The 72,089-nt window shown below is 39.0% G+C and overlaps 3 protein-coding genes across 3 annotated transcripts; 1 reads left to right on the top strand and 2 right to left on the bottom strand.

The window, feature by feature from the left end:
- Positions 1 to 8,434: 8,434 nt before the first annotated feature.
- On the bottom strand, positions 8,435 to 16,636 carry GABARAPL1 (GABA type A receptor associated protein like 1). Its single transcript, XM_041736330.1, has 4 exons — positions 16,264 to 16,636; positions 11,854 to 11,932; positions 10,675 to 10,793; positions 8,435 to 9,766 (listed from the first exon to the last, which is right to left on the bottom strand). Exons 1-4 carry the CDS (start codon positions 16,351 to 16,353, stop codon positions 9,701 to 9,703), a joined length of 354 nt encoding a protein of 117 aa, XP_041592264.1. The 5' UTR covers positions 16,354 to 16,636; the 3' UTR covers positions 8,435 to 9,700.
- Positions 16,637 to 38,298: 21,662 nt separating this feature from the next.
- TMEM52B (transmembrane protein 52B) lies at positions 38,299 to 47,116 on the bottom strand. The gene is made up of 6 exons (XM_041735307.1): positions 47,016 to 47,116; positions 46,499 to 46,647; positions 44,098 to 44,141; positions 42,089 to 42,127; positions 41,205 to 41,371; positions 38,299 to 39,844 (listed from the first exon to the last, which is right to left on the bottom strand). The coding sequence occupies exons 1-6, from the start codon at positions 47,017 to 47,019 to the stop codon at positions 39,603 to 39,605; spliced, it is 645 nt and encodes a 214-aa protein (XP_041591241.1). The 5' UTR covers positions 47,020 to 47,116; the 3' UTR covers positions 38,299 to 39,602.
- A 4,293-nt stretch (positions 47,117 to 51,409) lies between these two features.
- On the top strand, positions 51,410 to 63,267 carry OLR1 (oxidized low density lipoprotein receptor 1). The gene is made up of 6 exons (XM_041735463.1): positions 51,410 to 51,520; positions 54,375 to 54,476; positions 55,941 to 56,186; positions 59,394 to 59,533; positions 59,842 to 59,957; positions 60,419 to 63,267. The coding sequence occupies exons 1-6, from the start codon at positions 51,433 to 51,435 to the stop codon at positions 60,561 to 60,563; spliced, it is 837 nt and encodes a 278-aa protein (XP_041591397.1). The 5' UTR covers positions 51,410 to 51,432; the 3' UTR covers positions 60,564 to 63,267.
- Positions 63,268 to 72,089: the final 8,822 nt, after the last annotated feature.

Here is a 72,089-nt window from a genome sequence, read left to right as displayed (position 1 = left end):
CACCATGTCTCTTAACCCCATTCAGTAGGACGGATGGTGATTTCAATTCAACGTGGTTATAAAGCCCCAGGTAATTTTGTTCAACCATATACAAACAAAACCCCCTACATTCCTGCAGATTGTAACACATAATATCACCTAATTTTTTAAAAATTATTAGAAGATGAAAAGGAACCCAAAATATAATTTTTTAAAACTCCCTTGGATAGACTCCAATAAATCTGTTCTACAAATAATGTATCCCAAATGAGTCTCTTGGTCTTCATTTCTTTTGGGGCCTAGATACATTGTATTTGGACATTACTACACTAATTGTGAATTTCTCCTTCTCTGCCAAGTGTGACACTTTACCTAATGGTTCCTGAGATTCCATCGTATACGTAAAACGTTGTTTAAAATGCAGTTTTCTGGGATGCCTGGGTGGCTCAGCAGTTTGGTGCCTGCCTTCAGCCCAGGGTGTGATCCTGGAGACCCAGGATCCAGTCCCACGTCAGGTTCCCTGCATGGAGACTGCTTCTCTCTCTCTGCCTCTCTCTGCCTGTGTCTCTGCCTCTCTCTCTCTCTATCTCTATCTCTCATTAATAAATAAGATTTTTTTTTAAAAAAAAAATGCAGTTTTCTGTATTTACTCCTCAGAAATTGGAGTAATGAGTAGAAATCTTCCGTATTTAACAAGCAATCCAGACAAATCCAATGCAGGTAGTTTTATGCATCTCAGAGAAGCATTGCTTAGCCATATTGCAATTTGCTAATTCACCAAGGGCTTGGAAGTGTGCTTTAGGTAAGGGACATTTTTATATTTGCTTTCTACTACAATGGTTTCCAAAGTGTGGTCCTTGGACCAGTAGCATCAGCATCACCTGAAAGTTCTTATGGAAATGCAAATTCTAGCCCCACTCTAGATTTATGTAATCAGAAACTCATGGTGAGGCCCCCAAAAAGGATTTTAACCAGCCTTCTATGTGATTATGATATACTCTTAAATTCTAGAAATACTAATCAAACCAACCCACTGTCCTTGATGGCTTTTTGGTGTATCTTCTCATTGTTCTTAGAATTTTTCTCTCATCCTCCTAACACATCTGTAGGAAGGAAGTATGCCCCACCCCTGTATATCAATATGTGGGAAAATGCATGGTATTTGAAATTACAAGACCTGGATGGGAATTCCAACTCTAGTCAATTACTAGGAATAAAACCATGCATAAACATTTTCCTCTCTGAACAATTTCCTCATTAAACATTAGAAAGGAAGAGAACATCTATCCAGTAGAGTCAAGAACTTTGAAGTTTTACCTCTTTTGATCACCACCCACAGCTGCAAGTGGCATTACTTATAATTAATAGATGAGAAAACAGAGACATAGAAGACTCAGGAAGGTGAACATGCTTTCCTAACCCAGACTCATTGGTCATAAACCCTTTGACAGTGTTCCTTTATCTGTAAAATGTGGATGATGACTCCATGAGTTTGTCTTAAGGGTTCATAAGGAATTGGAATTTTAAAAGATTTGTAAAAGGTAAATACTATGTTTGTATTTATTATCTTAGTGGTGTAGTGGGTTGGGTGGAATCAGCATACTCAAATCTTCAGCTGAGAAAAATCAACAGCCAATAAAAGAAAAGGTGAAGCCAAAGGCTCCATCCAGGCGATTTGCTAATTTGATTACCCATTATTCTCCTGTGATGCAGGCATCCCAGGCAACCTGGAGTGGAACAGGTGCAGCTCTGCAGGTCAAAAGGTGAGGGCAGAGGCCCTGCCCAGAGGCCCGGGCACCATTTCTGTCTTTTGCCATGAAGGGCCTAGATGAGCCTTGCTGATGAGAACCCTGCAGCTATTTTCAGGAGCTTAAAAAATCTATGTGGTCCTGCTGCTCTCTCTGCTGAATGTCATGCTGTGGTCCAAAGCAGATTAGTGTTAGGTAAGCACTGCCTGCAGGACACACGTGTCCTTCAGGGCTGTAGTTGAGGGGATTGGATCCCTAGGAAAAATGCTTGTAGATGCGTCTCACCAGAAAAAGCCAAGCACCTTCTCCAGAGTTCTTAGAGGAAATGCAGATCAAGACAAACTTCTGTCTGCACTATTGCAAATGCTACTCTCCCCGCCTCCTCATATTGGGTTTTCCCAATATATTTCTCTTGCCAAATTAAGTGAATTTCTAATTTGATGCTTCAAATAGAAGTAAAACCAGATGCTAAAACCATGGCTAATATTTTGACCATTCATGTTTGTTTGAGGGATGAATTATGAAGACAAGTAGGATCAAGTACTTAAAGATCTTGTAAAGAAATTATATATCTCTATATAGTCCTATTAGTTCTGTTTCTCCAGAGAAATCTAATATAAAGAGATAAATATTCTAGATAAATCCTTAGAAGGTCTTGAAGTTATGAGGATGATGGTGATTTTGAGGAACTAAGTGAGCCACTGAAGAAGCTACAGCATAGATCAGAAGGGGCAGAGTAACTCTAGCTGAGGCTGGAGAGAGAAGCCAGTAGGAAACGAACTTACCAAGTTATACTTTGTTCTAGTTGGCTTTGAGGGTTTAATTTTCTTCCAAGGATGCCTCACCTACTAGCTAGAGAATTCTAAGGTTTGTATTTAATATTTAAAACATGAAAAATGGGACCCCTGGATGGCTCACTGGTTGAATATCTGCCTTCAGCTCAGGGCCTGATCCTGGAGTCCCACATCGGGCTCCCTGCATGGAGCCTGCTTCTCCCTCTGCCTATGTCTCTGCCCCTCTGTGTCTCTCAGTTTCTCATGAATATGTAAAATATTTTAAAAATATATGAAAAATGCCCAATCTGCTTTAGTCTTTATAGCTGTCTTATACTGCAGTTATTCCAAATTCAACAAAAATGTTCGAGCCAAACACTGAGATAACAAAGACGTACTAAACATAACCCAGGTCTTCAGGAGAGAAACAACTGAAGGTAAGAGAGACAGCATTTTAGTAACAGTGTAGAGCCAGCCATGTACAAAACTCATTCTGAGAGGCAGGCATCATAATTTTTAATTTACTGATAAGGAAATTGAAATTCAGAGACGTTAAAGTCACTGGCATATTCATGCAGAATTGCAAGTAGGGCAGGAAAAGCTAGTCTTTATTTTGGATGGCCACGTTTGATCTTCCCCTTTCTGACCTTTGACACTCCTTGCCCACTCATTTTAAGAAGTGTGGGTTCTAGAGGGATTTGCCATTTGGGGATTCCAAAGAAGACTAAAGAGACAAAAGAAGACAAAGAGAAAAGACCTCTAACTTGCCATCCCGGAACTCGTGTCTTAGAGCTTCGGGCTGCACTCGGGAAGGAGGAAGCGCTTCTGGTGCCCAACACAGCACTTTCGGCTGCAGAACACCAGTGCCAAGGGCATCCTCCTTGGAAGGCCACGTTTTACGGTCCACTTTGGGTGGCAGAAAAACTGATGAATGGGAGTTAGTGTTAATTCGTGTATGGCATCTTGAATGTTTGTCTGGATATTTCATGATTATTTCGCAAAAAAAAAATAATAATAATAATAAAAAGCGTAAAGATTCATGGTATAGATTCCAAGCTTGAAAAAATGATCTAGCTACTCTATCTGCGTTTTACCAACGGTACTGAGGATAAATGGAGGAGAAAGCCAGACCTCCAGGAGGCTTTAATGGAAGCGGGGAGAAAACCCTCTCTGCTGCATTTCCCAGGTCTCGGAGCTGCCTTTTCAGCAGGCATCCAGCCGGATACGGGCCGCTTCATTTTTCCGACTCATGCCACATCCTGCAATTGTCAGTGAATGTCAATAAAACAATGACAACCTAGATTGTTCCGGCAGCTTAGCCTTTCATCGTTTTAAATAAAATGTACTCTGAATAGGCAACGCTACTATTTAGTGGTTTGCAAAGGATCTATTTAATATTCACAACCTAAGATGTAATTATGACGGTATCTGAGAGAAAAGGAAATCAGAATTTCATTTTCAGAGAAGACAAACTGGCCTGTCACAGAGCTAGTGGAGTGGCAGCACTGAGATTCAAGCCCTACTTCCTGCCTCTGGTAAACTCCAAGGGCCCCTTGAGTGGCCTTTTTCTAATTTGTGCTTTTATGGATAATTAGGTGTTTGTTTTTTTTTTATAATTTGATTCTTAACAAAATTACCTAGTCCTGGAACCAAAACCTCCTGTCCTATCAGAAGCTATTATTCTTTCATTATTTTTGATCATGAACTATATAGGTCAGGCACAGTTTGGACCACTTTATGTAAACCAGCAAACAAAATTTCTGCCTCTGTGGAAGTTACTACCCAGTGAGATTTAAAAAAAAAAAAAAAACGCATGGTTAGAGGGTGATCTGTGCTGGGGCACCTGGGTGGTTCAGTCAGTTAAGCCTCAGCCTCCTGGTTTGGGCTCAAATCATGAACTCAGGATCATGAGATCAAGCTCTACATGGGTTCCACGGGGAGTGCAGAGTCTGCTTGGAGTTTCTCCCTCACCCTCTGCCCCTTCACTTGCTCGCTCTCTCTCTCAAATAAATAAATCCTAAGAGAAACAAAAAAGGTGATCTGTGCTAAGTGAAGAAGACAAGCATGGTAGGAATGAGTGGGAGAGCAGTGAGTGGATACAGGTTATTGAAATACTTAAGAGGGTGCTTACAGTGGTCCTGAGATGACAGCAAAGACGGGGAGGTACTTAGCTAATGCCAACCCCTAAAATACAGCTGTTACTTTTAGCCTCTGAACACCAAGCAAGAGGTAGGTAATCAGCATGCTTTCACTGAATGACTTTTTATCCAACATAGGGCTCAATCCCAGGATTCCAGGATCATGACCTGAGCCAAAGCCAAACACTTGAACTGACTGAGTCCCCCAAGCACCCCTCACTGAATAATCAGTGGTAACTTCAAACCTACATAGAAGTGCAAAGATAGAAAATGCACTTCAACCCTGTACCCATCTCAAGGTCATTTTATTAAAGTTTTAGGTGCTTAAGTATCTCTCAACTAAAGTCATAAAGATCTTAGAGAAACATCTTGCCAGGCTGAGAACAAAACTGTCAAAATAAATGGTTCAACATGCTGTTGGACACATGCCAGAGTAACTTAGGTCTTTTGTTAGTCACTGTTGAAACAATGGCACATTGAATAGTCATCTGATGACTTCTAGGGGTGATCACTTCCTGCTACTTTAAATACGTATTTAGAAAGTACCGAAGTGCCCATAACTATAATAATGGAAAGTGGGACAAAATGCCGTGTCAAAACAGGGCAATCAGGCTGGCATCACGACAGCCTCTCAGTCTTTGAGAAAGTACTAGTGCTATGTTTGTTTCTAGGTTTTTGTTGTTCTTGTTTTTTTTAAGCATGTACCAAAGTAGCTGAGAAAAAGCTACTCCACAGCCCCGAGTCATCCACAGGACAGTGTGTCAAAGGCTAAAGCTGATGAAACCGAACACGTTTACACAGTAATACCCAGGTAAACAGAGGGGTGGGTGTGGAGGTGGGTGGCAGGCAAGGAATAAGAAAGAAACACTTGGTTACTCAGGGTTGTACTGAATAGAGCCACCCCAGGCCAAAATGGGCCAGTTTCTGTAAATAATTGGTGGTTTCATGCAGGGGGGGAAAAAAAACAATGATGAATGTTTGGAGCTTGTTCAAATCTGAGTAAAAAAGATTCAAAAGAAAACACAGCAATGAATAGTTGATTAAGTTCTGTAAATACTGGATGGAATCAATTTATCAACCTGTTTATTTTCCACAAGTGACTGAATTTGTTCTTTCCAACTGACTTGGCACTGTATCCATGGGCAAGTGTACATGTAGGCCCCAGGCCCAGACGTAAAATGGCAAAATCATACCATACCTCCATTTGCTTAATGATAAAAACACAATGTAAAACTGCTTAATGAATGTAAAATTTCCATAGCAACTAGCAATCCTTAATACTGTGTTCAAAGGTCACTGAAACAGCCAGAGAGCTGTGCCACCCACTTTGGGGAGCACTGTTCACACTGAGCCATAGCAGCACACCCTGGAGTGGCGCCAGGCAGCGCACCTGCTTGCCTAGTTACCACTATGCTTTTAAGTGCACAGTGCTTTAAAGGAAGAGAACAATTCTGCACTGAGGAAGGAAAAAAAAGAAAAACAGAATAAAGCAGTACAGTCTGCCATTCCGAAGTGGCATTTTTTTCTAGTCATCACCCGCACAGAGTAAGAAGAGCTGTACTGGGGCGTGATGTGTCTGGATGGCACAGGCGTTCTTTTTTTTGATAGAGCGGGAAGAAACTTTTTTTCTTTCTTCTTTCTTTCTTTTTCTTTCTTTTTTCTTTCCTTTTTTTTTTTTTTTTACTTAGTATAAGGAGTAGCACCATGTTTTGTCCACTGGGAAACTTGTGACAGTGAAATAAGAAACCATTAATGTATCAATCAGGACAATAGGAATGATTCAAGGCTATCCTAGGGAAACAGATCTAGGCTCATATGACATGTTAGTATTTGAGATCTTTCTACCAAAATATAGCAAAGGACTCACTCATCTCTGCTACTGAGGCATACTGGACTCCAAAGGAAGAATGGGCTTTTTGACACATCATTCAACCTTGGTCTCCAGAAGAAAGTATCAGGTAAGTCGATGTTACCTGGGACATGAGACCAAGGTTAATGAAAAGGCGTTTCCAAAAGTGTTTATAGAGTTCAAGACTGACGCAACTGCCTGATGACACAGAGCAGCTTTAAAGCTTCTCGGGGATCCCTGGGTGGCGCAGCGGTTTGGCACCTGCCTTTGGCCCAGGGCGCGATCCTGGAGACCCGGGACCGAATCCCACGTCGGGCTCCCGGTGCATGGAGCCTGCTTCTCCCTCTGCCTGTGTCTCTGCCTCTCTCTCTCTCTCTCTCTCTGTGACTATCATAAATAAATAAAAATTTTAAAAAAGGTTTAAAAAAATAAAATAAAATAAAGCTTCCCTAGCAGGAAACCAGAAGACACACTTGAGAGATATGGTTCACAAAAGAGCATCAGACACAGCACTCAAATATCTGGTCTGGCTCTGCACTTAGCTAAGTTATTCAGCTTTATGGACCTATAAAATTAGGTCTAAAATTAGGTCTAAAATGGCATGAAATGTCCCACGCAAGGAGCAATTTTTCCTACCAGGAATATCCAGAGGTAAGGAGGACTGGCATAAAAGGCTGCCTCAGGGAGAACCTCCAAACGTAACTACTACTTTGGTTTAGCAATGGCCCGGGTCTCCTGCACTCACTACAGGGACGGTTTCCAATCTGTATAGAGATCTGGGATCTGCCATGTATTTGTTTGCTTTTAAACATTCACTGAATCTCATTCCTAGCTAGTGGGTTAAGTCTTTTAGTTTCACAATATAGTTTGTATTTTAATTCAAATATTAGCTTCCATTTGACTTTGGCAGAGACAATGCCCCAATGTTTTCCTGTCAGTAGTGACAGGTGTCCATTTTTAAGTCTTTTTTGTCAAAATCCAAATTCCTTAGAGTCTCCCATAATTCTCTGCATGTTGTGTTTGCCGGGCTTGGACTTCTTCCTTTCCTCTGAATCCTGACTTAACTTTCTCAACCAGTACACACTGGACATGGTTTGGTGGTGGGTGAAATCTTGCCATCTTTTGTAACTCCCTGTTTCTGTCTGTCTGGTGACTGTCATATAGTCCATAAAAGTCTACAAAGGTAGATTCCACTTGGACACACAGCTGCAAGAGATTAAAGAGAATTAGAGATGACTTTTAAGGTCAAAAAAGGCGTTTCCACTACTTTGGTTTTTTATCATCTTATAACCTAATACCCCCACTGCCCATCCACATTTTGCTTCCAAATGAATGAACGAAAAACTCTCATATGGTCAGAAGACACCAAGCTTGTTCTGACCTCAGGAGCCTTACGTATGTGCCAATTGCTGCTCTGGGAGATGGTGGCCTCACACCGACCACAATGTGGCAGACAGAATAGGTTTGGTTGGCACTCAAAACAAAACCAGGTATTGAGAGCAATGCCTCTCCACCTTCGGCATGCAGCAGAATCAGGAGGAGCTGGTTAACACCACAGACACCTACGCTGAGATTGACTCAGCTAACTGTAGGATGAAACCCAGACATCTGCATTTTTAATAACTACACCCCCGCCTTACCCCTTATAGTCTCACCCAGGCAGTGTTCCATCTTCAGCTTTGAGAAACACACAAACCAATGACAAAGCATTTATCTGTGGAGCAGAAAATCACACACGTATCACCAACGCACCAGGCATGCTACCCCACCACGCTCACCTTTGAATAACAACTCGTGGTAAGTAAAGAGGTTTACTTAAACCTCTATACATCTGACATACGTGAGCATCCATTTCTAACAGCCACCCTCACTCAGTTTTCTGCTCAGAGTCCACACACCACCTATTCTACAGTACAGTCAATAAAAGCAACATTTCTGAACTCATGGTTGGTTTTCAAGGTATGCAATTATTTTATTTCCTTGGCCTGACAGCATAAACTTCATTACACAAGAATCTGCAGCTGACAAAACGGACACAGATTTCTCCCACAGGAAGGACCCTTTTCATTAGCAGAGATGAACTGAAATGTCACGTCTGAGTGCGATTCCTGCTCCCCGCCCCCACCCACATAACCCCAAAAGTGAAAATAATCAGAATCCATAGAATCCCCATTTAGTATTAAGTCATCCCTCATACTTGTCTAACTAGCAGCTGCACTACATGGAAACCTAAGTCAGGAGGCAGCTGGCCATCACTTAGCAGATCTGTGTGCCTGGGACTGAAGAGACAGGAACAAGGGAACAAGAATCCTGGCTGAGGCAGAGGCATAGACAAGCTGTCTTACCTCATACCTGCCCCCCTTCCATACATAGGACATCTCTGTCCCTACACATGGAGCAAAGTTTGGGAAATGCTGAAGGAGGTTTTAGCCCATAATGGGAAATGGTTGTCCTCACTGAGGTTGTGGGATAAGGGGCACCAGAGAGAGAGCAGGTTAGACAGAGATGCTCAACACAGTCAATTCCAGTTTAATGCTACCAAAACGATCTTAATAGCCAAACCATCCTTCATGCCTGGCCCCTGTATTCCAGTGGTGAGAAGGCTCCATCTAAATGTCTGCCTAATGGCTATCCGCACCACTAGGTGGTGCTGTGGTGTCTGTAAGTGGAATCATGACGGGGATGGGGAGGTGTGGAGCTAGGTCAAGGTCACAACGCTTTAATTACAAATGGGTCTCTTTTGGTCCCTAGGAATGATCTACTACTCGTGGTCCTAAAACATCCTCATCCCTTTCCCTGTCTTCTGCAAATGTCAAAAATAGAATCTCTGCCCGAAGAGGAAGGAGAGCAGGAAGTTACCGGTGGTCTGCAATCATCTCTGGCCCCATCTTGCCCGCCTCCTGCCTCTTCTGTGAAGTCACACAGAAATTAATTCACAGAAATGCTGTGACATTAAGTCATCTTCATTCCTCTATCAAAGCCAATCCAACACCTCTGTCCTGACATGCTTTCTCCCTGGGCCGAGGAAGCAGCAAAAATTATCAATTGAGCATGTGAAAATATGATGACGGTGTGTGCGGTGTAGTGTTTCCAGATGTCTTCCCCTTCTGTCTCCTCCACGGTGGGAGCCCTCCCTCTCTCTCCCCAAGTCCCACACACACCCCTCCCCCTACCCCCGAGTCCAGGTGCTCCCATCTGCTGGGCTTCCACCACTCACTTCCCATAGACACTCTCGTCACTGTAGGCCACATACAGAAAATAGTCTTCCTCATGGTTGTCCTGAGGGAGGAAACAAGAGGAAACATCACACTCATTATCTTCAGGATTCTGAGCCTCACACAAGGTAAGCAGGTTTTGCAAGGCATCATTAGCCTCCACTGACCAAAAAATAAGAATACACAGAAGTGACTGGAATTCAACTTCTGAGTTTACAAAAAATCTTCAAGAAGAGTATCAATACGTACAAACATCAGGGATAACAACATGACCCTTTAAAAAGCTCATTCTAGCAAAAGGGAACACAGATACAAAATATATATATATATATATATATATATATATATATATATACACACACCAGAATATACACTAACAGGAAATATATGCTATGGAATAAAAATAAGATTAAGAGATTGTTAGAAAGTTTACACAATTCACTAACTCACAGGGCACAATAAGAAGGCAGTACAATGTGAAATCATTTAAGGAAGAATATAGCCACAAAATTGGGTGACAGATCATGACCAAGTCCTTTCCAATAGTCTTCTCATTAGATTCTGACAGCTTACCAATTAAACCAAATGAAATCAGCAAAGTATTCTCTCCAACTGAGTTTATCTATTAAGACAAATGAATCAATTTAAAGGCTTTGCCTTATAATTTTAAATTTCATTTTATTTGGAATTTGCAATCAGAAATAATTTCTTACTGTTTCAATAACAATGATCCAAGATTAGAACCCTAGAATAAGGCAAAACTGAAAGCTCAAAGAGAATGAATCTAGTAGTCAGCTCAATCCCTAAAGGACAAGTGACATCTAATCTCCCAGAGCCTTACACTGCTGTGTGTAAGTGGGTACAGGGAAGTAACACCTCCTGCCCCACTTCCCAGGTGTGTTATCAACAGACTCCAGAACAAAGGCTAGAGAACACGAGACTACACAGTATTGTTGTGACCAGAACACTTACCTCATACAGCTGGCCCATGGTAGCACTAGTGGGAGGGATGGTGTTGTTGACAAAGAAGAATAAGGCATCCTCAGGCCTCAGGTGGATCCTCTTCCGGATTAAGAAGTAGAACTGGCCAACTGGATAAAGGAAGAAGGTTTTAGAAAAGGAAGGCAATTAGGGAAAACAAGGGATTATGAGAAGGGGAAGGCCCAGAAAAAAAAAAAAAATCTGCTGCACCTGCTCCACCGCTTACAGTGCCAGCTTTAGAGAAAATCTCAGCAGAACCAAATACGGTCCTATAGCTGTAGAAATAGAAAATGCAACTCTAATAAGCCTCCATATTCCCAGACAGGCCACTAAGAAGCTTATTCTCCAATCATTTCCCTCTTTACTCAGTTTTAAACTACTGTTAGCTTATCCACTCAAAATCTGAGGATGACTTTGAGGGAATCCTATGTACATCGAGACCAAAATACTCTTCTTATCATTCTCCCAAGGGGATCTGAAATGCACTTCCATCCTCATTCCCACCTTATGACAAACCAGTGATGGGGAGAGGTCTACTGGACTCCAGTAATCTCAGCATAGTCGCCCATCCCAAAGTCCAGGCAATGAATGGAGTTCAATGCTGTACCTTCTACCAAGCATACTGAGAAGTTCTTGAAGGCTGACATTCAAATCTAACAACTCTAAGGCAAACACATCTACAAAACCTTTCCAGTGATTTGTATAACCACTGGTTATTCCATTAAAGATCACTAAGGTGAAGAATTAATATATTCTCTGTAATCGCAAACAATATCTACAAGACATATTACCAAAAACCGTAGCTTGAGAGGACAAAGTATTCAGCTGAAAATCTAAAATGTGATCCTCCCTCTGACTTTCCTTTTGGAATAAACTGGTATCACAATAACAAAGCAGATTCTAAGTGGTTTAAAAACGTGGGTATCTGGTCATTGCTTTTCAACGATGTGGATTATACTGTGTCTAAACCACATAAGATATTGTGATGGAAAATGCGTAAGGGAACTGGCAATGGGGAAGATCATCTGGCTATGTTTGAGTCCCCCGACTCTCTGAAGAATCCTACCCACATCAACTCTACTTCGTCTCAATCCCCCAAGCTCATGCACACAGGAGGGACCAAAGAGGCTCTGCCATAGAGGGAGGATTTAGGAAGTAAAAGAGCATTACCAGTGAGGTCAGAGGGCACCAAGTACTTCCTCTTGTCCAGATCGGGCACCCTGGCTTTAGGAGCCTTCTCCACAATCACCTGGGCGGGAGGAGAATGAGAATGAAAAATACAGAATCTAATCTAGTATTTTTCCTTCCACATCCTACAACTGCCATATTTGAAGTATGTTTGTCTAGACCCAATAAAATGTTCCCATTTCTCATTTCCTTTTATCTTACAAAACCAAAGGTATATGATCTTCATCAGTAAGGCTGTAGTTCTATTACTGCAATAAGAAGAAAATGGAGGGCATGAGATGAAAAGTAAAGAGAACCCTGATTTAAATAATTACAAGTTACCTCCCAGGTATAGGATCTATACTTCCTGGTATTTACTGAGAGCATCAAAAGGACTGTGCATTTCTTCAGATGCTCCTACGTACCTACTGGTTTTATTCTTTCTAATAAATGGCATTTATTAAAGTTATGGATAAAATGGGATTTATATTTTGTACTTTGTCGAACTTCTCTAGAATGACTGCAAAAAAATGTTCAAGGCACTGTCTTATTAAGTCAAAGAAAGTGCTGAATAGTACTTAGAGTATGAGATCCTGTAACGTGAAGACACTTATGATAACCTATTTATCAATATTGGTTGGTGTTATAAGGATTTTCAATGTCTACATTAAATATGTCTATGATCAAGTTTTATAAGGATCATATATTTCTCTAATGAAAAGAAAAAAGAAAAAAAAGAAGATATATAAAAATTGAAGACTTTATGCATAAAGTTTCAAATATTAATTTAAACATATTTATCTTTAAGAAATAATTATAAAAATATACTTAGTATTTATAGTTTATGTAACTTAACTGAAATTATAAATATTTAAAATCTTTTATAGGGCACCAGGGTGACCCAGTGGTTGAGCATCTACCTTTGGTTCATGATCCCAGGATTCTGGGATCAAGTCCTGCATCAGGCTCCCCGTGGGAAGCCTGTTTCTCCCTCTGCCTATGTCTCTGCCCCTCTCAGGAATAAATAAAATCTTAAAAAAAAAAAAAATACAATCATTCTTGATCAAACACACAGAAAATCTAGAAGAGTTACAGAAGTAGAAGTAACACTAGACAAGTATCCCAGGGAACTTTGTGATCTTCAATAGGTCATTTAACTTCTTTGAACTACAGATTCCAGTGAGTAATAGGAAGATGAAACTTTCCAATATATCTTCTACAGTCATGGTACTCCTACAGTAACTTTGAGTAATCCATAAAATTTTATGTGAAAATGTTTTGTAAATTATAAAGAATTATCTTAATATAAGGAACGATTTAAGAGGAGAGACTTGGAGGCTTGAAGCTTTTAAATGAAAGGAAACACATTAAAGGAGTAAAAAACATTATTTTGTGTTTCTGGAGAAAAAGAATCCTGAACCAGGAAGACTGAAGGGACATGATCCCTCTAAAAATTTAGAAATGAAAACCAGAAAAAAAAATATGTGAATCAGAAATTTAAAAGAAAAAGTAGGAAGAAGTTCGGGGATAGACCAGTGAAGGCCCAACAATGAGGATGGACAGGAGGCATCAGGTTAATAAAAAAGCAAAGGGAAAGAGAGGGAGCCTAACACTGTTTCCCAAAGGAACCCTGAGACCTGCCGCTCCCATCAGTAAGAAGTGACAGAAACCACAAAAAGAGAGCAGAAAAAGAGGCAATAAAATATACTGCAAATAAGATATCCAGACAGGAGGGTGGGATTTGGAGATGAACAGGAGGGGGATGGGTAATCATTAAGGCCTTGGCTTACCAGAAAATATCTTAGGTTTCCAACAACCTCAACTCTACTCATAGGCCCTGGACTAGATGCTTTTCCTCTTTGGTTCTCGATGTGTTTTTTTCTTCTGTGCAATATGGCCAATATTCCACAAGGGCTTTTACAAATTTTAAAGAAGAGACAATCTGTTCCTAACAGTTTCCTGCAGTGTTGAAGGTTTTCAATACACTGTAGCTATGCAGATACTTTAAGATCCAAAGAAAACCTTTCCTCTCAAGGCAGAAGCACATCCGTTCTTTTGGATGGTAGCTAAGAGATAAGGAGGGACCTAACTAAAACTGAGTTATGTGAGCAGTCAGGGAACCTGATTGCTTTGGTAAATACCAATGGCCCAGCTAGAAGGGGTTTTAGAAATCCCTTACACTAACCCTCTTTTCTGTAAACTGGACACTTTAGTACAGCAAGATTAAGGATCCGGCCCAAAACTAAATCTCACAACTCAGAGAGCAGAGCTCTTCTTCCTGCATCACAACCACAAAGAAGGTCACAGGCTGAGCATCTAAGGAGCAGTTGAAACACTTATAAACTGGTTAAAACCCAACTGAAGGAACCATGAGACCTGAGTGATGATTCTAAGAGCTGACAAGTTATCACACAGGTCAAACATTTTTAACACCAAACAACGAGCAGGAAAAGAATAGGGAAGATTAGCTGAAATACTCTGGGTGAGTGCATGTAAGAGATTGAAATGGCAAGGGCTCGGTTTTGAAGAAATACATGGGAATTTTAACTAGATTTAGGAACAGGTACCTTTCAGAGTTTGTGGCTTAGGCAGAGCTACTGGAACTGAGCCTCATACTGTTCTGAATAAATGGTAGTCATTTTGCTCAGTGGGTTACCTTTCTGGCATCATACTTCTCTGACCTTGCTAGGGCTGCAATGTTTTTTCTTGATTTCCAATACCTAACAGTGTGAGTCACACAGTGCCTCCTTAATTAATTCTGAGATTAATTTTCCTTAATTCTTAATTAAGAGAATTGTATTAGAAATTGAGAAACGATATGGCATGGAAGGTCCAACAACCAGAGTTGGAATCTCAGCTCTGCCACACACCAGCCACCGGAAACCTTTAGGAATACGTCATTTCTCTGTGCTTCAGATCCTTCATCTGTAGAATGGGATTATAACGGTGTGAAGACTGAGTAAGGTCAGAGGACATGCAATACTGTCAGTACAGAGCAAACAATCAACCAATGAAAGTTAGTTGTCATTTTTAACTATTAGACGAAAGGAGGCTTGCTACCACCACAATTGGGGCAAACTTTTGAAGCTGTCACCCAAAGTCCAGATACCAAACCAGTCATTTGTGAAGGATCATTTACTGGGTGGGTAATAGAGCTAGATCTCCTTTTTAGCTGAAAACCCTTGTGTACAATTCGTGGGGAATGCAACAGACCTAAAGTCTCGCTTCCTTATAAAGGACTGCAGGGGAGTTTTACTGCAGGCATTAAGGCCCAAGTTGCTTCCAGTAGCTGTAACACGATGAAAATTAGGTAAGGATTGGAGAAGAGTCCCAAAGAGTACCTGCAGGTCAAGAACTGACAACACATAATCACAATTACTTTGCCTGGTCATAATACGTCATCTTTATCCCAATGTCCCCGCCTGCAGATAGAGCGTGCAATCTGACAGCCTCTGCTCCTCCATCTCCAAACCCCATCGGTGGTTGTTCCCTCTACCACCACACTCAACAGTCTTCTGCCTTCCAATCTGGCTGCGCAGCCTACATTACAAAAAAAAAAAAAAAAAAAAAAAAAAAACAGGCAAGCGGCGGGGGGGATGGGGCGACGAAAAAGGCGCCCGGATGCAGAAAGCTACCTTAATGTTTCTTCTGTTCTCCTCCCTGCCGGCACTAATTTTAACCACAGAAACCAGCTTCCAAGACGGAAGAAAAAGGCCTCAGTCCTTCATTGTCGTGTCCAGGTACAATCGGATAGAATAAGTGCAGGAGGGAGGCTGGCTGCACCCTCACAAGCCCCCGGAGCCAAGAAGGATGAGGCAATCGGGCTGTGGCGCAGAGAACGTGACCTTGTTTTCTGGGCCAGGCCTGTCTCGTGCCCTCCCCCCCACCCCCAACAAAGCCACTTTTCTCATTCTTATGGAATAAAAGAAAGGATCCACCGGTTTCCGAACCTATCCCTCCCAAAGCCAATGTTCTGAGAGCCAAAGTCAACAAAGTCTGAGACGCGTCGAAGGCAGAAATCCGGGGCCGCAAACCTCACTGCCTCGAGTTATTTCCAGAACAATTTCCCTGGGATTTTGCAGGAAGCAAATGTACGGCCCCAACTCGATCCTGCCCTCACTAAAGGGCCGCATTCTGCACGCACCCCAACCTGCACACCCTCCGAATACTGCTGAGTCACCCAAACGGAGGCTCCGCTCTCAAGACCGCGGGGGCAGCGGACCCCGGAGGGTTTGACAAGGTCGGCGGTGAGGACGCGCTCCACGGCGCTCCCGGCAGGGAAGGGCGTTCGGGCTCGGTACCCCCGGAGACCACCCCCCTCTGTGCCTCAGGGCAGCCACCGCGACTGCCGGGCTCCCCCAAGCCCGCTCAGCCCCGTCCCCCCTCCTCCTCCCTGTCCCCCATTACACTCACAGGGACCCTGTCCGGATATTTCTTCCGGATTTTTTCTCCTTCCTTTTTCCGGTATTCAAAGGGATGGTCCTCCTTATACTGGAACTTCATGATGCACCGCAGGGTTTCTAAGATTCCCCGGACGGGGCCTGCCTTCCTCGCGGGTGCTGCGTCTCTCCCGCCTCGCCTCGCCTCGCCTCCCCCTGCCAAATTTCGATAGAGGTGTCAGAACCGCCCGAGAAACGGCAGCGCCCGTCGCAGCGCGCCTCGGCGGAGCTGGCAGAAGGGCTGTCGGGTCCCCTCGGCCGCGAGACCGAGCCGCTCAGGTGGAGAAATCCCGGCGGATCTTCCCCGGAGCCTCGAGCACAAAAACAACTCGGCGGCGCGTTGGTATTATGACGTCATGACGTCCCGCCTCCCCGCCCCGCCCCCAGCCTTCGGAGGGCAGCGGGAGGGGGGAGGGGGGAGGGCGAAACTCGGGCTAGTCGGACGCGCTCTGCCTCTGTCCGAACTCTCCTGCGCCGAGAGTGCTGCAAACATATAATTGTTTAACTTCGCATTTCGTTGTGTGGCTGTGGCATTAAAAGTGCTTTGGATGCAAAAAAATACGTTCCAGAGATTATCTTATTCCCTCTTGCTCGCTGTTTCTTGGTTGGATCCAAAAACAAACACAGGGGGCGAAAATCCAGCTTTCTCCAGCTTATTGGGATCTGGAGTCTAGGAGAAGAAAGAATGGGGGTCCTCGGGTGGCTTTGGCCTGCACGGAAATGCCCCGTGCTTGCATTGCGCCCTTTGCTCCTCGTTTGCACCCCCAGCTCCCGGGGCGCTAGGCTGGCGCCCCCCGACCGTGACCCCTCCTTCACCACGCTCACGTCATTGTGTTTGGGTCCTTGCCGCAATTCGCTCCTAGAGCAGCAGCAACAACAGAGCATGACTCAGGAATTTGAGATGTGTAAGCTGAAGGGCAAGCTACGTCATCAAGGTCCTGAGAAGTGATGTCAGTCATCGCCGCCGAGGGCATCGCTCGTGTTCCGATATAGAAAGGATTCACTTTCTCCTGCTAACTCAGAGGCTGGGCCTGTCTTCTGGAAAAGAAAATACCAAGCAATTCAGGTGGTTCACAAAGTACCTCTTAAACATTTCTGGTTTTATTCTGCAAAAATTCACCAGAGGATAGTACTACTTGCTAAGTGTCCCTAAGGTGAAATAAAGTGCCACTCGAAGGCGCTTGCCTCTGGCCCCACTAAGAATGAAAGAATTAAGGCCTTTCCAACCACTGCCAATGGCAGTGATTCCAGGGATTATAGATCAGCAGGAGGAAGGCAGAGAAAATTGCAAAAGGTATAGAAGAGAGAGGAAGGACCGCTTGGCTTTGATCAAGTCCAGGGAGCTCTGAAATAAATATACAACAGCAGTCCCCATGTCTCTGGTTTAAAAAACAAACCCACAAAATAAAAGAAACTAAGTTTCATTATTGAAAAAAAGGAAAAATGAAGATCAATAGCCTTGCTTCTTGACGTTAATTATTTCTCCTCCATGATGTCTTTCAGTGCTTTATTTGTATAAAAACCCAGGAACGAGTCTATCACATTATATGTTTATAATTTTTAATCCTTATTTTCGACCAAATGTTAGCTCATTTTAGTTTTGACCCACTATAGCTAAAATCTCTGAAAGGAAGTACTTTACAACCAGCTGAGAAAGATAATTGTGATGGAGATGAATATTTTAAGGGTGTGGTTCTTGGGACACCTGGGTGACTCCCTGGTTGAGCATCTATCTGCCTTTGGCTCAGGTTGGGATCCTGGGGTCCTGAGATGGAGTCCTGCATCAGGCTCCCAGGAGGGAGTCTGCTTCTCCCTCTACCTATGTCTCTGCCTCTCTGTGTCTCTCATGAATAAATAAATAAAATCTTTAAAAAAAAAAAAAAAAAAAAAGGTTTGTTTCTCTGATCAAATCATAGCTAGTTAAAATGCTTATTTTAACTTTTATTTTAAGAATACCTAAGCACAATGGCAATTTATATGTGAAAAATAATTTGAAGATAAAATTTCATTAATATTTCTACCTCAAACCTTTTGTAAATGCTAATACTTCATCTTGGAATACACAATCTGTCATCTTCCAAAGTTTGCTCTCTATATTATCAGCATGATGTTTAAAACATGCAAAAGGTGATTTTATACATTAACACATTTAAACAGATAAAATATCCAACATTCATTTTTTAACCAGAGACAAAATACTATATTAAAAAGCTCACATTTCAGGAATTCTCATTCATTACTCAGGGGAATGGGAAATGGCATAGCCACTTTGGAAGACAATTTGGTGGTTTCTTAGAAAACTAAACATTCTCTTACAATATGATCTAGCAATCATTCCCCTTGGTATTTACCCCCCAAACTTAAAACTCTGTCCACATAAAACCTGTATACAGCTGTTTATAGCAGCTTTATTCAAAATTGTCAAAACTTGGAAGCAATCAAGATATTTTTCGGTGGGTGAATGGATAAACTATGGTTGATCAGAACAATGGAATATTATCAATGCCAAAAGGAAATGATCTATCAAACCATGAAAAAACCTTAAATGCATATTATTGAGTTAAAGAAGCCGATTTAGAAGCCAAAATACTGTATCATTCCAACTGTATATGACATTCTGAAAAAGGCAAAACTATGGAGATAGTAAAAAGTTCAGTGGTTGCCAGGGGTTGGTGGTCGGTGAGATGATTACATAGAGGACAGTGAAAATTCTCAATTCATATCAGTGTATGATAATATAATGATGGATACATGTCATTAAACATTTGTCCAAACCAATGTATGATACCACAACTGAACTCTAAGAAAACTATGAATTTTGGATGATTATGATGTGTTGATGTAAGTTCCTCAGTTGTAACAACTATACCACTCTAATGGGGAATAGTAATAATGGGGAAGGCAATGCATGTGTGGAGGGCGGTAGGTAATGGGATATCTTTCTACCTTACTCCTAATTTTGCTGTGAACCTAAAACTTCTCCAAAAATAGTAAAGTCTTAAAAAAAAAACACTCACATTTTCTCAAAAATAAATTCGAATTTTTTCTTGTAATCTTCTAGTTTTTTATGTTCTCAAGGGTTAATTTTTTTTATCTTTTATGAACAGTTTCAAATAGGTAAAAAAATTTCAAAAAATAGTTTGATGAACACCTACACACCACTACCTTGATTTTTTTCATTTGAAAGTAAATACAAACTTCATGACACTTCACCCTAAATACTCAATATAGTCCTGACAAGAATAAGAAATGTTCTTACATAATCATGATATTATTACACATTTAAAAATGCCAATATTTTCCAACATTATTAAAGAGTTTATATTCATATTTTCACAATTGCTCTTAAAACACTTTTTATATTTTTCCCTCAATCAATCATTACATTATGAAAATAGCTGGAATTGATCATAAAGATAGGTCTGATTTCTTTTTTATTCTGATATTTTTATATTATCACATTTAAAGTAATATGTACCAATAAATACATGAAAAGATGCTCAATATCACTAATCATCAGGGAAATGCAAATCCAAATCCCAGCGAGATGCCACCTTACACCTGTCAGAAGAGGTAGTATCAGAGATGAGAAATAACAAGTGTTGGTGAGAATGTGGAGAAAAGAAACTGTTATGCATCATTGGTGGGAATGTCAATTGGTGCAGCCACTGTGGAAAAAATATTGAGTTTTCTCAAAAAATTAAAACTAGAAATACCACATGATCCAATAATGCCACTATTGGCTATTTATCCCAAGAAAATGAAAACACTAATTTGAAAAGATATATGATATGCACCCCTATATTTATTCCAGAATTATTTTCAATAGCCAAGTTAAGCAAAAGCAACTTGTATCTATTGATAGATAAATGGATAAAGAAGAGGAAATATATATACATACAATGAAATATTACTCAGCTATAAAAAATCATGAGATCTTGCCATTTGTGACAACATGGATGGACCATGCTAAAAGCATTATGTATTATGCTAAAAAGAGTAAGTCAGACAGAAAGACAAATATATTTTTTTAAAGATTTATTTATTTATTTATTTATTTATTTATTTATTTATTCATGATAGACAAAGAGAGATAGAAGCAGAGACACAGGAGGAGGGAGAAGCAGGCTCCCTGCCAGGAGCCCGACGTGGGACTCGATCCTGGGACTCTAGGACCGCAGCCTGGGCCAAAGGCAGGCGCCAAACCACTGAGCCACCCAGGGATCCCCAGAAAGACAAATATTATATGATTTCGCTTATATATGGGATCTAGAAAACAAACAAACATGCAAGCAAACAAGAACAGAAACAGAATTATAAAAACAGAGAACAAACTAGTGGTTGCCAGAGGAGATGGAGGAAATAGGTAAAAGGGATTAAGAGATATAAACTTCCAGTTATAAAATAAATAAGCCACAAAGATGAGAAGTACAACATAGGGAATATAGTCAATAATATTATAATAATGATTATTGTGAGTTGCCTGGATGGCTCATCCTGTTAAGCATCTGGCTCTTGATTTCTGCTCAGGTCATGATCCCAGGGTTGTGAGATCAAGCCCTGTGACAGGCTCCATGCGTGGTGTGGAGCCTGCTTAAGATTTTCTCTCTCCTTCTCTCTCTGCTTCCCCCACTAAATAATAATAATAATAATAATAATAATAATAATATTGCAATAATGTATTGTGACAAGTGGTAACTATACTTATTTTGATGAGCATAGTGTAATGCATAGAATTGTCAAATCACTATGTTGTACACCTGAAACTAATATACTGTTGTATGTCAACAACACTTAAATTAAAAATTGTAAACTAATAAAAATAAACTAATGTGTAAAACCAGAATTTCAATGTATTGATCTCCGGTGAGAAATACAATAATGAGGTTCAGCAACTCATAACCATTTGCCAAATTTAATTGATAAGCTTGGAATTTAAACAAAGAAGTTAATGAATTTGAATTTTTAGATAAGCTGCCATCTGCAAAGCAGTGCCAACTACCATCAGGATGAGACTGCTTGACCCCAAGACCAGGAATCTTTCTTGTTTCAGGACTGCGCACAGGTTGATCTTCCTTCTTAATAATTTGAATGTGCCCACTTAGCTCTGTCACTATTTTAGTTTAGTTTTATTAAAAAACAAAACTCGGGCAGCCTGGGTGGCTCAGAGGTTTAGCGCCACCTTCAGCCCAGAGCATGATCCTGGAAACCCAGGATTGAGTCCCGCATCGGGTTCCCTGCATGGAGCCTGCTTCTCCCTCTGCCTGTGTCTCTGCCTCTCCCTATCTCTCTCTGTGTGAATCCCATGAATAAGTAAAATCTTAAAACAACAACAACAACAACAACAACAACAACAACAAAAACTCAACTGAATACATCTTAAATATCTTATTGGCTATATTAAATGATCCATGAATTGGTCAGCATCCCATCTAACAGATAGGAGCTCTGAAGAGCTGTACAAAATGAAGGACTAAAAAAAAAAAAAAAAAAAAGATTTACTTTTTTATTTTAGAGAGAGGCAGCAGAAGTTAGAAGGGCAGAAGAGTGAAAATCTGACGCGGGCTCCGTAATGACCTGGGAGCCCGAGAAGAGACTGGATCTCAGAACCCTGATCATGACCTGGGGCGAAACCAAGATTCGGAAACTTAACCGGACTGTGCCACCCAAGCACCCTCAAAACGAAAGACTTATAGGCAGAAGAGAATGGGACAAAAAAAGTTACTAGCCAAAGTGGATTGTTTGTGGCAGGATCACTTTCCTTTAGGATACGTGAATGAACCAGACTAAACCTATCTTGGACCAATCTGCCCTGATGATGCTCTGTGACTCAAAGCCTTCTTGAGCCCGCCCCCTTTTTTCTCGTTTTGTTTACCCACACTCTAAAGTACACCCTTGGGGCATAACATCTTTGATCTGCTTTGGAGATGCATTATTCTCAAGCCTTTTCTGACACGATGGCTTCCCAGCACGTACTTCCTAGCCCACGTACTTCCTAGCCCGGCTATAGAAACAGGTTTTAGGGAGGTGGGTTTGCGGAGATATTCTCATCACCTGGTTGCCCAAGAACTTTTTTCTTCCTGGAGATTCACCACAGATCTTTCATTTAGTGGCTGCTAGTTAGGCACGCTTCTTTCATGGCAGGCTTTCTGAGCAAATTTCCCAAAAGAAATCAGCAGAAAGAACATGGCCTTTGTAGCCTCATCTTTTAAACTCTGAAGTGCTATCTGGCTCATTCTATTCCTCAAGGCAGTCACAATTTCCTGCCCAGGGTCAGAGGAAGAGGACAATAGTACCCTCCTTAGATGGAAGTGTTAAAAAATTTATGGACGTGTTTTTGAGCACCAATGTTACTTAAACCCATTCTTAATTAGTCTTTAATAATGTCCTTGAGAAAGGGAGAGAGACAGAGACAGAAACAGAGAGATCTTACTGATGCCAGAATAAATATAATAAAGCCATATTTCATTGTGTCAGTTCTCTCTTATTATCATTCAGTGGTCCATAGTTATCATTCAGATTCTCCATAGTCTTTGGAAAAAGCTGAAATTCCTTAGAAAAATCAAGCATTTATGATCTGGCTGCTGCTTATCTCTCTGGCCTCGCATTTGCCTATTTCCTATTTGGCACTCTATGTTCCAGGCATATGAAGTTACTTAATTATTTCTTTCCTATACTGCCCTTGTTTCCAGACATTGGATATTCTCAAAGGTTCTTCCTATTTTTTTTTCTGTTTAATTCCTATGAATCATTCAAGGTTTAGCTCAGGCATCATCTTCTCCAAGAAATATTTTTCATCTTACTTGCCTGGATTCTGTACCTCTTCAATGTACTTCCAAAGGACTGTGCTCTTATTTATGTCTTAGTACTTACAATGATGTACATCACCTAATACAATGTCCATTACTTTTCATTGCTTTTGGGGGGCATATGCAGTATTTCAGGGAACTCCTCCTCCCACCTTGATATCACATGATTCCTCTAGAGGGGCCTATGCAGCCTTGACTATTTAAAAGTCCTGTGACTGACACAAGACCAATCGGCATCTTTTCTTAAAATTTCTCACATATGAACTAAGGGAAGTGTTAAAAAAAACAAAATTCAAGTGAGTAAATTTGAACATCTAATTGGCTCTATTTGATGATTTATCAATCAGGCAGCATCCCATCCCATTTTAGCAGATAGAAAGGAGCTCCAAGGAGCTGTACCAGATAGAAGGTTTTTATAGGCAGAAGGAGACAGAAAAAGAAAGTTTCTTGCAAAGAGGGGATGTTTAGGCAAGGTCACCTTTCTTTGGGAGAAGTGGTGGGTCTATCTGGCAGATTACCTTACTGGTGTTGACCAGCTAGTGCCAGACTAACTGGTTAAAGATCATATTTCTGCAAGAGGCTGAAACAGCAATTAGGTTAGGATATTAAGACTCTGGTAATGTGAGCTTAGTACAAGTGACTCCATTTGGAGCTTCTCTCTCTCTCTTTTTTAAAGATTTATTTATTTATTCATTAGAGACATACAGGAAGAGGCAGAGACATAAGCAGGAGAAGCAGGCTCCTTGCAGGGAGCCCGATGTGGAACTTAATCCCGGGACTCTGGGACCACACCATGAGCCAAAGGTAGATGCTCAACCACTGAGCCACCCAGGTGACCCTGAACTTCTCTCTCTCTCTCTCTCTCTCTCTCTCTCTTTAACAAAGTATGCTTCTTCTTTGGTGATGAAGTTGGATAATATAAGATCAGAGGTTTACAGTAGCCATCATTTTAGTTTCATGCAGTCCAAATGCACCAGTCAGTGATAAGACAAAGAAAGTGGCATTCAGAGAAACAAGATATATAAGTAGGAATATAGAGAGATAGAAACACAGAAGAAATCCTAATGTTGTTTAATCCTTAGCTTCAGGAGTCTTTCCCAGTAGACTCTGCTATTTGATGCATTATTACTGTTGCCAGGTGAACTAGGGAGATCCCAGGCCCTGGAGCCATGACCCCATCCAGCCCAAGATGTTACAGAAGGTTCTTGGTCATGTCACAAGAAAGAATTCAAGGACAAACACAGCACTGTGAACACACTGTGAACACACAGTAATAAAATTTATTAGAGTAAAAGTACACTTTTGAGACATGAGAATAGATAAGTTCAAGAGAGAGAGAGAGAGAAAACTGTGCACCCCAGTGTTTGGGATTTCTATCTTTTATCGGCAGTTGTTAATAATGGAGTGGAATACTCATTACCTGGGGCAAGGATTTCTTAGAAGAAGGGTCTTGTACCTTTTCTTTCTTATTTGGTTGAGGGTTTCCTGTCACCTGCTGTCTTGGACTGGCCTAGTTTGATCCGGCTTCTTGTGGAGTGCTTCCAGGATAGGCCTCTGAGTTTCCCCAATTGCTGGCCATGGTTTTCACTATGCCGGCTTCCAGATGCCCTGTTAGAACTGAACCAACAGGTTCGGTGCCCCTCTAACATTACTACTGTTTATATCCTGAGTGCTAAGGACAAAAAATGAAGAGTATGTCATAGTCAAAAGAACAAAGGGTAGATTTTTTAAATTTAAGATGGTGAATTAAAAATGATACATTTGCTTTTGCTGTCTTTTGAAACTCTTCTAAAATGACAGTGTCAGGGATTGAATTGTATCCCCCCCCCAAAAAAAATGTTAAATTTCTAACCCCCAGGGTCCATGAATGCAACTTTGGGAATAGGATCTTTGTAGATGATGACCAAATTAAGATGAGGTCATTAGGGAAGGCCTTAATTCAATATGACTGGTGTCCTTCTTAAAGAAAAAAAATTGAATATAGGGACAGACATGCATAAAGGAAAAAGTATATGAAATCACAGGAATAATGCCATCTGCAAGCAAAAATGCAGGAGGCTACCAGAAGGTAGGAGAGAGGCATGAAATAGTTTTTCTCACAGCCTTCAAAAGGAATCAACTGTACTGATACCCTAATTCTAGATGTCTGGCCTCCAGAACTGAGAGACAACACATTTCTGTTGTTTAAACCATCCAGTTTGTGGTTCTTAGTAATGGAAGTCTGTGATTTTGTGATTTATAATAATAAATAATATATTGTCTTTTAATTAGTTCCCATCAGAGCTCTTAAAAACCCTTGGAATTTATTAAGTGATGAAAGCAATAAAGGTGTATTCTGTTGTGTTAGTTAGTGACTTATGGAATACACCCAGGCCACCTAAGAATAGGGACTGGTCACAAGAGGCACCAACCAATGGATTAAAAAATTGAAACGTTCAGTCCCCTCCTACCCACTATTTTCAAGGAGAGGGAAAGGGGCTGGCTGGAAACTGAGTTCAGTCACCAATGACCAATGACTTAACCAGCCATGTTTATGTAATGAAAACTCCATAAAAACCCCAAAGCATGAGGTGCTCAGAGCCTCTGCATTGCTGGAGCTCATGGAGATGCTGGATGAGTGGCATGCTTGGAAAGGGCATGGAAGCTCTGCACCTCTTCCCACACACCTTGACCTATGCATCAGCCCCAGAAGTAAAATGTTTCTCTGGGTTGTAGGACCCACAGGAGCGATTAATCACCCAAGGAAAAGGTCTTCAGAACCTGTGAACTCTAGAAGCTCAGGTGACAATTTGGATTTGCAAGTGACATCTGAAGTGAGAGGTGAAGGGAACAGTCTTGTAGGACTGAGCCCTTAATGTGTGGAATTTGACACCATCTCCAAGTAGAATAAAACTGCTTGAAACCTGGGAACATGGGATCCCTGGGTGGCGCAGCGGTTTAGCGCCTGCCTTTGGCCCAGGGCGCGATCCTGGAGACCCGGGATCGAATCCCATGTCGGGCTCCCGGTGCATAGAGCCTGCCTCTCCCTCTGCCTATGTCTCTGCCTCTCTCTCTCTCTCTGTGACTATCATAAATAAATAAAAATTAAAAAAAAAAAAAAGAAACTTGGGAACATCTTTAGAGACTCCATTTTGAGAAAAGTTCCATTCTTCTTTCTAAAACAAATGGCTGATGAACTACTGAATTAGGCAAAAAGACTCTTGAACTGGGCCAGAAACAATTCTTTTGCAAGCAATTGTTCTTAAAAGACAACAGGACAAGAGGTGTCTTGATCATAAGACTTTATTGCAGACTTTCTGAAGAGAAGATAGCTAGCTAATGCATACCAGGAATAGTTTCATTTAATGCCAAGAAAATAGTCGGTCAATGTGTAACCAAAAGCAGCTCAGCCTGTTAGTACCAATTGATATTTTCTTTTTCTTCTTTTTATCCAGATCATATAATTGCCCTCTTTTCTCTTTCTCTTAAAAAACCCTTGCTTTTATAACTGGACCAATGTAAGTTTGCTCTTTGGTGAGTGGGATACACCAGGTAGAGTTGTCCCATAAAGTAAACTGTATTTGCAGCAAATAAGGCGATCACAAGGAATAATTTCCAAAGACTGTGACTCTCTTACAAGGGTGAAGGGATCCCTTTTATTTAAGGTTCAAATGAATATTTAGATAGAGAAGCCTTGTTACCATCTGTAGAGGCAGGCATTAGGTCATACATGCACCTTAAGAAAACATGCCTATACATATGTTGTATGTTATATAAATGAGGCTGGGCTTCTCCTTGTGCGGAGATGTTTTTTTTCTCTCATTTCTTATTTTATTATCATTTTTTTTAGTATTACAATGAGGTAAAGGTAATTGTCAGTCATTCCAGGGGTTACTTCACCCTCCATCTGTGCACAAGTCAGGGGTTTAGCTCAAAAGGTCTGAGTGATCTGGACTGTGGGAGGTCTTGTCAGGGCAGGAAACATCACCTGAGGGGTGGTTTCAGGTTTCACTTGCCTGAGTTAAGAAGTAAACTGGAAAGAGCTTAAGGAAAAATATAAGACAAAGGTGAGTGAGTACAAGCAGGTGGGCAGTGAAAGCCTGGTCTTGGGATCTAGCTGGTGACAATTTCACCACGTGGGTGGGACACTATTTGGGTTTCTACCTTAGTCTGTGCTTCTCAAATTGCAATCCTGAGGCTCCAGGTTTGCCTATCTTTTTTTTTTTTTTTTTTTTTGCCTATCTTCTCAGATGACTATAGTGTCAGAATTGAGTTGAATTTCAGGACACCGAGTTGGTGTCAAAAAAATATTTGGTATGGGTTAAAAACCCACACGTGGGAATTGGATTCAGAATCCTACAGCCTGTAGGATTTTACAGACTGTAAAAAAGGAAATCAAAAACTCACAAAGTCCAAAAAAAGAAGAGATGATAGAAAACTGTTTTAGAGTCTAAAAAGAGTGACAAATGACAAATTGCTGACAGAACAGACTTGAAAAAGGAAATCCAAACTGAGAGTAGGGAATATTTATTAAAATAGCCCATTATTGGGATCCCTGGGTGGCGCAGCGGTTTGGCGCCTGCCTTTGGCCCAGGGCGCGATCCTGGAGACCCGGGATCGAATCCCACGTCAGGCTCTTGGTGCATAGAGCCTGCTTCTCCCTCTGCCTATGTCTCTGCCTCTCTCTCTCTCTGTGACTATCATAAATAAATAAAAATTAAAAAAAAAATAGCCCATTATTCATTAAAGAACAGAGAAAGAAAGTCTCAGGTATCCGCCCCCCCCCCCACCTCCCTTGCCCCATACAACCATGTGATTGTTTCTCTTCATTCCCTGATTTACTCCTTGTACAGGGTAAACAAAGCCTATGAACTGTGGCAGATGGGAAAAGCAGACAATCCAAGATGGCACACTGAAGACGAGGAGATTGAGAATATACACGTGTGAATCCCCCACCTTCTTCCTAGTCTGTGCCCAGAATTTCGTCAGCCTAGCTGGGTTTGCATACATACAGAATTTCAAATGAGCTTTGTAGTGCCCTGTTCTTAAATATGAGCAGACTGTAAGGAGTCAGGATTTGAAGGAATGATCTGGTATGAAGCAAACAGTGAACAACAATCTCAAGAGAATAAAAAAAGACTACATAGGGAGAATACAACCTCAGAAATATTATCATTAATATCCTTGAAGAAACAAGAGAAAATATTGCATTCTTGAAACAAAAACAGCTACAACCAAAGAATATTCAGATTATATATGGGGGGGTGGAGAATGAGGAAGGCAAAATTTAATAAAAGTATTAGAAGACAGTTGAACATTTTTGAAAAGTAAAATAACACATACAGGTGATGAAGGAGGCCAGGGTATGTAAATTAGAGGTCAAACTTTCAAATACTAGGAGTCTCATAGAATACAGCAAATGTGGGAAGGGGGTCAGATTTTATTTAAAGCTAGTTATGCCCTTAAAATCCTAAGGACAGAGTGTCTGGGTGGCTCAATCAATTAAACTTCTGCCTTCGGCTCAGGTCATAATTCCAGGATGCTGAGATCCAGCCCCACGTCTCTCCCCCGGCCCAGCTCCCTACTCAGCCTGAAGCCTGTTTCTTCCTCTCCCTCTGCCTCTCCCCCTGCTTATGCTCTTGCTCTCTCACATTCTTTAAAAAAAAAAAAATCTTTAAAATTCTAAGGGAAATTGTTTTCTTCCTAGAATTTTATGCCAAACTATTATTTAATTATGAGGGTAGCACAAGACAAAACTTAGATGTGGAAGCTCTCCAAAAACGTGTGTCTTATGTATCTGTTTTCAGAAAGCATTTCCAAAATGAGAAACTAAACCAAGAAAGGAAAGACATGGGATGTAGGAAACTGAATTTGCCATGAGAGATAATCTACAAGATAGTAAAAGTTAATACTTATTAATGTATAACATGTTTTATATATAGTATGTACATGTGTATTAAGTCCCATAACCCTCACAATATAATATGATGTATATATATGCAGTCATTTTTCATCCTTTAAAAAGTGAAGAAGTTGAAGCATAGAATGATTAAGCAATTATAAGCAGAGCCAGAATTCTAACCCATAGAGTCTGATTTCAGGCTCTTAACCATTAATAGTCTTTTCCCTGCTTGCCAATATACTCATTTAAGCAAAATTATGATAGAACTAAATTTAAAAGATGGGGGAGGGCACAAGAAATGTTCTAATGTGTCCTGATAGCCAAGGTAGAGATGATGGTGATAAAAAAGAGCTCAACTTTCATTTTCCTTAATGGCAAGTCAATGCATGATACTCCAACCTGAAAATAAAAATCAAGAACAGCAACATATGCATAGTATTTGGAGAAATGCAGATTTTAAAAAATCAACTACAAAATAGAGAGTTGAGAATATGTACGTGGTGAGGAGGTTCCATTTTTCTTCCTAAGCTTTGAAGAGCTATTTGACTTTTTAATCTGTATGAAAGTCTACATTTGATTAAAAGAAATAAAGATTAAATTTAAAAAATAAGAGCAGCAGATTTTTCAGTTTGGAGTTTGAGGTCTTAGAAACTTGAGTAAAAACCAGCTCAGTCAACTCAACTCTCTGTAGGTTATACCTCTTCTCTGCCATCCAGCCTCCAAAGCTGACAATTAATGAATTAAATGCTGCACTAGAGGCATTCAAATAGTTATGATTACTTACCAACTGTTTGACTCCAGATGGACTTTTGTCCCTTGGGACTGAATTTCCATGATCTACTTTGTTATATATTGAGTTGGATTTATGACCCTTTAGGAGGAGCTGGCAATTCTCAACTTTACTACCTATAGTAATTAGTATTAGCACCATGGGGGAAATGAGGTTCTAAGTTTAATATAAGAAGGGAGTATAGGAGGGTGCCTGGGTGGCTCAGTGGTTGAGCATCTGCCTTTGGCTTAGGTCATGATCCCAGGGTTCTGGGATTGAGTCCCCCATTGGGCTCCCCTGCAGGGATCTTGTTTCTCCCTCTACCTGTGTCTCTGCCTCTCTCTGTGTGTCTCTCGTGAATAAATAAATAAAATATTAAAAGAAAAAAGGGAGTACAGGAGATGACCCATACAGGCAAGTTTGACAGACAAACGGGGACTCAAGAGAGGAACACTGATACCTTTTGTCAAACAAGGCCAGCAATAACCAAAGGGCAACAGAAACAAATAATAAGTACTTGGGGCCAAAAAAAAGTACTGAGAAGCAGAAATGTAGAGAAGAGACATTATATTTAGTTGGTCTTATTTCATAATTTTGCTTATAACTAGACTTTTATGAAACACAAGGAAGAAATATCATCTTTGGGGTAGTTCAGGACCATAATTGTTTCCTTGTCTTCCAGATCTCACCTCTTACTCATCCCCTAGTGACAGCCAAAGCATCTTACAAGTTACATGATCTCTTCTCTTTCTTCAGACTTTACAATGGCTTTCATAGAATGCATGATAAAAATCAAAGTGCTTGAGCTCCCATGGAATGCCTTCCATACAAAGATGCTAACCTGTCTTTCCAGATTCATTTCCATCATATTATCACTCTTGGAATTTTTAACATTCTCTATGATTCACATTCACATTTTTCCTCTTTACTCACAGACAAAAACAAAAACAAACAAAAAAAAAACACATGCTCTTATGCTGTATACATAACGTCTAAAATTTTATCACCCTGTAGGGTTCAACTCCAGTATTACCATGCTCGTGATACACTTTCCAAACTCTTAATCTTGTGAGGAATTCTAGGTGGGAAATAGTGCAATTATGGGTTAACTAAGGTGAAAGTGCCAGGAGAGACACTGGCCAACATTATTCAGAGGCAGCATGTGAAATATTTCCCACAATTGAACTCTCAGTGTATCTTGGACAAACCATAAATCACTGTAATTGTTTTCTCAGTCAGTCTGCCAGCTCAAGGGCAAACTTCCCATGCTAGTCTCCTTATTGCCTTCCAGACAATCTGCTTACCCAAGGAAAAGAAAACAAAACTTGCTGTTTTCAGACTTTGCAATTTTTCTCCTCAGGCTCTTAAATTTGTTACATAAATCCCATCTTTGCTTTATTTCCATATAAGTAAACTCTTAATATATAATAAACTAACAGACCTTCTAATAATGGTCTTATAGACTACCCTTATAAGGCTAATTCAATAAGATTCAATACTATAGTTCCTGACCTGGGCCAGAAACAGACAAAGGGTAGCAGAATTGCCATCTCAAGATATGTCTCTTTGACATAAGGATTATCTTAACCTGGTTATTTTTTTTAATTAATTTTTTTAAAATTGGAGTTCAATTTCCCAACATATAGCATATCACTCAGTGCTCATCCCATCAAGTGCCCTCCTCAGTGCCCATCACCCAGTCAACCCAACGCCACGCCCACATCCCCTTCCACTACCCTTGTTCCTTTCCCAGAGTTAGGGATCTCTCAAGTTCTGTCTCCCTCTCTGATATTTTCACTCATTTTCTTTCCTTTCCCCTATAATCCCTTTCACTATTTTTTATATTCCCCAAATGAATGAGACCATATAATGTTTGTCCTTCTCCGATTGACTTATTTCACTCAGCATAATACCCTCCAGTTCCATCCACGTCGAAGCAAATGGTGGGTATTTGTCGTTTCTAATGGCTGAGGAATATTCCATTGTATACATAGACCACAGTTTCTTTATCCATTCATATTTTTTTAAAAAAATATCTATTTATTTATGATAGACGTAGAGAGAGAGAGAGAGGCAGAGGGAGAAGCAGGCTTCATGCCAGGAGCCCGACGTGGGACTCGATCCCTGGACTCCAGGATCGTGCCCTGGGCCAAAGGCAGGCATTAAACCGCTGAGCCACCCAGGGATCCCCTTTATCCATTCATCTTTCGTTGGACACCAAGGCTCCTTCCACAGTTTGGCTCTTATAGACATTGCTACTATAAACATTGGAGTGCAGGTGTCCCGGCATTTCACTGCATCTGTATCTTTGGGGTAAATCCCCAGCAGGGCAATTGCTGGGTCGTAGGGCAGGTCTATTTTTAACTCTTTGAGGAATCTCCACACAGTTTTCCAGAGTGGCTGCACCAGTTCACATTCCCACTAACAGTGCAAGAGGGTTCCCCTTTCTCCACATCCTCTCCAACATTTGTGGTTTCCTGTCTTGTTAATTTTCCCCATTCTCACTGGTGTGAGGTGGGATCTCATTGTGGTTTTGATTTGTATTTCCCCGATGGCCAGTGATGCGGAGCATTTTTTCATGTGCTGTTGGTCATGTCTATGTCTTCCTCTGTGAGATTTCTCTTCATGTCTTTTGCCCATTTCATGATTGGATTGTTTGTTTCTTTGGTGTTGAGTTTAATAAGTTCTCTAAAGATCTTGGATACTAGCCCTTTATCTGATACGTCATTTACAAATATCTTCTTCCATTCTGTAGGTTGTCTTTTAGTTTTGCTGACTCTTTCTTTTACTGTGCAGAAGCTTTTTATCTCGATTAAGTCCCAACAATTCATTTGCTTTTGTTTCCCTTGCCTTCATAGATGTATCTTGCAAGAAGTTGCTGTGGCCAAGTTATTTTTAAGAAACAGCAGACAGGGGGCAGCCCTGCTGGCTCTGCGGTTTAGTGCCGCCTTTGGCCCAGGGTGTGATCCTGGAGACCCAGGATTGAGTCCCCTGTGGGGCATGGAGCCTGCTTCTCCCTCTGCCTTTGTTTCTGCCTCTCTCTCTCTCTCTCTCTCTCTCTCTCTCTATCTCTCAGGAATAAATGAATAAAATCTTAAAAAAATGAAAAAGAAACAGCAGAGAGGAGAAGCTCTGAAAACTGAGTAAAAGTTTATGTTTATTATTTTTTTTAAAGTTTATGTTTATAAAGGAAATCTCCATTTGTTAGGGTGTCTCCTCTTTACCAAGAAGAGGATGACTATATCTCTAGAAACTCTCAACAATGGAGAAGAAGACAGTGACTTAAGGCTGCAAAAAAACATACTTTTGTTTACTGTGCTTTTCCTGGTAACCTCTCATACCACCCCTACCCAACCCAATCTTCTTCTGTTTTTAGTTGGAGATGATATTCATGGTAGTGGCTTGGGCCATTTCAGGGAGTTCCCCCTCAATTTTCTTGGGCCTCTCTCACATATACAGGAACTATGCAGGTTATTAAATTTCTATTTTTCTCTTGTTAATTTTTTTTTCTGGGGTGTCTCTGCTAAGAACTTAGAAAGGTAGAGGGAAAATAATTTGTCCTTCTCTACATAAGCCACTGTAAGGGATCCTATAGTATTCTATTTGCCTCCAAACTTCTGATAAAACTAGTCATCATAACCCAATCAATTATTTCTCAGACCCCCCTCCCAGGCAAGAGACCCTGTATTGTTCTTGTGTAAATCAATATATGTCCATCTTTCAGTTCTTCTTTTTAAATTAGAAGCTTTGTGCTATCAGAGTCAACTCCCCCCACTATGTAGGTACAGACACCTCCTTCCAGATAGTGATATCTTACCAGACACTACTCCTTATAAGAGTTTTAGTTTGGGCAAATAAAAAGTTATGGGAAGTGTGGGGGGTTTTGTCCCATGTAAACACCCCAAGAAATCCCAAGTAAGATGTAGAGGGTGGATAGTGCAGCTTCAACCACCAGGCTGAAGAAGGTTTAATACATATTTGTGTCATAAGAAAGAAGTAGAAGAGAATCTCTACTGCTTAAGATCATAGGAAAAGGAGCCTGGATGTCTCTGTTAGCTAAGCATCTGACTCTTGATCTTGGATCAGGTCATGATCTCAAGTTGTGAGATTAAGCACTGTGTTGGGCTCTGTGCTCAGTGCAGGGTCTACTTGTCCCTCTCTCTCTTCTCCTTCCCCTGTGCTCATGCTCCTCTCTCAAATAAATAAAAGAATAAAATATTTTAAAAAATAAAATCAGAGGGAAGACCTAAAGACTCAAAGAACCTAGAATTCTGCTGACAAGAAAAAATAACTGTAGTCCCTTTCATCACCACCTCCATGTTCCTTTTCAGACTCTCACTACCTTTAACTAGGATTTGTACAATATGCTCTTAGCTGAAATGAAGACCTGACTTTCTTACACTTCATCTAAGACCTCAAAGTATCACTGGAATATCTTTTTAAATATTGACCACATTATAAAACTCTTCTGTTAATAAAACATTAAGTAGTCTTCACTCTTCAAGTTCAGTATCTGAATTACTTAAATTAAGCTGAAACAATGTGACTTTTTTTTAACTCCTCCCCCCCCCATTTACAATATATAATTCATACTAAACTACTATATAATGAAGAAAGGAAGCCAGTAGAAAGTGAACAGTTAAAGAATAAGAAAGAGGAAGACGAAGGGGGATGGTAAGGATGGGGAGATAATTATCTCATTTATACCCATATACATTGATCCTTGAAAACGAGGGGGAGGGATTAGGGGTGCTGACCTCCATGCATCAAAATGTGATATAATTTTTGAGTCCCCCAAAACTTAATTACTAATAGCCTACCATTGACTGGAGCCTTATCAATAACATAAACAGTCGATTAACATATATTTCCTAATATATATATATATATATATACATATGTGTATATATTATTATATATTATATATTATATATAATATATGTATATATATTATTATATATATTATATGGTATATTCTTATAATAAAGTAAGCTAGAGAAAAAAATATTATTAAGAAAATCAGAAGGAAGAATGCCTGGGTGGCTCAGTGGTTGAGTGTCTGCCTTTGGCTCAGGTCATCATCCTGGGGTCCTGGGATCAAATCCCTTTTCAGGGTCCTCACAGGAAGCCTGCCACTCCCTCTGCCTGTGTCTCTGCCTCTTTGTGTGTCTCTCATGAATAAATAAATAAAATCTTCAAAAATGGAAAAGAAAATCAGAAGGAAATGAAAATATATGTATAGTATTATACTGTATAAAAAAATCATTTATAAGTGGATCCACACAATTCCAACTGGTGTTGAAAGGTCTACTGTATATTGCTAAGTTTAAACACAGCAAACAGAATTTTAAGTTAAAAAAAAAGCTTATTTGGGAACAGAAGAGAAATTACAATTCAGGGCAGGAAGCTATGGTGAACCATAGGTTAAGTCCAAAGAGACAAAGGGAAGGTCAGTTTTTAGTAGGTTTTAGGAAGAAACTGGAATGGTGGTTTGAATAAAAGTTTATAGAAAGCATAAGCGTTTGAGGTTGTAGTGGTTTCTCATTGTCTACAAGCAATGGTTAGTGTGTTGTTGCTGGAGCAGGGAGGGCTCTTCCTTCTTTTTCTAAAAATCAGGAGATATAATGTCCACCCTTGTTAAAATAATTCTTATCTTCCTTCTTCCTGCTGGTTATGTAGACTATAATGAGGAGTACATGCTTGAGAGCTCCTCTTTCAGGACTTTCCAATTCCACTTGGAATTATTTCTGCAATATAAATAGAATTTTTTACTTGATGGCTTCTAAACTTCCATCTTCCTATCCAGACCCTACCATCCCAGATAGGCATATCCAGTAATCTCCGCCATTTCCAGTGGGATTATTTTATAAATATTATAAATTATGAAGCCTGCTATGGAATTTCTTTTCCTTTTATTTTTTACAAATTGAGATTTTCCTCATTCAATCTCAAGAAAAACTTTGATTTTTCCCCTTTGGCACATCTGAACTTTTTTTGCTGCTTCAGTTCAGCAGGCATTACCTTAAAATTACTTGGTATATATACTGCCATGAAATGCCTTTTCTCCATTATAGAGGTCACTATCTTGAATTTCCCCCTAAATCTGTTTTTGCCCAATCTTCCCCATCCTAATCAACAGCTGCACCTTCCATGTGTTGGCTCAGGTCAATGATCAAGGAGTCATTTTTCACTCTTTTCCCTTACCACATTTTCCTACTCAATCCATCAGCAAATGGGGATAATCCTATCCGCAACATATCTCTCAAATCCCTATATTTATCTCTCTTTCCACTTCTAACATCACCATGTTAGTCCGCAGTCATGGACTATCCACAATCACAATTCCTAGCCACAATCACCTCTTGTTGACTCTTCCTCAACACTTTCCATCTAGTCTTTGTTCCTTCAAACTTGTCCTACTCCAGTCCATTTTTCTGTAGCATCAAGACTCATTGTCATAAAATTCAAATTGTATCAAGTAACTTATTGTCAATTTTCTGATGGCTTCTCAATACAGTGCAGACTCCTTTCTTCTCTAGCTCCATTTGCTGCAGTTCTCTCTTGAGCTTACTAGAATCAGCTACTCTTTGTTCAGTCCTCAAACTTATCAAGTCTTCCCTTATCTTTGAAAAGGTTCTTCCATCACTCTGCCTTTTCCAAGGATTCTCTGCACTATTCATGATTGCTGTAATTTTAATTTTGACTTTTTCTTAAGCTATCTATGAGGACCAGGAGTCAGAGTCCTTGACTGTCTTGCCCACTCTCTTATCCCCAGCTGCCTCTGCACTATTCCTAGGAGATAATTTATTTTTTGTTATTGTTGGGTCATTTTTTTTTCTAATTTAAATTCAATTAGCCAGTGTAAAGTACATACTTAATTTCAGATAGAGTGTGCAAGGATTTTTCAGTTGCATATAACACCCAGTGCTTCCTGGCAGATAATTTCTTAAATAATACCTTTTGAGCACAGAAACAGTTGAATCAATGTAAAACAAAACCCAATTAGAAGTATTATATTGGGGAAGGACATCTATTTCAATGCTACTGGAAAGAAAGAGGAAAGAGCTGGTCTGCAGAGGCATATAGCTTTGGGCTATGAAGTTTCCTGAAGGCTTGATTTCCTCTATGAATGAGGATAGGTCGCCTTCCTAGAATTAATATGTGGATTGAGGGGGTGTAGGATTTGAAGGGAACTACTGAAAAAAAATTTTAAGATTCTATTTACCTATTTATGAGGGAGAGAGAGAGAGAGAGGGAGAGAGAGAGAGAGAGAGAGAGAGAGAGAGAGAGAGAATGTAAGCAGAGGGAGTGAGAAGGATAAGAAGACTCTGCATGGAGCCCAGAGCCCAGAGCCCAGAGCCCAAGGCAGGGCTGGATCTCACCACCCTGAGATCATAATCTGAGCCAAAATCAAGAGTTGATCACTTAATGGACTGAGCCACCCTGTGCCTCAGGAGCCAGTGAAATCTGAATAACTACTAAAAGGAGTGGGAGACTTATGAAAGAAACTCTAGAAAAAATGGCAAATGGTTCAGATGGTGTTGGAGACCATGAGCTAGTCATGATCCCTCTTACTAGAATTGAGAGTTTTCTGCAACACCACTCAGCAGTGTAGGCTTTGGGGAGAAATCAATTAGCTTCACTGAACCAATGTTTAAAGTTTTAAGGACAGGTATGTGGAAAGTAAAAAGGCATTTTAAGAAAATCAAGAACAGTTGTGAAAGTGATTGCATTGATTAACAGACGTCTTAGATTGAGTAGAGAAAGAGATGAAGCCAAATGAGTGCTAATATTCTGACAAAATGGGGAGGGGGTGGGTACAGGAATGCAAGATTCCCTGTATCTGAAGAGGGCAGGGAGGCAGAAGGGAGAAGTGGGGTTGAAAGATCTCTTTAGAATAAGATATTTATAGGAGGATTTTTTTTTTTTTTGCAAGCTCTTTTTTTCTACAGGGTGATGTTTTAACTTCCTCAAGACTGTGGTACCTTGAAGGATGAATGAGCCTAGAATATTTTATGGAATGTGTGATAATAAAGTGATTCATTTGGCAGTTGCAAAACAAGGCCACCACAGGGTCTATTAACGATTCATACATTTTAACAATTTCCAGAGGCAATTTGATAAATGACACAGGATAAATTCAGATTACCAGCAGGTTATACTCGATTAGAACATTTTCCGCCTTGGGCTGAGTGAGCATTCCAAGAATGTATTTAACGAGGTGCTATACTAATCAGCCATTACCTGGGTATATGTTTCTATAAGTGCTGAAGCTAACTGCTGAATAAACGAGTTTTCTAAAATATTCCTTACCTCTACATAGACCATTTTATTTATTTTTAATTTTATTTATTTTTTCATGAGAGACACACAGAGAAAGACAGAGACACAGGCAGAGGGAGAAGCAGGTTCCCTGTAGAAAGCCTGATGCGGGACTCCATCCCAGGACCCCGGGATCATGACCTGAGCCAAAGGCAGATGCTCAACCCCTGAGCCACCCAGGTGCCCCAAACACAGATCATTTTAAAAAGAATCACATATTTTCAGTTGTTAACCTCAATCAACAAATATTTATTGATGAAATGAAGTGACTGGGTGATTGGCAAAAGGACAAGTGAGAACACAATTCTCAGTAGAATCTTGACAGGTGAAAATTAGATATCAATAGTAAGAGTATCAAATACGTGTGCAAAATACTTTACAAATCTTGTCATGTATATTTACTGTATTTGATCCTCACAACAATCCTTGGAGGTGTTGTTACACCCTATTTTACAAGTGGGAAAATTGCTTTAAAGATTTTCAATGATTTATCTAAGGACACTGGCAAGTCATTTTTTCCCCGACACACTTCACTTCCTAATTGTCCAGCGGTATGTCAGGTGGACAGCTTAGCACTACAGGGCAGGATGGTGTGACTGGAAGGATCGCTCAAGAACTGAGTTCAGTTACTTGCTCCAGGAACAGAAGAGGGGTGCAGACAGGTTCAAACAGAATACATTTTCTACCATCGCTCCACTAGGTGGCAGTGAAGGCCGCCCCACTAGAACCTGGCTTTAAGTGGCCAAAGCTAGAAAGACAAAAGAAGCAAAACAGTGCTATTCTTTGAGACTTAGAAAACACTGCATATGTATGTGTATGCGTGCACGCGTGCATGTGTGTGTGCCGTGCACATGTGTTTGGAAGGCAGAACAACTGAAAAATCAATAGAAACTGTTACTGCACTCTATGCGTGGATAGGGACAGAGTGAAGGAAAGACCTTGGTATTTGACACCTCAGTACTATACCGTGTGCTCTTAGCCCATAACTACAATCTTACTCTTGCATCCTGGATGCTCACTTAGGTATTACATGGTGTCCAAGAGCATCATTGTCATTCAGTATAAAAGTGAACATTCTCTCAAGAAGAAGAATTCATGATTTTGGTGCATTAATGTCTGTGGCTGTGCCTATACTCTTTGTTTTTCTCCACAAGTGTATTACTATTTATTCTTGTATTATAGCTGGCAGAAAGAAAAACCACTTGCAGTATTCTATGGGTAAAGAAACTCAATAGCTAGAGGAGTTCAAGATACTTTTGATGCTTTCTGGGTTTAGTAGTAATAAGCATTTGCTAAGAATAATTGCAAATTTTGGTCACTGGATAAAGAATTAGAGATCCCAATTAGAGCAATTCCATCTTAGAAAATACATGTGGCTGGAAAGGAAGAATTGGAACTCATCCTTTCCACTGACTACTGTTTAGTTGTCATCCTAAACCTTCCAAAAATTAGAAAGAAAAAAAAAGTTTTGTTTGTCTACCTGTAGCAACTCCGGGGATACCCCCACCCCATTTATAAAACCAGAGTTCCCATCAGTTCGAAGAGCCTCCTGCTCTAGGAGACTCATCCACTGGTGGTGGCTGCTTCTCTTCTGGCACTGGGGGTAGATCAGGAGCTTTCTGTCCACACCTGGCAACAGTGAAGCGACTCATGTGAAGAGCTTCTTCATACCCTGGGAGGGTGTCCAAAGAGGAGGGCAACTGGCCCAGGGGGCTGTGAGAGTGAGCCACAGCCAGGATTCTTCGAGCTGCAGGGCCAAAGATTGACTGCAGGGCTGGTGGGGAAAGAAAAGAGCCAAAGTAAACGTGACATCCTCAGAAATGAGGGGCTTACAACACACTTCCCTTCCCTTCATTTTTAGCAAGTGTCTTGATCATTGTCATTCTTGGCCACAAACGTTATGAAAATCCTGTGAAGATTGTTTAGAAACCAACTTCACTCTGCTGGAAGATCCTGTATTCTCTGGGGTCCTCAGCTAATCTAATTGTGTCCCCATGTCTCACAACCCTGTCCTTCCCTTTTATGGACTTAGGACCCTTTATGCCAACCTGCTGATAATGCAGACGCCTTAGAAATATTTATTGCTGTCTTATTTATCTTCCCTCAAAGGACAGTAAGTGAAGCACGAAAAGTGAACAGCAATGTCTTCTCTCTCTTTTTTAAAGATTTTATTTATTTACTCATGAGAGATACAAAGGGAGAGGCAGAGATAAAAGCAGAGGGAGAAGCAGAGAGGCAGCCTGATGCAGGACTTGATCCCAGGACCGCAGGATCACAATCTGAGGCAAAGGCAGACGCTCAACCAACTGAGCCACCTAGGCACCCCAATGTCTTCTCTTTTCAAAAGAAACATCACAATATTGTGCCACCTACTGTTTCAGAATAGTTTTTCTCCTCTCATTTCAGGAAAGAATATAATATAAAGAAGAGAAGAGAGCACATGAAAGTGTTTTCTAATCATCGAAGGGGTGTTAGGCTAACATTTAACTATCAATAGGTACAAGTAGAACAAAGAATTGAAAGTACACATGACTAATTTCTCCAAAGATATAAAATAATGTATAGGTAATAAAAAATAGAGGTTCTTACAAAATCCAAGACATGTTTCAAAAGAGATATATTCAGAGCTTAAAATAGTTTTATCAAAATAACTCATAAACTGGGTAATTCTTCCTATAAAATATTTCTAATATTTTCTCCAATATTCTACTTCTTTCTTCACCCTATCATTAGTCAAGTCAATCTTTGAGAATACAGTAACCGTGAGAGCCCAGGTCACGACACCATCAGGCTTCTGGAAATTAAAACTCTGAGTTCTAGAATCTTTGATACTATTCAATCCATATTTCTACATTATTTCATCATCCTAATGATTCTTTTATTTGTCTTATTTTTTTAAAAGATTTTATTTTAAAGAAAAGATTTTATTTACTTATTCATGACAGACGCAAAGAGAGAGGCAGAGACACAGGCAGAAGGAGAAGTAGGCTGCCTACCGGGAGCCTGATGTGGGACTGGATACCAGGACCCTGGGATCACCCTTGAGCCAAAGGCAGATGCTCAACCTCTGAGCCACCTAGGCACCCCCTGATCATCTTTAACCCCGTCTCAGGTTATAATGTCAGAGTACTCACAACTGATAGTGCTCTGGAGAGTGCTGTCATGATCAAAAGCAATGACAGTCACTTCATAGGGAGGCCGGCCTTGATCTTCCCCATTTTGCTGGCGACTCAGACAGCAGCGGAAGCAGACAGAAGTCAGGCCACACAGGAGCAGCAGTGCACCAATTACCACCAGCAACCTGCAAGACCACCCACCAGTAAGAGCTCTGTGCTTTGGTTTTTTTCTCAACCCTGGCAATAAGTGGTCTTCAGTGTCTGCCTTTTGACTTTGTGTGAATATTTTATAGAATGTTCATAAGATTTTAATTTAAACATTTTCACTTCACATTTTTTAAAAGATTTATTTATTTGTTCATGAGAGACACAGATTGAGAGAGCGGCAGAGACATAGGCAGAGGGAGAAGCAGGCTCCTCGCAGGGAGCCTGATGTGGGACTCGATCCTCGGGACTCTGGGATCACGACCTGAGACGAAGGTAGGCGCTCAATGACTGAGCCACCCAGGCGTCCCTCACTTCACATTTATACTTATTTTGTCAGCAAGACTAAATCAGTTCATCAATTCAGTTCATCAGAGCTAAAGTGGTTTGGAGAGTGTGCTTTCTACTTTATATTCTCCTCTCTGTACAAAGTTCTCGAACTGACCCTGAAAAAAATACAAAATAATTGAGGAGATGGTATGGAAGTAGGAAACCCTTGCATATTGTCACATAGTTATTGATGATGAGGTAAATAAACTTTACGCCAGGAGATGCTGAGGTAAGTAGGATGGCGGTCTCATACATTTTTTTTTTCCTGCTGTCAAAATAGTTAAAAACTAAAATAATATAAATAAATGCCCCCGAGAAATATAAATTTCCTTTGAAATATCTTTCTGGGTATGATAGCTGGAACTTACCATATATACCAGAGATGTACCCAATCTGTGGTCAGGCAACTATGGAGAAAGAATAATGGTTTTTTGCAATGAAAATACAGCCAGCGCCTGTTGTAGTTGCAGAATCAGGAATATGAGTTACAATATAATTTGCTACCTTGTTATAATAAAAGCATCACAACTTACATATTTTTTATGTTTGCATTTTGATTCCAGTTCATTAGCATACAACAAGTTATACTGATTTCAATATAACCAGCAGAATCTATTGTGAAATGAGATGCCTTAAAGTGTTTTATACTACAGGTGGCGCTGTGTAAATAATTTGTGAATCACAGAACAGACCACAGTAGTGTTTATGAAAAGAGTGTTAATAGTGAAGGTGAATGGAAGGGAAGGGAGAAGAAATTGGTGGGAAATATCAGAAAGGGAGACAGAACGTGAAGACTCCTAACTCTGGGAAATGAACTAGGGGTGCTGGAAGGGGAGGAGGATAGGGGGTGAGGGTGGATGGGTGACGGACACTGAGGGGGGCACTTGACAAGATGAGCACTGGGTGTTATTCTGTATGTTGGCAAATTGAACACCAATAAAAAATAAATTTATTATGAAAAAAAGTGTTAATAGAAAATATAACCATGACCACTGTAAACAGTTATGATAATTACCAAGAAAGAATGTAAATGTATGAAATTTTAAAATGCATATAAAAATTAAGGTTTGTATACATATTTGAGGTCAATAAATTTAAACATAAAAAAATTTCAGTTATAAGCATGAAAGCAATACAATGAAGTCTGTAATTTATGTTTTGCAACTTGTTGCAAAAAGGGCCACCATTAAGCCATAAAATTCTCACCATAAAAAATACCCTAAACTTTCACTTCCCAAATCAAAACTGATAAGCAACTGAAGCCAAACAAGGAGGAAAAATGTAGAAATCAACTTCACCAAGTTGAAAGTTAATTAAATTAACTGGATTAACTATGGCAATTATAAATTTTCAAAAATATAGGTTGCATGGAAGAAGGAGTGTGGTGTAAGCTCAGAAGCCAGGAGGGGAGAGGAAGAAAATATTTATTTTTGAAGATGAGCAAATTTAATCATACTTTCTGATATATCGAGCTATTGAAACCCATTGAAATTCACTTCTACATTCTCTTTGGTTGCATAGTTGTAGAACATACGGTTTGCTTTTTCAATAGACCAATGTCTCCTGTAGGTTTTCTCAGATTCCCCACTTATTTAAAATCTCTTTAAGTTCTACAATGTTATGATTCGGATACTGTTAAAAGAGACTCTTCCCTGAGTGGTGGGTGTCTCAAACCTCAAACACTGTGACAAGCAAGGGAGGCCACCACCATTTCCCGTGGGTTTAACAGACTTGGCTATTGAGAAACCCTTCCCCATGGCTAAATATGTGTTTTCCTTCAAGCTGAGCAAGTGTTTTGTTCCAATTGGCCCTGTGTTTCAGTAATTTACCTCCAAGTGGAATGAATCTCTTCTCCTTTTATGTCTTTGGTGTCTGTGTGAGACCTAATTGTGATAGGTTTGAATTAAGTGGTAATGACCTCAAAGTGATAGCTGAATGAAGTCTGCAATAAATATTGCCATGCCCTAAAATATGGGATATACTTGTCATATTTCAGGTGGTGATGCTACTTTGGAATTATCCAAATATATCTGCTCCCAATGAGATTTTTAAATCCAGTCTGTCTGATGAGTCACTGAGAAGCATGGGAAAGAAAGCCTTTTGCAGATCTCTGTGACTATACAAATTGAGATCAATCCCACTGTTTTAATAAGAAGACTCACTTTGGAAAAAATGCTGTCAGTGATGTTATTTTAAGTACTTAGGATGACACGAGGACATGTCTTTATTTTTGCATAACTCATCTGTGAAATTAGTAGGTTGATGCCCACTTAAGTAAAAATAAAGGGAAGTCACAGATATCTAATCACCTCTTGACCCTGTGCACTAATTTTTTTGTGTGTTTTTCCTTCCTCCTAGTTTGGTCTCAGATACTTACTGTTCAGGATTCATGCAGTTCTCCTCACATCTTGCCTGAGGAAGCTGTAGGAAGGGAAATAGTCTCAGACAGGGAAATATCTCATCTGCTCTGCTCAGCAGCCTCAACCGCTCCTCATGACTCTGCTGTTAGATTACTTGGTGAGATCCGGGAAAATATGAGGACAAGGTCATAGGGTCAGCCATGTTTAGGACTGTTTGTTTTCATTGTTCCCATGCCTGTTGATTATTATATTTAAAGTAGGAGAAACTAAGAGAGCAAATATCTAATCTGTGGGAAGGATTTTGTTTGTTTTTTTAATTTTTTTTAATTTATTTTTTATTTTTATTTTTTTGTGAATGAGAGGCAGAGGTGGCATTTAAATCAATTTGTCCTAGAAATTTCCTGATCTGTCCCTCAGGATATTGTTATTGCCTTCTTGATTCTTTCCCAGTTACAAATTGGATTCTACTCCGCTCCCCTTTTTTATTCCCTGAGCATATCCAATAATACACCCTATAAAAAAGGAGGAAAAGGAGGGGAAAATTTTTATTTATTGAATAGCTACTATATGCTAGTCAGGCTACTAAGAATTTTCAATATGTCATAACATTTCATCACACTAATTATGTAGGCAGGTATATTTAACCTTATTTTGAAAGGTTAAGTGACAGAGGCAAAGGGGTTTAGGTTAACATGATTAACTGTATGCTCCTATCCATTTAGCCAGAATTCAGATCAAACTCTAACAAATATATGTGCAATGAAATAATAGAAAACGGGCTAAATCTGCCTGAACAACTCCTTGATATTGCTATCAAATCTCTTCTGCTACTAATATTAAAAACCTTTACTCCTTCTTTTCTTTTTATTTCAGTTGATGTTCTCCCTCAAATGGAGAAACTTCTGTTTAGAAACTGCATCTCTCTTTCAGTAACTTGAATGACTTAATATTCTCTGGAAATCAACAACATCCAGGTCTCCCACCTGGGACAGGGATTTATACTCATTGAGAGTTTATGGGAAGAAGAGAGAACACGCAAACTCATGACACATCAGGTGAAAAGAATTTGTAAAAGCTCTAGAGCTGTCCTCTATAGACAACATTTGAGAGACTTTTTTTTTTTTTTAATTTAAAATGGTAGGTCACTAAAGATGACAAAATGTGTTATTTCCTCAATCCAGCCCTGGTTCTTTGTTTCTCTTTTCTGACTGAAAGGTAAGAAAAGCTTAAAGTGCTAAATAGATAATAGATAAAATACTTCTTTTGGGGATTATTGCCAAAAAGAAAAGCAAAGTAAGGAAAAAGAAGGAAAGGGAAAGGCAAGGAAAAGAAGAGGAAGCAAAAGGAAAATACAAGAAGAAGAAATGAATTTACAGACATTGATTTAATGGGATATAGAATGCAAAACAGGCAGTCCATTTGCTGCTGGGAGATGTACAGGAGCTGATACTAGCCAGTTGAGTCATTTGCTTTCTTTCTCTCTCTTTTTTTTTCTTTTAAAGTACGCTCCACACCCAGTGTGGAGCCCAGTGTGGGGCTTGTACTCACAACCCTGAGATCAAGACCTAAGCTGAAATAAAGAGCTGGACTCTTAACCAACAGAGCCACCCAGACACCATTGCTTTTTCTCTCTACTAGAGTTCATAACTATATAAACTTCTGCTTGACAGTTGTCCAGAATCATCAGTCTAACGACCCTTTTTTCAGCTCGTTAGCTGAGTTACTCAGGGGCTTCTGATTTTTGGTGGAAAGAAACAAGAGGTCTGAGGTATTTTTAGAGTTTTGCCTCTTTTAGTTTATTTCTGATCTGGAGGGCACCTAAACTACTAGAATTGTATTGGCGCTGATCTGGAAACTCCATTTAGGGGAATTATGTAATTTGTTTTGATTATTTATTTGGGATTTTGAGGGATGGGTGATAAGATGCTAAAAGAGAAATACAGATAAGCGGCACTTGTTAATTAACATAGCTATTCTGCATTTATCTATGATTACCCCAATTTCTGCCCCCCCATTTCTTTCTTTTTTTTTAAAATTTTTATTTATTTATGATAGGAACACAGTGAGAGAGAGAGAGGCAGAGACACAGGCAGAGGGAGAAGCAGGCTCCATGCACCGGGAGCCTGATGTGGGATTCGATCCCGGATCTCCAGGATCGCGCCCTGGGCCAAAGGCAGGCGCCAAACCGCTGCGCCACCCAGGGATCCCTGCCCCCCCATTTCACTGATGCCACCAGCCACACATGGATTGTGTAACCCCATAACATTAAGGAAACATTCTTGTTATTCTTTTCCCCACTACCTCTTTGATTCAATATACGTCTTTCTCCTCATTCATTCCCCCCATGGTTCTTCTGAGAGTTCATTTATCTGTGAAATGAACAAACAAAAGTTTTGTTTCTGAATTTTCCCAACTCACCTGAATACAATACACCAGAGCAGAGGCTGTCACGGCCTGGCCTCGCATCCCCATGGAGCTGAACTGCTTCTCCAGGATCAGGTACACAGTGTTGGTTGCCTCCTTTCCATGCTCTACAGAGCTAGGTCTGGCTCCTTGACCTGGAGGGACTTAAGGAAACAAACTTTTCTCAGCAATAAATCTTTTGCTCTCCCTCTCCCCCTCCTCTTACTCCTTTGGGCATTTATTTTCTGTAGTTTTTCTCTCCTTTTTCATCCTGGCTTCTTTCTCTATTTCTATTCTGTTTTTATGGTCTCCACATTCGCTTCCTCTGCCTTCTTTCCTTCCTTTCTCCTAGCAATCCTTTCTATAAGTCTTTAACTTTCTCCCACTGCCCCCAAACATTCAGGGAGGACACAGCAGTCCTCAGAATTAGCTATTTTTCTAGGCAGTGGCGAGAAACTTGATTTGAGGAGATTCAAAGGCGTATTGTGAGTGATGGAACAACTTCTCTTTCTCCATCAAAAAGGAATAATACTCATGGTCCTTCACTGCAGCACTTCAGGGGGACCGTTGAATAACAACCAATCTCCATTCACTTCCGTCTCCATGTGATTAGCCCTCCTCTCTTGCTTTTTGAAACCCTCCCTTTCACTGTGTTGATAATCAACTCTCCTGGTTCTGGGTCATTTACTCATAACCATTGCTGTAGGACTAAAAGGTTGATAAATGGACTGGAAAGTGCTCTCATCTTTGAGGAAAGTAGGTCCCCTCCACCCTGACTTCAGTTCTCATTGAAACAGATAAGTCAGACACACATATTTTTTTTAACTGGGCTCCAAAAAAATAAAAAATAAACTGGGTTCCAAGATCTACAGGTCTCTAGGTTTCCCTCTCTCTTTTTCTCTCTCTCTTTTTTTTTTTAAGATTTTATTTATTTATTCATGAGAGACAGAGAGAGACAGAGACATTGGCAGAGGGAGAAGCAAGCTCCCTGCTGGGAGCCCAACACAGGACTCAATCCCAGGACCCCAGGATCACAACCTGGTTGAGATGCTCAACCACTGAGCCACCCAGATGCCCCCTACCCCCCGTAAGTAAAATCTAAGGTTAGAGTAAAAATAAGCACACATGGAAAGAGAATATTTATAAAGGAATGTCTCTACAGGAACAAATGAATGCTATATAAATGATTTATACTTAAGTAAGTAATTTTTTACTTAATACAAAGTATTTCCAAAAAAATTTAAAATACAAAGTATGTCATAGGAAAATTAGACATCAGTTTATGCAGCAATATCTATCTCATAAGAATTGAATGAAACCACTTTTCAGATCATATCTAATCCTAAAAGTCTAATTTTACTGAGTGATTGTTGAGGGCAACTGTTGGGTGGGATTGATTCAGAGTCCTCACACAACATTAAAATGTGATATCAGCATGGAGAATAGAACTTTTTTTTTTTTTCTCTTGGCTAAGGAAATCAAATAGTGATAGAAAAGCCTAGTATGATACTGGCGATTGGGCATCTTTAAGTTCCCAAACTAAATGAGCACTACATTATTTTTTAATATGAAAAAGATATAGGCAGGATGAAGAGTATTTCACAAATTTCAGCAGAAAACTGGTGGAAGTTATTTCATAGGACAAGGACATTTGACTAGGATCTTGTTGATCATCTTGATTTCCATTCAGTTTTGCCAATGACCTTCACCTTCAATATGCTGAATAACCAATGTCTTCTCAGTTATCAGAATATCTGATGGTGTATTATTACCATGACCATGTTTTAGCTTTCCTGGTATTCCAATTCTTGAGTATTTCCCCTTGCTATTCTGGCCATCTCTTCTCCCAATCATACCAGCCAAACCTGCATGAACAGGTTTGCCAGTTAACATGATTTTTACCCCATTGCCCTTTCCTGCATGTGATTGCCATCATTGTTTTGCCCTCCAGCTTCCCAACAGGTTTGAACAAAATGAGATTCTGTTAATGACCTCCTTGCTACTTTTCTTACTTAAAATTACTATGGCCATTTTTTTCCCCTCACTGGATTATTCCTTGAAGAAGTAGAACTTCTTGTTTATCCTAATGGAAATAATTATGCATTGTGGCAATTTTAATGCTGAGTTCAGCCCCTATCGAAGCCTTTATGTCAGGAATGATGACAGAGGAAAGAAGATCCATGTGGGATGACTGAAGAGGGTAACTACTGGAAGGGCAGGTAGCTGAGGTAGAGGGGAATGACCTCATTGCAATCCTACACAATCTTGTTGTACTTCCATTAAGTTTGTGAATTATTAGCTTATACCCAGGTTGTTAAGGACTTGGAGTGGAACCAATGGACTGTACATGTACATAGGCCTTTCACCTATGCCTCACGAAATTGTTATACAAAAGCTGTAACAAGCGAAGCTAAAAAATTACCTATTTCTGGCCCCTTTGATTATTCTCCTTTTGACCTTGCATACATCAGGTGGCCAAGCATGAATTCCTTTCCTTTCTCTGCCTCAGTGAAATAGAGGTCAGGACTACCTTTACTGTGATTCATCAAGCATGAGTTACAAAGTTGAGCAATAAGTTGGGCCATACTCATGGCTTCAAAAATAGATAATAAAGCAGAAGAGATCAGTTCCATCTTGCAACTACTCCACTAGAAAGTGCCTCTATCTTATGAATCAAGATTGCAGTAGGTATTGAATGACAACCTCAGAGGTATTGACAGTCAGGATTAGATTTGACGAAATTTAACAAAACATAAGGATTAAGTTTATCATGGAATTATTAGTTTTATATGACAGCTGACACATTACTACAAATTATATGAGTGACAATGTAAAACAACACATTAATATATTTTTTTCTATCTCATGGGGATTGGAAGTGTGAACACAGTTTAATTGGGTCTTTTGTTTATCATCTCATGGGCTGCAGTCAAGATGTCTACTGGATTTTGTTCTCATCAGAAGGCTCAACTGGAGAAGGATGTACTTCCAAGCTGTCTCAGGCAGGAATTAATTTCTCTGTGGCTATAGGATTCATGTAAGTTTGCTTCTTTAAATCTGACCAGAGAGGGAGAAAGGAGGGAAAGAAACTTCAGCAAGATAAGCAGTAAACCTTATGTAATCACATATACATGGTCATATACATTCCATTACCTTTGCCACATTACAAACCACAGATAAAACCTAAACTCAAGTGAAGATTATACAAGGGCATGAACATTAGGAGGCAGGGATAATGAGAACCACTTAGTCTGTGAAGTTTGCCCAGCCATTTGCTACATCAGGATTGTAGAAATTATCCTATGGATCTTTCAACACAGAAGAAACACAAATATCCATCGATGGATGAATAGATAAACAAAATGTGGTATATACATACAATGGAATATTTTTTAGCCTTAAAAATAAAGATAATGCTACAGCATGGATAAACCTTGAAGACAGTATGCTAAGTGAAATTATCCAGATATAAAAGGACAAGTATTGTATGTTTCACTTATATGAGGTACCTAGAGTAGTCAAATTCATAGAAATAGAAAATAGAATGATAGTTTCCAGTAAATGGGAGAAGGAAGGAATGGAGAGCTATATTAGTCATGGTTGCCGAAAAAAATAGAACCAATAGTATGTGCATATTTATAGAGAAAGATTTATTATAAGGAACTAACTTATGCAATTATAGAGACTGGCAAGTCCAAATCTGTAGGTTGTCAATATCAGTGATCTTCCTTAATAGTTTCCTAGAAATTTTATTTATATATTTTTCTTCAATGTTCTTTTATGTATCCCCTCTTTTATTTATTTATTTTTCCTGATGTATTTGAAGGCAAATTTCAGATATATCATTTCCCCATAAATACTTCAGAAAATATCTCTAATAGATAAGAATTTTTTAAAAGAGCATATATAACTGCAATGAGATATTTCTTCTCTGGTTAGGAGGCTGTGTGTGTGTGGGGGGGGGTGGGAATAGGTGAGAAATCTATCAATGAATTCATATAGGCATCCTTATGAGGAGCTCCCCAAAGACTCTTTGAGACTCCAGTCAATTATGTGTCAAATGTATCCTTTGATGGGTAATACAATTGTGCTGAATATTACTACTACTAATATTAATAACCATCATTTATTTAGTTCTTATGTTTGAAGTAGAACACTAAGCATTTTCACTCAATATTTCAAATGAATCCCTATAGCAATGTTATCAACAGTATCCAGTGGACGTTCCGATGTCCCAATTTATAGACAAAGAAGTAGGTGCAGCATATTAAGTATTCCCCAAGATTATAGACTAAGTGTACTAGCAAAGGAAAGATTTGAAACTAGCTCCACCTGGCTCCAAATTTCTCTTTCCTGCTATGTTATACTGACACTGTGTGAAAAAGTACTAATTAAGTTCTAAAATTACCCATGTCACAATGGCTGGAGATGAGTCATGTAAGACTAACTCCAAAATTTCTAATCTATTGTCAATTTAAACAGTCAAAATTAAAAGGAAAATATGAGATTTATGAAAGCCACAGTATAGAGACAGTCTGCTACAGTGAATGAAATAAAGAAATATGGAATTGGAATTAAGTAATATGGTTTAAAAATGCATAGTCTTGTATAAATTTAGTGTGACTTATTCTTTTGAATTTGTTTCCTTATCTGAAGAGAGGCTACAAAGCCTCTCCTCTAATGCTCACAGAAGATAGTTTTCCCTTTCATAAAGTATCTAGTGAAACATTCTGAAATACTAGCAGAATCACCACTTTCCCCACCTACAATAGACATAACCCAAGAATTTGCGTCAGACAACTTCCCAGTATGAAGCAAAGCCTCTTCTTCCTCCTACCGATTGAGTCATTCTTCTATTAGATAAGTGTAGCTATTTAAACACTCCAGTAGGAGCTCACAAAATTTTACTTTGGAGAAGTGCTTGACTGCTTCACTTTCTCATTCTTGGAATGAATTTGGAAATGACTTTTGATGACTTCAAGAGCAAGACTATGAAGGATAAACCTGATCAGAAGCCAAATGGAAAGAAAGCTAAAGGTACTAGGAGGGGGTGAACGTGCACAGGGACAGATTTCTAGGATTAGCTAAAAAATGTAAATTAACTGAATATAGGATTAGAAAGCTGAAACACCAGGGGATGGAAAAATATTGTAGAATTAATAACATTTACTTTAAAAAAAGCAATTCAGATATAATGGTGATGTGATGATGATGATGCCCTGATTGAACTAACTTGGTATGAATGATGACATAGTAGATTTTGATAACTTTTATTGAACATTTATCATAGGCTACATTCTATGCTATTCACTTTATATGCATTATTTCTCTGAATCTTTACACCTTAAGATTAGGACTATTATAATCTCCCTTTTATAGAGACTAATTGGGGGATCAGAAGAATTAACAAAACCATTAATTTCTATGCAGCTAGTGAGTAGTAGAGCTAGAATTGTATCACAACCTCCCATTTATTAAAAATCCAATCCACCAGAAGGTTAAAGAAATGTTGAATTCACCCAGTATATACGATGCTAATTTTTATAATAGTGTACTTAGGCATCGCAAAAACTGGATATATTTTGTGAATTATCCCAAGCAGACTAAATGCTGTTCATTTAATAGCATTTTAAAATCTATTTGTTTGTTTGATATATGCAGTAAGTTAAACTAATTAAATATAAATTAATTCATAATCCTAATTCTGCAGACAGTCTAAATAAATTGTCCTTTATCTTATATTCATTCTGAGAGAAAGGAACAAAATATAAATAGCGAAAGTCACACAAGTATTCTCAGGAATGTGAATAAAGAAATTACAGGTCAGGGGTGCTCGGCCTGCTCAGTCAGACGAGCATGTGACTCTTGCGCTTCAGGATCATGAATTCAAGCCCAACGTGGGGTGTAGAGATTACTTAAGTAAATAAGACTTAAAAGAAAAAAAAGTCCCAGGTCATATTTCCATAAACAAGATAGAATTTCTCTTGGTAGGGAAAATAAGTGTGAACATGGAATAATTTAACATTTGAGCTGTTAAACTGAACTTGGTATGAAACAGTACTGCCATCTATAGATAGACATACAAATTCATAGTAGTTTTTGTTCATTCATTCATTCATTCATTCATGCCTTATTCATGTTGTAAATATTGAGTGCCTGAATTTTACTGCAATTATGAAGCTAAATCTCTCAGAATCTGATTAGATCAGTCTACTACTGCAAAGAATCCAACTGCTGTTTTAAAAATAATTATATATATATATTTTTAAATTTCTTATTTATTTGACAGAGAGAGAGAAACCAAGTCAGTGACAAAGATCAGTAGAGAGCAGGAATGGGGAAGAGAGGGAGAAGCAAGCTCCCCATTGAGTAGGGAGCCTGACAAAGGGCTTGATCCTGAGATCCTGACCTGAGCCAAAAGCAGACACTCAACCGACTGAGCCACCCAGCCACTCCAATTCAATTGCTTACTGATCAGAAAATCACTAATGGGAGCAGAGGTTGGATTAATGGTCTCTACCTACCAAAGAAATGGGACCAAAGGTGTCCTATAGAAAATGGGAGCATATGCCTTCCTTTCAGAGGTGCAGATACTGTGTTTTTCTTCTAAAAATTCAGGAACTTCTTCACTCAAGAGCGGTAGATATACATTCATGGTATAGAATGGAAGAAAATACTTGTTGACAGACTTACACAGGTATCTACCCCCAAGCTAGGATTAGGCAATTATTTGCAAGAGACACAACTATCTTCTACTTCTCTGTCAACTTGCCACATACACTCTAGGAGCTTAATAACTTTTGAATTTATGAATGAGCTGTATTTCTTCCTGTTAAAATTTCTATTCTGTCGATCTTTAGAGTCTAACAGAAGTTCTTTTGACATAATGAGACCTCTGTGAATATATTTGACTGTTGATTGATTTGGATCATTACACATTCTCACTGGAAATTTTGTGATATAATGCTCCAAGCCATGCAGTTACTGACAATTGGGTTAAAGACCTATGTTTGTATCTTAACATCTATGTGATCTTATACTATTCACTGAGACTTTGGGTTTCTTTATCTGCATATGGAGGATAATACTACCAGTGCCTTATTTGTTTATTGTACAGGGTGAGAAGTCCACATAGATTATAGAGATATTTTCCTATTGAACCAAAATATCTGTGCTTTTGTAGTGGGATAGCTGTGAGCTACATGACTTATTTGTTTCTATAATAATGGTGAATTTTACTCCTGTAACAACAATGGCCACAGCTGGTATGAGTATAGGACATGACATTAATATGAGACCAATGAATATTGAAGTTTCATCCCTATTTTTCTTTGGTAATAATTTCAGTTCCAAGATATAATTTTAGCGGAATTAAAATTGAAAGCACAAAATTATAATTCTTTGAGGCAATCTGTTAATTAACTGATTAAAGCTTATTTGCTTGGTGGCCAACATTCTTTTATGGCATGATACTTATAAAACACACTGTGTGAGACTGTGTGTGTGTGTATATATACATGCATACACATAGGCTATATTAAAAGTATCAGGCTCTGTCCTCTGTGGATAAAGTTGGTCCAACCAAGCTGGACTGAGAGTTTCTTAGAGAGTCATTATGGGGAGAGTAGATAAAGTGTAAGCTTTAGAATCAGATACTTATCATCACATATCTGGGAGTGAATCCTGGCTCTTAAATCGTGTCAGTCATATGGCCATGGGTAAATTATTTAACTTCTTTGTATTTTTCATCTATAAATATGGACTATGAATTATTTACAGAGCCCTTAGCAGGACTAGAGGTAAGAAATGCAAAGTACAAGTTTCTAAAGAATCGTTTGATGGCCTGCTTACATCTTTTATGCCTTTCTGATTCCATTCTCTGTCACTCTAGGTCTTCATTTTCTTTCTTCTCGGTGGTGGTGCCCTGCTGCTGTGACACTAGGGATCCTTTGCTTGGGATTACTGGTAACTCTTATATTACTGGCAATGCAATGTAAGTACTGGAACAGGGACATGATGAAGGAAAAAGTGAGAACTTACAAACATGGCTTATTAATTGGTTTAATAACAACTACCAACAACCTTGATTTAGATACATTTGAGGCAAACTTTTTGGAATGAGTGAGAAGATGAATAAGTATATTGTGTTTGTCCCTCAAGTTGACTGGGACATGGAATGAAATTTAGTAATGATGAGTTTTTGTTTTGTTTTGTTGTTATAACTTCATGGAAAAGTCTGTTGAAATCCTAGAATGATGAGAAAGAAAATAATTTGAAGCTACTAAGCCACAAGGTCCCCTGAGAAACCCAAAAGGAAAAGAAACGTTATATAGTTCACATCGAGTTTTAATAGAGATGATTAAATTCCAATTTAAAGTTGAGAATCAAAAACAGCATCTTAATAAATAAAACATTTAAAGTAACTGTAATTCAAATTTATAATATAGCCATTTAGAAAAGAATGTTAAGAGAAAAAGAAGTGATAAGAAGGATGCAAGTGGCCAAGAAGGAATGAAAATAGTATTGATCATCCATCTAATCTGCCCATGTATTTAGGTTGTAGATTTGAGTTATGTTGTCTATCTAGAATCTAGATGGTTAAGGCCTTTGAAGTGCTATTTGTTTCTCAGTTATTGGTTAAGATCAACAACCACTTATTTTCTCAATCTGTTAACACTTAGGGTCTTCCCTAATGACTAGGAGAAGTACCCTTGACTCAATGACTGGATGAGTCTTCCTGTGAGAAGAATCACTTTACAACAGGCTCAGATCTGGCCTTCAAGCCGAGGGGACTCTTTTGTACTGAATCATCAGGCTTCTAGAACTGAGACATTCGACCTTTAACTTTAGTTGCCTGTTGGATTTCACAAACTTTATTTCATCTCCACCCTTCCTAAAATGTGCTGTGGGGAAAAACAAAACAAAACAAAACCAAAAAAAACCAACCACCTAATAAAAATGCTTGAAATTGTTGTGACATAGCAACTTAAAATAATTCTGTGGGAGGTGTCTCACAAAAGGGGTGTCACAGTTTTTAAATAAAATAGGAAGTCTGGAAGGATAGAGAGCAGAGGAATAAAGAGAAAAATAGAGTAAATCATTAAAGACAACTCCTATTAATAGTCACTGAGTCTGGCTGACATCAGTGATGCCATTGATATACTACTTATCTTATGATTGCTCTTAAACTTGTCTGTAATTATCAATAACAAGTAAAATCCTGTTTTGTTTTATTTTTAATCAAAAGTGTGACAGTTTCTGACATTTAAAAAAAATACTGCAGGAATATCAAATAACTTTTAAATGCATAATTTCTGAGTAAATTTGGGTCATGTTCCAGTAGTTTATCTGTTGTCAAAAGAGCTTACTTGATTTAATTCTTCAATTTCCTCAAAATCCAGTGGAGGGATTTTTGTTCGGGATTGGTAATGGAGTTCTTATTTCAGCTATGATTTAGTATCACAGGTGTCTGATCTCCTAAAGCAACAACAAGCAAACCTTACTCACCAGGAAATTATACTGGAGGGACAAATCTTAGCACAGCAGCAGGCAGAAAAAACTTTCCAGGAGTTAGAAAGGGAACTCAAAAAAACAATAGAAACCCTTACCCAGAAGCTTGATGAAAAATCAAAAAAACAAATGGAACTTCATCACCAGAACCTGGATCTCCAAGATGCTCTGAGGAAAGCAGCAAACTTTTCAGGTATGGGGGATGGAAAGTGAAAAGAAGTAGTGGAAACTTCTCTGTTAATCTTACTTCTATTTTGAAAATGACTCTAGGCATGAAATTGGCATATTGACATATATTCATAGTGTTCAACACCAGAATTTTTTCTATTTTTGTCACCCTCACCTTTATTTCTGCTAAATTCTTGAGATGCCTGATTTAATTAAGCACACTTTTTGGTGGATTTAAATTTTCTTTGCTTACAAGAACTTCTTTATTTTTAAAATTCTAGCTTTGAGATTTTTCTGCAAGAGTTTTTCTACCCTTGCCCTTTGCCATGGATTCTTTCTTCTTTCCATTCCAATGTATCTTAATCATTGCTTTCTTTTCCTACGGGGTCTCCTTTGTCCCTGGGAAGCTCTATATTAACATTATTTTATAACACTATTTCTTAAAGTGTGCAACATGGATTTTAAATTGAATCAATAGAGGTAGGCTGACTTGGAAGTGTTGGGTAGATACTTGAGATAAGAAAGGAATATGAAGGGCCCAGGAATTCAGTTTATATAAGAAGAATTGAGTTGATCTCAGAATCTAGGAGGCAGGTAGAAATCGTAGCATTTATAAGAAGGGGATGGTTGATGTGCACTCTCATGTTATTACATAGTTATCTGTGTCATTTAGTCTTTGTACAACATGTAATCAAATTAAGCATATGCTTTTTATCATGGGATTTAAGGGATGTGAAATGGAATTATTCTCAGAGATGCATTGCTTTGTTGGAGGTGTATGAATGAGTGCCCTATTCTCAGCATTAGTAACTAACTGCCACTAATAAACAGAGATTTCTCTGGTTTATTGCTTGAACATCTCATTTAATCTCAACCATGTAATTTATTTGAATAAGGGTTATATAATAACAGTTCACAAATACCCACAGTTCTTTATTTTATAGATGAAAAAAGTTAATAGCCAGAGTGGTTAAATGGTGATAATAATGATAGGTAGTTTTTTAAATAAAGTTTTGGGAGTTAACAAATTCCTTCAATACTTACAAGGTTATTTAAATTTCCAAAAGAAGCAGAGATTTTTAGATAAACTGATTTTTAGCAAGGGTGAACCCTGTATTTAATGTCTTTATTAAGGATGGAGCAATAGAGGAGATAAAGGAATACACCATCTCCAAAAAAAATGTTAAGGAAGGAATCTATTAAGGAGAGGCATGTTTACATAAGCAGACATAGCTACATACCAACCAATGATTTATTCCCCAGATGGGGTGGTAAAACAGGGTTTTTTTTTATTCAGCTGTATGAGATTAAATCTATGTCAGGACCATCTCCCATAGATTCCAGGCATGGGCAACCAATCAAAAATATTAAGTAATATGTTTTTCACTGGCAATTATCCCAGGTAACATATTCCATTCCTTGACAATGTCAGATAAAGACCAATTAGTAGAGATAGCAAGTAAAGTACTGCTTTTCATCAAGCAGCTTTGAGAAGATTCTCAAAAACATTAATAATAAAATACCACATGGAATAAAATAAACCAGTTTTCTCAAGTTTGAGGCAAGTTTTATCTTTCTTACTAACAAGTCTGTGGTCCATAGTGTATACATGAAGAGAGAAAGAGACTCTGAGAAGTTACAGAACATAGTTTGTAGGAGATAGTCAAGCTAGAAAGGTGCAGAGTCTTCACACTCAGGAACTTTACATTCAGCACTGAAATTCATGCTGGTTGTCAACCTTTGGAGTACAACATTATCATTCAAGTAGCTTTTTTTTGAAAAATGGCAGTAACCATTTTATCCAGGTTTGCCAGGAGATTCTGTATCAAAATGTCTTGAAGGCCACCAAAAAAAATATTTCCCCAGTTGATTCAAACTCGGAAGTTTGAGAGTTAATGCCATGTTGTGATTAAACGCATGGATGCAAGAGCAAGGCTGCTAAGGTTCTCATTCCCATTTCCTCTATCTGCCAAATGAAGAAAATGGATGAAACTTATTTCATTGTCTTATTATGAAGATTAAATGAGTTCATGTGTGTAAAGTATTGCCAACAGTTTTTGGCACATAGTAATGTTGTATTCATTAAAAAAAAAAAAAAATTAAAAAGGGCCCCAGCCTGGTTCAGTCAGTGGAGCATGAGATTCTTGATCTTGAGGTCATAAGTTCAAGCTCCACCTTTGGGACTTGGGAGTAAAGTTGACTGAAAAATATTTTTTTTTTAATTAAAAAAAAACACAGGTAATTTGAGTACCACATATTGTTATCTATTGGACAGCACATGTCTAGAAACAGGAAGCATGATATTTGAGCCAAAATTCATTATTTGAAAACCTAAAGTTTTAAAATAACAAAAACATACTTCTTTCTTAAGAAAGAAGAATTCTTAAAATTCTAAGAATTCTTAAAAGATTTTATTTCTCCTTTTAAAAGATTTATTTATTGTTTTAGAGAAAGTGTACAGTAATGAGAGAAGGCAGTGGGGGGTAAGGCAGAGGGAGAGAGAATCCTGAAGCAAACTCCTCACTGAGCAAGGAGCCCAAGGGACGCCATTCCAGGACCCTGAGATCATGACCTGAGCCAAAATCAAGAGTAGGTCACTTAACTGACTGAGCCATCCAGGGGCCCCAGATTTTATTTATAAGTAATTCTACACCCAGTGTGGGGTTCAGATATACAACCCCAAGATTAAGAGTCACACAGTCCTCTGACTGAGCCAGCCTGGCACCCCAAGCATACTTTTTAATTGCAGTGTGGCTATGACATATCCATTGCCTGAGCTCTTACTTCCATTATTCCAAATGTGATTTTAAAAAATAGATCAGATTCTGAAGTTACATCTCAGCTCATGTTTTGTTTTTAACTTAGTTTACTAAAATAAGAATACCTTAAGAGAAATAAAGGTCTATGGACATCTTTGAAGAGTCTGGATATAATTCTAATTAAGAAGAGATGATATGCATGTCACAGTCCTGAGTGGAGAATTGATTTAAGAATTGTAGAGGGATCCCTGGGTGGCGCAGCGGTCCTGGATCCGGGTCTCCAGGATCGAATCCCACGTCGGGCTCCCGGTGCATGGAGCCTGCTTCTCCCTCTGCCTGTGTCTCTGCCTCTCTCTCTCTCTCTCTCTGTGTGTGTGACTATCATAAATAAATAAAAATTTAAAAAAATAAAGAATTGTAGAAACATTTTTATGCAAGCCTCAATCACTGATTAGATATGCTATACTTTCTAGGTCATTGTCCCCAGGACTGGCTCTGGCATGAAGAAAACTGTTACCTATTTTCCTCTGGCCCATTTAATTGGGAAAGAAGCCAGGAGAACTGCTTGTCTTTGGATGCCCAGATGCTGATAATTAATAGCACAGAGGATCTGGTGAGTTTTTATGGTTGTATTTAAGGCTGGAGTAGTGCCTTATAGGGAAATTAGTCAGGTTTGCATCCTTGGTAGAGGAGTACATGTTTGAGAGTCAGAATACTTATTTTCTAGCCTCATCTGGTTGCCAGTTATGTGCATGACCTTGGGTAGAGAGGTTACATAGTATCTCTAGGCTTCAGTAAACATTTTTGTAAAACCATGGAAAACATGTCAAAGATCTCTTTCAGTTCTTTAGTTTTCTGAATCTAGTCTAAAACAATCACCTGGACTTTATCATCACTTTAGATAAACGTTCCTCCCCACAGGAATTCATCCAGCAAGCAAGTGCCCATTCCAATTTCCCATTCTGGATGGGGTTGTCTCTGAGGAAACCCAGCAGCTCATGGCTCTGGGAGGACGGCTCTCCTTTGATGCCTCACTTGTAAGTTTCTATGCTCACGAAGTTGCCTCCACATTTTATTTTATTTTTTAAAGATTTTACTTATTTATTCATGTGTGACACAGAGAGAGAGGCAGAGACACAGGCGGAGGGAGAAACAGGCTCCATGCAGGGAGCCCGATGTGGGACTCGATCCCGGGTCTCCAGGATCACACCCTGGGCTGAAGGCGGCGCTAAACCGCTGAGCCACCTGGGCTGCCCCGCCTTCACATTTTAGTACAACGTCCTCTTCTTGCCAGGGAGAAGCTTGGGGGAACTTCTGAACCTCTCCTTCTCCACCTCTGTCACACAGAGACTTGCCCATGTAGCCATTCAGACCTTCTCTGGAGTTTTCCTTCCACATTTATTACTGGTTTGAAACTTTAAGACAATGTTAAATTTCTGACACAAGGTGGCAGTAAATACTTCCCCCCCCCCTCCTTTTTCCCCTTCCCCACTTGCAGGTTTAGACTCCAGGGTACTGTTTCCCACGTCTATCCTTCAGGCAGCTGTGCATATTTACAAAGAGGAGCTGTTTTTGCTGACAACTGCATTTTAAGTGCATTCAGTATATGTCAGAAGAAAGCGAATCTATTGAGAACACCATGAAGCCAAAGACTGTGGAAGAAGAGAAGAGGGAGAGTTCTCTTCTGGAATTTAAGTTGCTTTTCGTCACTAGGTGCAAACCATGAGAACCCTGAAGACTGTGTGTTGTTAGTTGACTGCAGAACTTCTTAGCAGAGAGCCTGGGCTTCCAGCTGCCTGGCACCTTGATGGCAGAAATTTGGATTCTGTCTGTCTCTCTGTTTTTCACCTAGGCTGTCCCAAGTTTCCCTGCCAGCCCTTCAATCCTTGTTGCCTTTTTTAGTTTAAAGCCTTACTCTTCTGTAAGTCTTAGGAGCCCTTTGTACTCAATCCTCTACCTCAGTACCACCATCCCCTCACTCTCCTAAACCACATAGGAGATGGAAGGAACTTGGAGAACTGGCCCAACCGCAGGCAGAGGGAGGAAAAGGGGAAATATGCATGCCAACAGAGCCCATGAAGGAACAGAAAAAGGGAAAGGCCATACTGGGATCCAGAAACTTGTGTTCTCAATGTTAAAAGCTACCCTTTGTTGGTCTTTTAAATTGTGATCTTTCTCCAGATTACACACGTGCACACACAACACACCCACCCATGCCACATCATCACATTTTGGGGCAACAGGGATGTCCCAGGAGGTAGTTACAAACTGAATGATCTTGCCAGTCAATTAATCACAATTCATTATTAGTTTCAGAATCTATATTTCTTCACCCTTTCTCTATCAAAGGACAGCTTCAATGCCTTAGCCCTTCAGAATAGTATTTGTTAGAATCACGGGCCTGAGGCAAAAATAGTTTTTTGTTTGTTTGTTTATCTGAAATACACACCATTTGTAGATTTCTTCTCAACTCTGTTGTGCTGTGCTAACGTGGAAACATACAAAAACAAAATATGAAAGCATTCAGTTAAAGAACAAACTGAGCCAGGTATGGAAATAAAGATGGATAGAAACAGATGGAATTAGAAGCATTCCTTTATTTCCAGTATTTCTACTCCCTACCTCCCTTCACAGGTTATTCTACTTTAAAGGAAGCCTTTTTATTTTGTTGCACATAATCTAGCACAGACTTTTTTTTGTTTTAAAGAGAAACCTGTTTTGTTCCTAGGAAGACAAGAGATTTTCTCTTTTATTAACATGTTCATTGAGGTTTAATCGGCATATAACAAACTGAACCTATTTAAAGTACACGATAGTTAAGTTTTCATATATATGAACATGTCCTCTTGAAATCACTACCACAGTTAAGATAGTGAACATTTCCATCATTCCTCTGACTTTTATCTTGCCCCTCCCTCATGCCTTCTCCTTGGACAACCACCAATCTGCTTTCGGTTTGTGTTTTGTAGCATTTTACCTGAATGAAGTCAAACAGTATGCCTTTTTGTTTATTTTTGGTCTTAGCATAATCATTTTGAGATTCATCCATCATCTTGCTTGCATCAATTTTTTCATTCCTTTTAAATGTTGAGTATTATTCCATTGTATGAATATACCCCATTTTGTTGATAAATTACCTGTTGATAACCATTTGGTTGTTTTCAGTATTTGTCTATCACAAATAAAGGTGCTAGAAACATTTGAGCGCAAGTCTTTGTATATACATGGCATTTCTGTTGGGTAAATGCTTAGGAGTTTAATGTCAGGATCACTCAATAGGTGTATGTTCAGCTATTTGAGAAATTGTCAAACTATTTTCCAAAGTTTTTCCATTTGATATTTCTACCAGCAGAGTATGAATGTTCCAATCCCACCTATCCTTTCTAACACTTGGTATGGTCAGTCTTGTAATTATAACCATTATCATAGGTGTATGGTAGTATATTGCTGTGGTTTAACTTTCGTAAGTGAAAAAATAATCTTGAGGTCTTTTTATTTACTTCTATTGCTTATATACTATCTACATATTTTCCTTGATAACATAATGTACAACTCTTCTGAGAAGTTTTGAGTTGTATGTTTTTTATTGTTACATTTTGAGAGCCCTTTGTATATGTCGGGTAAAAGTCCTTTATCAGATGTCCTTTGATCTTTTTTGTTTTTGTTTTTCAGTTTATGGTTTGACTTTTCATTCTCTGGAAAAGCAGTTTTAAATTTTGATAAAAGCCGTTTTCGTGTTTTTAACTGGTGTTCCTAAGAACTTGTTGCCAAACTCAAAGTCACAAAATTTTCTCCTGTATTTTCTTATAGATATTTTATATTTCCAGGTTTTACATGGCATGGAAATCTAGAACTTATTTTGGGTTATGTATTTGTTTTTGAGTCATGTATTAGTGTAAGTCATGTATTAAAGTTCTCTCTCTCTTTATTGTTATATTTATTTTGCATATGGATATTCAATTGATTTAGCAACATTTGTTGAAAAGACTATCCTTTCTTCACTACATTACGTTTGCACTTTTGTCAACAGTTACCCAAACATGAATGGGCCTATTTCTGTCTCTCTATTCTGTTCCATTGATCTCCTTATATATTTTTACAATACGACTATGAATGTTGCAGTTTCTCAAAATCATGGAGTGATAATTCTTCAATGTTGTTCTTTTCCAAGTTTGGTTAATCTATGTCTTTGTATTTCCATGTTAACTTTTGAATCAGCTTATTAACTTCTAAAAACAAACGAGCGAACTGTTGAAATTTTAAATGTGATTATATTGAATCTTTTAGAAAAAAATTGGGCAAAATTGTAATTTAAAAAATACTGATTTGTTCAAATAATAAACAAGATATATCTCTCCATTTACTGAAGTGTTCTTTCATTTCTCTAAACAATATTTTATCATTTTCTCTATATAGATGTTTCACATATTTTTTTTAGATTATCACAATATATTTCATATGTTTTATTCTATTGGAGATGGTATTGTTATCATTTGTAATTTTAATCTCTAAATGTCTCTTGATGGTATATAGAATTATAATAATTTTTTATAATAACCTTAAATCCTGAAACACTTACTTTTTCTAGTACTTTGTTTATGTGTGTGTGTGTGTGTGTGTATGTGTGTGTGTGTATTCCATTGGATTTTTTACACAGATAATCCTGTCATCTGCAAATAAAAACACTTTTATTTTTTCCTTTCTGGATAATTTTTATTTATTTTCCTTGCTAGATTTCATAGACTAGACCCTCTAGTAAACAATAAAAGAAAGTGGTGAGAGTGAAAGTTCTTATTTTTTCTTGATCTTGGAAGAAATATTTTGTTATTATCATTTTAATATCTCAAGGATTTGTATCAATGCAACTTCTCTCATTCCTGACATTGTTAATTTTTGTCTTCTTTTCCTAATTAGTTTGATTTAGAAGAAAAAGTTCATTTTTCTTCTTGATGAAACTTTTTTTCATTGAATTTACTTTTTTTTATAAAAAATAATCTATCGCCTATGTTTTCTATTTTATTAGTTTCTGCTTCAATTGATATATCTTTTTCTTTCTTCTCCTTAATTATATTTTAATGTCTTCTTCTTTTTCTAGTTTCTTAAGATGAAAGCTCAGTTCAGGGGCACCTGGGTGGCTCAGTTTGTTAAGCATTTGCCTTTGGCTCAGGTCATGATCTCAGAGTATTGGGATCAAGTCCCACAATGGGCTTCCTGCTCAGAAGCCTGCTTCTTCTCCCTCTGCCTGCTTCTCTCCTTGCCTGTGCTTTCCATCTCTCTGTCAAATGAATAAATAAAAGTCTTTTAAAAAAAGATGAAAACTCAGTTCATTGATTTCAGATCTTTTTTTTTTTTAATACACTCATATTGTGTTATACATTTCCCTTTAAGTGCTAACTGTAATGGTATACAACAAATTCTGATTTTTTTTCCATATTCATTCAGTTCAAAATACCTCCTAATTTCCCTTTAATTTCTGCTATTTCATAACCCCCTCGGGAGCTTCTTATTCCTGGGTGAAATATGAAACTGCTCCCTCTTTCTTACTCAAAGGGCAAAGAGAGGCAGGCTACTCCAGATTGGGAGGTGGCAGGTTTAATAAGCAAAGGGAATTTACAGACAAGGCTTGTCTCAGGTATCAACAAGACTAGTTAATCCCCTACACACTTTCCAAATATTAAAAAATTTCTACAGAAGCCTTAACTAGGCTCAACCATGCACACCAGGCAGGTGTTCTCATTACCACAGCACTATGTCAAGACTATGTCCTTAGAGCAGCTCCTGATAGTAGGAAAGGCAGACAGAACCCATATTTGAAAGACAGGGGAGGGAACAAGGAACCTCTGACTCCTGGTCCAGCTCATAGGTCAATTGAAGGTCATGTCTTTTTTGATGACCTTCCCCAAAACTCTACCATCATAACTGGTTCTTAAAATCTCATGTACCCCTTCTTCTGCAATATGCCATGAGTGGTCAGTATGGAGGTGGCTCTTTGGGGAGGTATCTGGCTGCACTGGAGGCAGATACCACAGCAGTAATATAGGTATATGTAAGAGAAAACATAGATTCAAACAATGATTCAAAAAAAATCAGTGACACATTTTTTTTCTCTACCAAGAGACCCATGATCCCAACCATTGATTAATTCATTTGGGATGGGGGTTGGATCACTTAGGGCATTTATTTGTGTTATTCTATCATTTAATAAAGATGATACATTCTCAGATTTATTAAGTATGAACACATAACATTCTGGGTGGATAACACCACAGGTGCCTCCTTGAGAGATAGTAATAATGTCTAAGGCCATTCTCTTTCTGAAGACTCTCATTAGAGTTATTTCAGCATTCAGTTAACAGGTTGTGTTAACTATCATTTAAGGCTTGATGGGTGAATTTAGTAAGACCTTCTTTTTGTGCTGTAACATCCTCTAAACCAATGGGAAGCAAAGATAGTAGCCAAATAATGAACCAGTAGAAGACAGAATGTGCTCACCTGGCCTTCAGGAGAAGAAAGTTGGCAGTTTTAGGAACTGACATGTTTGTACATACCTCTGGGTGAAGCAGCGTTGTCAGGCATAAGGAGATGGACTAGAGACAGGATATGCCAGACTAGTACCCTATCTTCTCTCTTTCAATGATGCATGTTCCATTCCATGTATATATTTCAATAGGTCCATCTTGTATCAGGACAACAGAATTTCAGCAGAGATTGAATAGTTTCCCCTCACCCAGAAGGTGCAAAGTAATTCATCCATCTTGGGAGGATGTCTCATTGCAAATTCCAGTAGATAACTTTTTGGACTTTTTGCCCTCAGCAGCATGGAACATTAATCTTTAGTAAGAATCAGGTCAATGACTGTTTCCCAAGACTTCCATACTTTTCTGGGATTTGTGCCTCAGCCAGGGCCCCTAGTCTGGCATATGGAGTGACAGACCCTACTCATTGATCATTCAAATGTATTAAAGTCTAGGGTGGTACATTAGCCCACCCAGTCAAGGTGATTTTATCTGTTAATAATTTAATTTGCTGTTTTGATATTTCATTTTTCCTTTCTACCAACCCTGCTGCTTGCCATTTACAGAGGAGATGGAACATCCAATATAAATTCTTTTTGCCCAGTGTTGTACATCATGAACTTTGGAATGTGACTCCTCACTACTGTCTATCCATGGTACTCAGCTTCTGTCATCCCCTAATTGTTGCAGCCTGGTTTGCCCAGTGGCAGGGGAAAGCTTGGGTTAGGTCAGACTCAGTGTCCACACAAACCACGGCATATTTAGAACCCTCACTCAGAGAAAGGGAGCCAATGTAATCAATTTATCAATCCCTTATTGACTGAGAACTTTAGTGGATGGTCCCAGATTCTTTTGGCAGTTGTCCTGGACAATAACAGGACATGCTGTTACTTGATTAACCAAGTCACTGCACTTCAAAGGCAATCCAGCATCCTTGACAATATGCTCTCCCACCCAAGCACTGTGGTGGTCCCTCTTTCTACGCTCTATCTGCTCCAGCTATTGAAGGGTCAGTAGATAGGGTTGGTAACTGAGCTAGAGTATCAGCTTTCTGACTTCCATGGGTGTCAGTGATTTGTGAGCTGGGGCAGAAAAGACAGTGAAGAGTACCTCAGGTTCTTGCAGATGGACCCAAATGTCTTTTACATATCCTGCCTCCACAAGGGCTTATTTATGATCATTCATCCCCTAGCTTCCCATTGTCCAAGCCATAGGATTATTCCCTCTGGAACAGCCCAACTGTCAGTGCACAGGGATAATGACCAGGACTCATGAGTGATTATCAGACAGACTGCTTTGAGCTCAGCCCACTGGTTACTGCACTGGTGGCTGCATGAGAGGCTCTACCTGGAGGAACACTGTGTGCATCATTAGAGCTGTTGCTCTAGGAGTATATTGGGTTTCTACCCCCTTCCAGAGCTAGAACCAAAATCCTGGGAATACTCTCCCTATTTTGGGTCTCTGCCATAGTGCTCAACCCATCCCTTCTGGAGTCATACACACATGTAACTCAAATGGTAGCCCTGCTTGAGAGACACCCAGAACTTTAATCTACTTAACTAGAACTTTGGCTTTTTGCTCTGATCCTTAGTCCCATATATACCCTTTCTTTATGAGGCAGCATAAGGAATGGAGGCACTGAGCCAGATAGAGAATAAAAGTCTTCCAAAACCCCATAATCCCTAGAAAGGGTTGAACCTTATTAATGACAGCTTTTGGGGCAACATGGGTTTTATCCGACCAAACAATATCTAAAACCTGACAGCAGTGCCTGGGCCTTGAATTTTCTATAAGTCCATTACCCATCTTCTCCTTTTCAGATACTCCAGGAAAGTCTGCAGAGTGTCCTGCAGCAGAGGCAAGTCTTCCCATGTTAACATTGTATCATCAATGTAAGGGGCCCATCTTACTGATATGGGGAAGGAGAACAGGGACAGGCTCCAGCTACTATCCCATGACACAGTGGGGATGTACAGGCAGCTTTGGGGGAACACTTGAAAGGTTCATCACTGTCCCTCCCACATGAAGGCAAATTGATCTTAGTTATCAGAAATGTGTGCTTGTCAAAGTCTTTTTAATGAATCTCCCTGAATACAAAATGTTTTCCCAGGATTTTTTAAAAATTTATTTTATTTTTTTTGCCAAAGCATCAGAGTAAAACAGTAACTGTTTGAAAATGACAAAAGACTTAAAGATGGCTATGGCTAAAGATTTGATGAGAGTTCATCATAATGAAATTGACAAGGAATTTGGTTATTTCTAAGACATACATTTAAAAATTGTGATTGGTAACATTATACCAGGAGATATCAGACATTAGGAATTTTTTACAAATATACCCTCAAGAAAGTTTAGCATCACTTTTCAATGCTTCTCATGAAATTTAACATAGACAATAAGTTACATAGTTGTTAAAAAAAAAAAACTTAGCTCTTTTAATAGAGAAGAAAAAAAGGAAAAAGAAGACTCAGTTTCTTAAGTAATAAAAAACCTGATAAAGACAAAACATGGAATCTTTATTTTCAAGGCAGATCATATTAAACGTAAAGGAAAATCTTCATTTATAATTTCATATTCAGAGAAGACCGATAATAAATGAAAACTTTGTCCTCCTACCAGAAAGAAAACCAAATTTTCATTTTCCTATGGTTACTTTTGATATCAAAACTCTTTTTTAAAACAAGCCTTACATAAAATCAACTCCAATCTTAGCTTGATTATTATTTTCTCAATATTCCTTTTCCAGAAACCTTCCACAACTTTCAAAACCCATTTAGTTGTTATTCCAAAATTCCAGCCATGTGTCGGGTACCCAGCTTTTCACTGATATTTGTGATCTTTTGGAGGCTATGTACTGGATTTGGGGCAAGGGAACTTCTACAGCATTGCGTGTTTTTAAAAGCCTTTCTCCCTCTTTTTTTTCCCTTCAGTCTCTTTGGGCAATGGTTATCTCCTGGGTATTTACATTTCAAAGACACGGTAAGATTTACAACTCAAAAGGACACAGAAAGAATGTAAGTTTTCTCTTGGGAGTTTTGGGGTAATTGCCATTTAAAATTTTCTTTGTATAAAGAATCACAAGTCATAAGGTATCTTATCCTTTCCTTCATCAATCACCATAATAGCCTCCTCTTCATTTTTATCACTTTCCCAGAAATTCACCTCTTAATCAGGCTTTGTCACCAATGTCTGGATCTCAATCAGTAGCAGCCTGCACCCTCCTAGTTTTGCAAAACAGTGGGCTAAGCACTCCAATTGATTATCCTGCTCCCCCACCTTGGCCCTCAAGCCAGCGGACTAGTGGACACCCACACATCCTCTCTAATGTCAGCTCTAATTTCTAACTCAAGTTGCAGCCTCTAGTTGGGCATTTGAGGCCAGCTGAGCTGCTCACAGTCAAGGCCAGCCCACTGCGGCAACCATATGTTCCTGCTTCCCTTCTTTGCCACAGCGTGATATCCACAGTTTCTCCAATAAGCACATTACAGCAGCCAGAGCTTTCCGGGTGTCTCTGTAGTCAGGCAGTGGTCCACAAACATCTGACATGTGGATAGAAGACCCCACATAGAAGTCAGTGGATTCCCTGGGGGTCCCTCTTGCCTGTGGTTTGTTTCTTCAGTCTTCTGGCTAGCTCTACAGTTGTTGGTTTGAAATCTTCTTGGGAGTTTCCTCCACGTAGTCTGAAACCAGTTCCATATTAACCAAAGGCAGAAAGAGATGAAGGAAAGAGGCAGGTCTTTCCAGATTGGTAGGTGTCAGGTTTAATAAGTAAAGGAAACTTACATACAGAGCGTGTCTTGGGTGGCCATAAGACCAGGGAATCCTCACGCCTACCAATTTAAAAGTTTATGTAGAGACCTTAACTAGGTTCAATCACATATGCTATACAGCCATTCTCAACACCACCTCATCATCTCAAGCCTATGTCCTTGGAGCAGCCTCTGGGAGTGGGAAAAGCAAGAGGAATCCACATCCAAAAACAGAGAAGAGAGTGAGGAGCTTCCCAGAGGTTAGTTCACAGGCAACCTGGCAATTACTTTTTTGTTTTTTTCAAAGAGCTTCCCCAACAACCTCTTTGATTAATTGCTTATTCAGGAAAGTGTTATTCAGTTTCCAAATATTTGGGGATTTCCAGAGATCATTGTGCTATAAATTTTCAATTTAATTCTATTCTGGGCAGAGAACAAAGTTTCTATGACTTGATCATTTAAATTTATTGAGACCTGTCATTAAATTTGTCATGTGTACCTAAGGAGAATGTGCATCCTTCAGTTAAATGGAGTGTTCTAAAAATGTACATCAGGTATAAGTGGTTGATGACTTAGTTCAAATCTACTATATCTTTGATGATTTGGAGGCCAATTATTGTATAAATTATTGAAAAAGAAATATCTAAACCTCTGACCATAATTATAATTTTGTCTGTTCCTCTTGTAGTTCTATCAGTTTTTGCTTCATATATTTTAAAGCTCTGATAATAGATGCATAAATATTGTGGATTGCTATTCCCTCTTGGTGAATTAACCTCTATATAATTATGAGATGAACTTCTTTTTTTAAAAAAAGATTTTATTTATTTATTCATGAGAGACCCAGAGAAAGAGAGGCAGACATAGGCAGAAGGAGAAGCAGGCTCCCCAGGGGGAGCCCAATGTGGGACTCCATCCCAGGACCCCAGGATCACAACCTGAGCCAAAGGCAGATGCTCAACCACTGAACCACCCATGTGCCTCGAGATGAACTTATTTATCTCTGTTAATAATGTTTGCTATGTATCTATCTGTCTGAAATTAATATAACCATATAGCTACTCCTGGTTTTCTCTAAGTAATGTGAACATGATATATCCTTTTCAGTCCCTTTACTTTTAACATATTTTTTCTATATATACTTAGAATATGTTTCTTTTATGTAAAATATAATTGAGTCTTGCTATTTTATATAATTTGACAATTTCTGTCCTTTGGGTGTTTAAACCATTTAAATTTAATGTGATTTTGATATGATTAGATTTAAATCTTTCTGATATTTGTTTTCCATCTGTCTCAACATACCTTTGTTCCCTTTTCCTTTTCCTGTCTCCTTTTTTGTTTTTTTAAGATTTTATTCATTTAGTTGAAAGAGAGAGAGAGAGAGAGCACGTATGCACACAGGTGGGGGAAAGGGCAGAAGGAGAGGGAGAGGGCAAGAAGCAGACTCCCTGCTGAACTCAGAATGAGGAGAACAAAGCCTGATGCAAAGCTCAATCCAAAGATCCTGAGATGATGACGTGAGTTGAAATTAAATGCCTAGCAGATGAGCCACCCAGCCATCCTTCCCTACCCCCTTTTGTATTAATTAACTACCCCATTTGTATCTCCCTATTCTCTTATCAGATTTTTCTCTTCATTTTGTAACTTCTATAGTTGTTTCAGTATCTATTATACACACAATAACTTATTATAGTTTACCTCGAAGTGATATTATACAATTTGATGTTTAGGAATAGAACCTTACAGCAGTTTACTTCCATTTCTCTTCTCCTATCTGTCATGCCGATGTTATCATACATTTCGTTTTTGTATATGTTATAAATCAAAATACATAGTTATTATTTTTGCTTAAGGAGTAAACCATATTTTTTTTTAAAAAAGATTTTATTTCTTTATGAGAGAGAGAGAGTTTGTATGTTCAGGGGAGGGTTGGGGAGAGGGAGAGAGAATCTCCAGCAGGCACAGGGCTTAATCCCACAACTCTGGGATCATGACCTGAGCCAAAACCAAGAGTTGGCTGCTCAAGGGACTGAGCTACCCAGGCACCCCAAGAGTAAATCAGCTTTTAGAGACATTTAAATAATAATAAAAAAACGATGCACTTACCCATGTAATTACTATTTCTGATGCTCTTCATTTTTTTTCTAGATCGACATTATCATCATGTGATATTTTCATTTGCCTTAAAAGATTTCCTTTGTCATTTTCTGTTTCAAAGGTCTGCTTGTGACGAATTCTTTTTGCTTTTTGACCAAGATTGGCAAAATTTAAGCTATTCACAATTCAAATATGTATTCTGCTTCACGCTGGACCCCTCTCTCACCCTGGACCCCCCACACACTGTTCAGGGACTCCAGTGACATGTATATTAGGTGACCAGAAGTTATCCCACAGTACCCTAATGCTTCTTTCTTTCCTTTTTTCCTTCCCTCCTTTCCCCTTTCCTTTCCTTCTTTCTTTCCTTGCCTTTTAAAGTTCTTTTCTCTCATGTTTCACATTTGATAGTTTCTATTGTTATATCTTCAAGTCCATTTATCTTTTCTGCTATCTGTCATTAATATCTTCCAGTGTGGTTTTCATCTTACACTTAATAGTTTTCATTTCCAGAAGGGTGCTTTGTTGTTGTTTTTAAAGATTTTATTTTTACATAATCTCTATACACAATGTGGTGCTCAAACTCACAACTCAGAGATCAAGAGTCATATGCTCTATCGACTGAACCAGCCACATGCCCTTATTGCTTTTAAAAATATTTTCCATGTTTTTATGCAGCTTTTTAAATATATGAATGTATTAAGAACATATTAGCTATTTTCATTTGTGCACCTTTTAATTCTAACTATTTTAAGTCTGTACCTTTTAGTTCTAACCTCTGGATTGGTTTTGGTTATTTTTTTTCCTC

The sequence above is a fragment of the Vulpes lagopus genome, chromosome 21 (assembly GCF_018345385.1).
Source record: "Vulpes lagopus strain Blue_001 chromosome 21, ASM1834538v1, whole genome shotgun sequence".
NCBI classification, from domain to species: Eukaryota; Metazoa; Chordata; class Mammalia; order Carnivora; family Canidae; genus Vulpes; species Vulpes lagopus.
Note: the sequence above shows the minus strand (reverse complement) of the source record. Positions and strands in the feature narration are given on the sequence as shown.

Bases quoted from the DNA above. Each gene is read 5' to 3' on its own strand.
- TMEM52B (XM_041735307.1), bottom strand. The intron at 44,142-46,498 runs GTGAGTTGGGAA...CCCTTCCTACAG, and splicing joins CTCTGGTGTATTGTATTCAG to CTTCCTCAGGCAAGATGTGA. The intron at 41,372-42,088 runs GTAAGTTCCAGC...GTGGTCTTGCAG, and splicing joins GTACATCTCTGGTATATATG to GTTGCTGGTGGTAATTGGTG.
- GABARAPL1 (XM_041736330.1), bottom strand. From the start codon at position 16,353: ATGAAGTTCCAGTATAAGGAGGACCATCCCTTTGAATACCGGAAAAAG. The intron at 10,794-11,853 runs GTAATGCTCTTT...TCCTTTATCCAG, and splicing joins GGTGCCCTCTGACCTCACTG to TTGGCCAGTTCTACTTCTTA. The intron at 9,767-10,674 runs GTAAGTGTTCTG...TTCCTCCCTCAG, and splicing joins CCATGGGCCAGCTGTATGAG to GACAACCATGAGGAAGACTA.
- OLR1 (XM_041735463.1), top strand. From the start codon at position 51,433: ATGAATTTGGAAATGACTTTTGATGACTTCAAGAGCAAGACTATGAAG. The intron at 51,521-54,374 runs GTACTAGGAGGG...CTGTCACTCTAG, and splicing joins AAATGGAAAGAAAGCTAAAG to GTCTTCATTTTCTTTCTTCT. The intron at 56,187-59,393 runs GTATGGGGGATG...TATACTTTCTAG, and splicing joins GAAAGCAGCAAACTTTTCAG to GTCATTGTCCCCAGGACTGG.